This window comes from Petromyzon marinus, chromosome 22, assembly GCF_048934315.1.
Source record: "Petromyzon marinus isolate PM22_M1 ecotype Great Lakes invasive population chromosome 22, UKy_Petmar_22M1.pri1.0, whole genome shotgun sequence".
Classification (NCBI taxonomy): Eukaryota; Metazoa; Chordata; class Hyperoartia; order Petromyzontiformes; family Petromyzontidae; genus Petromyzon; species Petromyzon marinus.
This window is the reverse complement of record NC_133688.1, coordinates 15,854,608-15,922,768: the sequence shown is the minus strand read 5'-3', so window position 1 is coordinate 15,922,768 and position 68,161 is coordinate 15,854,608. Positions and strand designations below refer to the sequence as shown.

At 43.7% G+C, this 68,161-nt stretch overlaps 1 protein-coding gene across 2 annotated transcripts; it reads left to right on the top strand.

Moving 5' to 3' along the window:
* Positions 1-9,224: 9,224 nt before the first annotated feature.
* Positions 9,225-28,295, top strand: AFMID (arylformamidase). 2 transcript variants are annotated; one of them, XR_012942583.1, is made up of 12 exons: positions 9,225-9,382; positions 12,250-12,361; positions 20,251-20,355; positions 20,514-20,562; positions 21,022-21,107; positions 21,949-22,021; positions 22,599-22,702; positions 23,382-23,460; positions 25,999-26,134; positions 26,564-26,645; positions 27,315-27,419; positions 27,970-28,112. XR_012942583.1 is itself a non-coding variant. In XM_032958901.2 (11 exons), the coding sequence occupies exons 1-11, from the start codon at positions 9,332-9,334 to the stop codon at positions 28,006-28,008; spliced, it is 939 nt and encodes a 312-aa protein (XP_032814792.2). In that variant the 5' UTR covers positions 9,225-9,331; the 3' UTR covers positions 28,009-28,295. The 2 variants fall into 2 exon arrangements, 1 of the variants encoding a protein (XP_032814792.2); XM_032958901.2 differs by lacking the exon at positions 26,564-26,645 and having other exon boundaries at positions 27,970-28,295.
* The last annotated feature ends 39,866 nt before the right edge of the window (positions 28,296-68,161 follow it).

The following is a 68,161-nucleotide window of genomic DNA, read 5'->3' as shown; positions in this document are numbered from 1 at the left end:
TTTTGATACTTCCTCTAAGCACTCATTTGCGGAGATGTGGGACGGGTGGTGGGGCACTTTCGCCGATAAGACATCATCAGTGCGAGGGCCGTCACACATTTCCACACCGTTGGGGGTTTGGATTCCTGTAAATTAATAGGGCTTACCAACAACGTATTCTTGTACAGGCGAATTGAGTTATCAGGCCCATACGGCGTACAGCCGTTTAAATGCGAGCACAGAAAGTGCGTATTTGTTTTTGTTTGCGTTTCTCCCTTCGGAAGGAACGTTTGTAGGATGAACGTTGAGATATACAAGGGGCACGGGGTTTACCAATAATGTCTGAAATAGTACGTAATGAGGTGGGGCGCTGCATAAAGGGTTAACATGTATGGGTTTGACAGCAGCACGATGTGATCATTGGGGTTTTTCACACGTTGTGCATTGTCAGGGGCCGCACTAAAGGCCACGAGTGGCCCACGGGCCTTGCAATGACGACCACTGCTCTTGCCCGATTCGGGGATTTACCCGCAGATTTAAAGCTAGTCATGCAAAACTGGCGTTAGTTTCACGTCTAGCATTACACCACGGCGAATTCGTGTTAAAACCAGCTGTCAGGGCTACTGCCCCTCGACTCCCCCGTTCTCCTGTGCCCCCCCCCCACGCTCGCTACTGCTCCTCGTAGAAGCAGGATTTAAACAGCTGCACGAACCACCTCGCAAATACCCCGCGGTGCCCCTCTCGTACACGCCAACCACGCGCCGCGCAGTGGCGAGAGTGCCCACACGGGCAGAACACGCGGGGCACCACAACGCGCGGGCTCACCACACCATGCACCACCCCCCCCCCCCCCTTTCCTCCGTATTCACAGAGATAACACGACACGGTTTAATGTCTACTGGTGGTTTATTCTCCGTTTAGTTGGAGTTAATCCTCCCGTGTCAGTGTGGACCAGCAGGGCAGGTCTAACCTATCTCTCTGCGGTCTAATACCCAAGTAGCCTGTCCTCTCTCTACTCACTCTCGCTATTAGAATTTCCCCCCTTTGCCTTAACTCTCCTCTTCGTACTTGCGATCCGACCCCGTGGTGTTGGAGGTCGCGGAAAGACGAGGCTGCACGCGGCTTTTGCTGGGAACTGGATCTGGCTGCTCTGCGACCCGTCTCACGGACGTTCGCGTAGCAGGGAACGATCACCCCTCGGTCCCTCACTCCACAAGATCCCGGGCAAAAGAGCACTTGCTTCCCAATTTCATCCCTTTTTATGCTCCAACTTCAAAGCCCACGCGCCGCCGATCCGCTGGCCCCTCATCCAATTAGGAGCCTCCTCTCTGACGCACCGGTCCGCGTGTGCTTTGGATGTTTCTTCATTGCGGTTCTCAGTGAGTTTGCCGTGGCCATACAATTTTAAGTCAACCCACGGCGCCGCAGTGCCATTTGGCCTGGGGTGGGGCCTGCCAATTCCGTGGCCCTGAGAAACCGTGGAGCACCCCCACGAGGGGGGCCCTCGGGTGAAAACTCAGGGGCAGGTAACCCCCCCCCCCCCCCCCACGAGGCCCTACGTGAGTGCGTGTGTGTGTTCATGTAGAGGGTGGTGGGGGAAGTGCTGTGACGGCAGTCGGGTGGCTTCTCTGCCGCAGCACCCCCGTTGCAGGCACCGCTCCCACGGCTTCGCTGTCCTGGCACCACACGGCCAGGTCAGGGGGCCTTATGGCTATTGTCTTGATGGGCTTTACTTGCAGATTCATATTGACTCGTTCCAGATCAGCCATTGGTACACACATTTTAAGAACTATTATCAATCAGTTTTTTTTTACATTTACTTTACTCCTCAGAACGGATTTTGGATATTTGTTTAAGCTGAAGTGTAAATAATACAATTACTAATTCAATAAACAGACAGGAGTGTGTTTTACCAGGTAAAACATGTACCGTAATTATATTGGCAATCTGAGATCTATTGTTTAAGAGCGTCTTATACGTCTAAATAATTATAATTATTTGTGCCTTCTACACCAATTTTTTTCCATTGGCATTTAAGAAACCCCTCAACTGTTTTTTTATTTGTAGATCGAGAAGTGTTGTCCATCGGTTTTGCAGTTTTATTTTTCCAAATGTGCCAACTGTTTTTTTAGGGTACTTTGGCCCCTTAAAACTGGTTCCATAAACCAGCTGACTCCAGTACCACATGCATTTGATTTCAGCATTGTACATTGATGGCTCCAATGTATTACCATTGCCATTTTACAAAGGAGTGATTCAAACATTGATACGTTTTGGTCTCAGCACTGTAAAGCACTGTTTACAGACACTGGGCTGAAACTATTTAATCTCAATCAGCAAATATTGTACTCTTTCGTGAGGTAGAAGCATGTCTCGTGAAACTTAAGCTAACATTGGCTCGCAATCTTGGCTAGCAAATGGCTAGGTTTGTTCAATTTTGGAAGTGTCAGGAGCATACTTGTGTATACTGCTCTTAGGTAGTGTGATTTTATATCATATTTTCCTTGCAAATGAGGTCTTACTGGTCTATCAGCTTATAAATCCTGTAAACTGAAATTAACCAAAAAATGTTCTCAAAACCGCACGCAGAACCATGCTGGGAAATTCAGTCAGGAAATGCAAACACTTTCCTGGGTATTTTTTTTTTGCAATTACAGGATTCCTTTGAAATACCAATTAAAAGTATATAGGTGCATTAAAATGTTTTGAAAGTTTAAAACACATTTATTTTCAATACATCTGTAGTGTTGTAAATAAAGGCGGAAAACTTCTTGTCTTCTTCCCGGGCCACTTTATTACAGTCTGTTTTATAACACTTGGTTTTAGTTATACCGAGGGTCCGCCGTCCGTCGCTCGTTCGCTCCCTCACTCGCCGCGTCCCGATCCTATTCTATACTTTCCTTCCCGATCCTATTCTATACGCTCATTTTCTCACCCCTCTCGGCTGCCGTGTCTCGCTGTCTCAGCGGGTTGATACCACGGCAGCCCCGGGGGTCAAGCGTGCCGACGTACGGACTGCGCTTGCCCCTAGCGACCCTATCCTAGCCTACCCAGGTCCACACAGGACCACTTTCACCCAAGAATATTCTAGCTAGCTTGGCGGGTCCGGCCTCAGCTTCTCTCGTCTTCTGTCTTCATCATACTGCCCCTCGGGGATCTTCTGGAGAACATTCTCCAGAAGATCCCTCTATGATTGGCAGATACCGGTCTTTTGAATTCCGGTTCACCTCCACCCTTGTTTACACCAAAGGTCATCCTGACCCTGGCTGCTCTCGACGTCCCCACAATGATGCTCACCAACCGCCTTCTCCTGGCTGCCGAGCACGGACATGCAGCCCTAATCAAATATGCGCGCGTTGAACCACTGCACATCTGTCACAGCGGACAAACCGCAATGCTGATTTTGGCAGAAGGTGCATTTAAAAAAATGCGCGATATCAGTGCGTAAACACTGGATTAAATTACAGCCCTTCGTTGCACAAATAAGTAATCCAAACAAACCAATTGCTGACTTTTGCACATTCGGGATCCACGTGTCTCTTCATGACCCCCCCCCCCCACCCCTTCAAGCCCCCCTGTGAGGGCTGCTCAAATATGGGAGAGAGAGAGAGGAGTTCGGATCCATTTCCTCTCCCATGCAATTAAACTCAATAGTAGAGGGCACTTATGCGAATATTTAAGCGTGCATTAACGACGGCATCAAGATAGACACAATAACTCAATCCGGAAGAGGCCAATCTTGACCGAAATGTAGAATCTATTAACTTTGCCTCGAGACACTTTGTCCAAGGACGCGAATCAAACAGCGGTGCATAAAATTGCGTGCTTTGAAAAACTTTGCTTTTTTTTACAAATTTTTTTTTTAACCAGTAAAACTTTGGATTGCGAGCATAATTCGTTCCGGAAACGTGTTTGTAATCCAAAGCACTCGTATATCAAAGCACTCGTATATCAGTTGTGATCACGTGACGCTCGGCAGACAAAGCGTATACGTACTACTCGTATTGCAAGACCTCGCTCGTTTATCAAATTCATATTTATTTAAAAATTTTACTCGTCTTGCAAAACACTCGCAGACCAAGTTACTCGCAATCCAAGGTTTTAGTGCAGACTAAAAATATTAAAATTCTCACTGCCCCCCCCCCCCCAACTCCTCCCACCACCACTTGCGGTTCGTTAAAATACAAAACCGGACACAAAGTGACCACTCAATCCCATACCTGTCAACCCATATGGTTTACCCCGTATTCTTGTGTGGTGCTGTAAATAAAGGCGGACGACTTTGTGTCTTCTTCCCGGGCCACTTTATTACAGTCTGTTTATATAACAATTTGTTTTAGTTATGCAGAGGATCCGCCGTCCGTCGCTCGTTCGCTCCCTCACTCGCCGCGTCCCTATGGGGCGGTCCATATAAATTACGATTTTTGACCCCCACCCCCTTTGTCACACGACGTCACAAAAAGTCAGACCCCCCCCCTCAAATATGACGTCACAAAGCTCTGCCCCCCCCCGCAAAATAAAACATGCTTCAAATCGCTTTAAACTATTGTCATTGTGGTGCGTATTTAATGTGGCGCTGCACTCTGATATTGTAGGAGAAAACATTTATTTAAAAGTATATTTAATTAAGTAGAACATAATAATAGGGGTTTTCCCCTTTTTTCTGGCAACAAAACTGAAACCTTTTTACAAGGATTCATGTCTGCATTAACCACAATACCTGAGCCTCGACCCAATTGGTTCTCGACCAGATGACGCCAAAAGCCGTAACACAGCTCAAAGACAATGCACTAGAAAGCCGTCCCTTGGTGTGGACCAATCAGTTTCAAGGACAATGCATATATTATCATAGTATGTTTTTTGTTTGAATTTTGACTGCAGGTGTTGTGGTTAATGCTGACATGAATCCTTGTAAAAAGGTTTCAGTTTTGTTGCCAGAAAAAAGGGGAAAAACCCTATTATTACATTTTGGTACTGGCAAAGGAGGTCTAATGATGTAAATGCTCACCCCGAGCCCTCATTACTTTGATAGTGCATTGTCTTTGAGCTGTACGCTTTTTGGCGTCATCTGGTCGAGCACCAATTGGGTTGAGGCTCAAAAGAAAGCCGTCCCTTGGTGTGGACCAATCAGTTTCAGAGACAATGCATATATTCTAGATTTAAAGCTTTCGTGACTGCAAGGATCCATACTCTTTGGTTCTATTGGGTAAAGTTACGTAGGTAAAAAAGATAATAACAAAAATCACGACGTTTCGGCCACAACACAAGCGGCCTTCATCAGGTGAAGGGACGAGACTCTCTGGAGGACAGCGCCGGAGTGAAAAAAGCCACGCTCAGATCACGACCTTTAAGCTGTGTGAGAAGAAACAAAGTGCCTTGACAAAGGAATTAGCATATAATTTAGCATTGAAATGGCTGAGTGATTAGCTTGTGACTGGTCACAGAAATGGCTATGTTAAAGTTAAAGCATACACATCCGCAAAGGCACCCCTTGACAAAGGAATTAGCATAGAATTTAGCATTGAAATAGCTAAGTTAAAGTATACACATCCGCAGAGGCACCCCTTGACAAAGGAATTAGCATAGAATTTAGCATTGAAATAGCTGAGTGATTAGCTTGTAACTGGTCACAGAAATAGCTATGTTAAAGTCAGAGCATATACATTCACCGAGGCACCTAGTACAAATCAAACAGGAGAATTTAGGGAAACACAACCACGCTCAGACCGCGGACCTTTAAGCTGTGTGCGAGCAAACAAGGTGTCCTGACAAAGAAATTAGCATAAAAATTAGCATTTGATTTGCCGATTTTAGAAAAGAGGTGGTGTACGTGCCGGTGGACTTGCCGTTTGGCGCGGGAGGGGGGGGGGGGGAGTTTACCTATTGATGGTGTGAAAAAGGAATTTATAAGAGCTGCGAAAGTTTTGTGTACCACTACTTGAAAAATATACTGTACCATTGAAATGAGTTTAATGTTTAGTTCGATTTAGAACATCTTTCCAATGATTGCTTAATTTGAAACCATCTTCTCGGTTGAAATTGTGTCTGTGTTTGTAGATCTGAATTGCCTCGTGAACAAATCTCTGATAAAAACCCGTGGGTTTGCAAAGAACCTTGGTATCGGAGAAAATTATATCGTGATCACCCACAGCGTTGTAACAGTGCCTGATACCATTGAAATAATTGAAAATTTGGTCCAACATGGACTAGACCCCGACACACCTGCACTGGTTAGGCACTGCCTCAACAATACCTACTTTACTTGGAATGGCTCCTTCTACAAACAAAATGAGGGTACCCCCATGGGATCCCCCTTATCACCAGTGATAGCCAATATTTTCATGGAGAAATTTGAATCAGACGCCATCCAGACTTCCACCCTCAGACCTTCCCTGTGGAAGAGATATGTGGATGACACTTTCGTCATTTGGCCACTTGGCCTCCCAGCTCTGAACCTTTTCCTACACCACATCAATTCCAGACATCCCGCCATCAAATTCACCATGGAAGTGGAGAAAGATGGCAAGCTACCATTCTTAGATGTTCTGTTTGAGAGGAGACCTGATGGCTCATTGGGGCATTCTGTCTACAGGAAACCCACCCACACAAATTCCTACTTGAAACCTGATTCCCACCACCACCCAGCCCAAAAGAATTCTCTCATCAAAACTTTATACCATAGGGCTCATTGCATTTTGGACCAACACCACCTGACCAGTGAGTTAAAACATGTACACCTGGCCCTCAAAAGGAATGGTTACTCTGACCGTACCATCCGCCAAGCTGTTTCTCCCTCCATACAGAAACAACCACTTGATACTCCGGTCAAAACCATCACACTACCATATATAGCAGGCGTTACTAAAAAGATTTCCAAAATTCTAAACCAACACAAGATCCAGGTCTGGTTCAATACAGTACACAAAATTCGTGATCTGATCCCATCCGTGAAGGATGTCATTCCTGACTTACAGTACCTCGGGGTTTCCAAATTGAGTTGTACCTGCGGTGATTGCTATATCGGGGAGACAAAGCGACATGTGTCTGACCGAATTCGCGAGCACAAATCAGATTTGAAACACGGCAACACGAATTCTTCTGCCATGGCTGATCACTGTTACAACGCTGTGGGTGATCACGATATAATTTTCTCCAATACCAAGGTTCTTTGCAAACCCACGGGTTTTTATCAGAGATTTGTTCACGAGGCAATTCAGATCTACAAACACAAACACAATTTCAACCGAGAAGATGGTTTCAAATTAAGCAACCATTGGAAAGATGTTCTAAATCGAACTAAACATTAAACTCATTTCAATGGTACAGTATATTTTTCAAGTAGTGGTACACAAAACTTTCGCAGCTCTTATAAATTCCTATTTCACACCATCAATAGGTAAACTCCCCCCCCCCTCCCGCGCCAAACGGCAAGTCCACCGGCACGTACACCACCTCTTTTCTAAAATCGGCAAATCAAATGCTAATTTTTATGCTAATTTCTTTGTCAGGACACCTTGTTTGCTCGCACACAGCTTAAAGGTCCGCGGTCTGAGCGTGGTTGTGTTTCCCTAAATTCTCCTGTTTGATTTGTACTAGGTGCCTCGGTGAATGTATATGCTCTGACTTTAACATAGCTATTTCTGTGACCAGTTACAAGCTAATCACTCAGCTATTTCAATGCTAAATTCTATGCTAATTCCTTTGTCAAGGGGTGCCTCTGCGGATGTGTATACTTTAACTTAGCTATTTCAATGCTAAATTCTATGCTAATTCCTTTGTCAAGGGGTGCCTTTGCGGATGTGTATGCTTTAACTTTAACATAGCCATTTCTGTGACCAGTCACAAGCTAATCACTCAGCCATTTCAATGCTAAATTATATGCTAATTCCTTTGTCAAGGCGCTTTGTTTCTTCTCACACAGCTGAAAGGTCGTGATCTGAGCGTGGCTTTTTTCACTCCAGCGCTGTCCTCCAGACAGTCTCGTCCCTTCACCTGATGAAGGCTGCTTGTGTTGTGGCCAAAACGTCGTGATTTTTGTTATTTTATTTTTTACCTACGTGACTTTACCCAATAGAACCAAAGAGCATGCATATATTTTCATAGTATGTTTTTTTTCTAGATTTAAAGCTTTCGTGACTGCAAGGATCCATACTCTTTGGTTCTATTGGGTAAAGTCACGTAGGTAAGACCTACGTGACTTACCTACGTGACTTTACCCAATAGAACCAAAGAGTAAGTATGTTTTTTGTTTGCATTTTGACTGCAGGTGTTCTGGTTAATGCAGACATGAATCCTTGTAAAAAAAGGTTTCAGTTTTGTTGCCAGAAAAAAGGGGAAAAACCCTACTATTACATTTTGACACTGGCAAAGGAGGTCTAATTATGAGATAAGTAGAACGATTTGTCTATATTTATTTAAAGTTGCGCATTTTGATGGACGTCACATTTCTCAACCCCCCCCCCTCGTCACAAATGTCTGACCCCCCACCCAGATGCTTGACGTCTTTTATGGACGGCCCCTAAGGGCACATTTGTTTTTGTTTGTTTGTGTTTCTCCCTTGTGATGGGACTTTGTAGGATGAACGTTAAGATTTAGAAGGGGCACGGGGTGACCGATACGATCTGAATTGATCTGTAATAAGGTAAGGCACTTGATAAGGGATTCACATGTATGGTTTGAATAAGGGCACATTTGTTTGTGTTTCTCCCTTGTGATGGGACATTGTAGGATGAACGTTGAGATTTAGAAAGGGGCACGGGGTGACCGATACGATCTGAATTGATCTGCAATAAGGTAAGGCACTTGATAAGGGATTAACATTTATGGTTTGAATAAGGGCACATTTGTTTGTGTTTCTCCCTTGTGATGGGACATTGTAGGATGAACGTTGAGATTTAGAAAGGGGCACGGGGTGACCGATAAGATCTGAATTGATCTGTAATAAGGTAAGGCACTTGATAAGGGATTAACATGCATGGTTTGAATAAAGGCACATTTGTTTGTGTTTCTCCCTTGTGATGGGACATTGTAGGATGAACGTTGAGATTTAGAAAGGGGCACGGGGTGACCGATAAGGTCTGAATTGATCTGCAATATGGTAAGGGCACTTGATAAGGGGTTGACAGCGATGCAATCCACACGCAGGGGGAGATGTATCCAGTGATGGAAAAGCAAAACTTGACACATTGAAACGAAGTTCGCTGGGCGTGTCGTGCCAATCCGAGCTTGCCCACCCACCACCCCCATACACACACACCACCTCGTTGTGCTCTCTCACACTGAGTTTGCTGCTGCTGGCGGCATACGTGACATTATTTGTCTTCTCTCAAGAGGGAAACGTCGTGCCACTGTGATGGCTCAACTTAGCGGTGCAACGCAGGCCAGGGAGACAATGGACAAAGAGGCAAGTGAACAGCAGCAACAACAACACACCACACACACTTTCGTTGTGCCTGCCTTGATGTCCCCTGTATATTCTTTCGGATCTTCGATGCTTACCGTAATATATTCGTATTTACGAAGCCTAACGCGCCGAACATGTATTTTTTTTTCGTACGTTCCAATTGTAATACTGTACCGTGCACTGTCAGCAACATTTGCGTGCGGGCTCTCTTCACGCGGTGCATTGCATTGACCATACTTCACCACTCTGGCTCGTGCGGCAGTGGATTGACCCCAAGGGCTTAACGGCGTCGTTGTTACACACGTCCCCAAACGTCCAGTAAGGGTCCACGAACCACGTGCATAAGTAAAACACTCGGCTTCCAACAGGGAGTAGTAGTAGTAGTGCCATCGTTGTGTGTTCGTGCTTTGTTCGCTTTATTGCCTAAGAGGACTGCAGAGGACGCGGTCGTAATTAAACGCAGCGGTGCTGATTAAAAACACATGGACTTTAGATCAAGGCAGTAATTATAATATATATTGGGACACATCTCCCCCCCCCCCCAATATATTGCTATGTAAAATAGATTAATGTTTTTATGATTGTGGTTATGGCTGTACTTTGTTAATCCCTAATCTCTGCCATTGCATACAATGAAACAAGAAAAGGTAAAAAAAGACAAAAACAGCAATGTAATACAATACGTTGTTAGACATTACTGTAAAAAAAAGTCCATTCTATGTGTTAGTGAATTTTTTATGTTTTAGGCAGGAAATTCGTTTTCAAATTTAGATTTTTTTTGGGGGGGGACACCCCCAGATCTGGAAGATGTGCCCCCCCCCCCCAATATTGACTCCACGGCTACGGCCTTGCTTCAGGCGACTGGACGATATTGCAAGAGAAACTTGACAACGCGGGCAAGTTATGTAGAGTCGCGGTCACTGCCACCGATCGGGGTTCGCGTAATCCGCGTGTTATGTAGATCACGAAACGAATGCGGGTTTTTTTGTTTGTTAACGAAATATAGACACTAACATTTACAGCCTGGGTCATTCAGGTGCAATTAAACCGACGGATGTTATTGTTGGTTACACCGCAGGACTGCGGTAAGATGATAGCATGGGGGGGGGAAAGCGTGGTTAATCCAACAGTGGATTGATCATGGCTGATGATGTTCACTATACTTGTGTAGTGACATAGAATGGGTCACTACGGTGCGCAGAGCTGGTTTAGGGGCCATCCATTTAGTCCGTACGCAAAAATCTGTCAAAACTTGACCTCTCATCCCCCCCTCCCTGTACGCACGCGGACTTTTTACCCCCCCCCCCCCCGAATCCTATAGAACGACCGATATAAACAGTCCACCGCCGGCTGCATTAAACAATTAAGTTTGCGTACCTTGGCCACTTATTTTGCTGAGCTGCGTGATAGCTGCAGTCAGGGGCACGGTGACACACAAGTGACACCTCTCCCACAGTCCTACTTCTCCCGGTAGTACTTGTTGTCTGACAGGTGAAGAAACTGAACTGTGGCTCATTTGAAGGCCAACGTAGACCAATTTTTTGCGAGGTTTCACCACCCCCCCCCCCCCCCGTTTCCTATGCGTATGTACATTGTCAGTAGAACCCCATACGCAAGCATACGCATTTAGGATTAAACCCCCTCCATGCGTACGTACTGAATGGATGGCCCCTTACTGGTAGAGAGCGGGATCGTGGGTGTAATAGCCCGGTCTCCAAGCAGGGCAGGTGAAGTGTGGTACTGGAGGCCGTAGCGCCGGTTGCTGGCAGTGAAGGGCATTTAATCATACACAGGCCGGTCTGCCAGTAGGTCACGTGGTAGACACGGATGTAGGGTAAAGGTGACAGCAGAGGGAACACGTGGGGCAAAGCCAGAGCCTTCTGGTGGGTTCCAGAAGGGGGCGTGGCCGAGGGCGGAACCAGGCCACGCTGGGGAGGACAAAAGGGAGGCCCCGACGCTGGGTCGGGGCTGCTGCGGTTTGGAAATAGAACCTGTCGTCTTCACAAGTCTCCATCCCCGTCTTCAACTCATCGTCGGTGTTGGGTCAGGCAGTGTGCCGGCTGTCCTGACCCGTATATAGTTATCCCTTGTACTGTGAGAATTGTAGAATAAACGTGCATGCCTCCTACTATTAGTGTCTCTGAATTGACACACTCCACTTGTATGTATCTCTGCACGTGTATTTGTGTATTTGATACGTGCACTGCAGATGTTTTATAGACCGTGTACCATATGTAAACGTAACGCGGGTTGGGTATACAGTATGTGCACGCATACGTATTTCAGACCCTTGGTTAATCAGTTGCTTAATGGAAAACTCACCACGTCGTGTTTGGTCATTGTGGTTGTTTGACCATACTTCACCACACTGGTCACTGCGGATTGCTTAAGGAAAAGGCCCCAGAACCCGTTTAAATTTCACCACTGACGGCCGTGTCCAGGAATGAAACCCAAGTGGCCAGCTTCATAGGTTCGTGGTGGAGCGCCCTAACCACTGCGCCACCGCTCCCCGTGCACATTGACACATACTGTTGGAGATTTTTTTACACTGTATATACAGTGTATGATTAAAGTCTGCTTGAATGACATTTAGAGTCTGCAAATTGATAATATGAAAACTTGTTATTTTCTGTGAATATTTCCTCATTCGGCACTTCGTTATTTATGTTTTATGAGCCTGTGCAAGCCTAATGTGGTGTGGAATTTCACACTGATGATGACTACGATGCATTTGCTGCAGTCATATTGAGCCACTTTACAAAATAATATGAGGCTGGCTGGCTGTGCTCCAAATTTGTGGTTATGAATCGCAAGTAAAAGTGTGTGAAGAGTCGTATAACCTGTTCGTTTCTGCACCTGCCCCGAAGGAGTGCAACAGGCAATTCTCTCCAACCCTGTGGTCTAAGAGGATAATCCAGCCATTTGAAGGCAGCAATGAACATCCCGTGGTTGATGCACACATCAAAGCCCTGCAGGAAGGTATGCAGAAATCAGTCGCTATTTCCAAAGCATGTTGGTCACTTTGAAATAAATTTGAGTGCAATTATATTAAACATCACTTGCAATGGGCTCTGATAAAAAAAATACATTGGACAAATTTTGAGAACACTTTAATAAAATTCTGAGAAACACTGCATATCATACTCTTTGGTTCTATTCGGTAAAGTCACGTAGGTAAAAATAAAATAACAAAAAATCACGACGTTTTGGCCACAATACAAGTGGCCTTCATCAGGTGAAGGGACTGGACTGTCCGGAAGACAGCGTTGGAGTGAAGACAGCAAGCCCAGGTCGCGTCCTTTAAGCTGTGTGGGAGGAAACAAAAAAAAAACGCCTTGACAAAGGAATTAGCATAAAATGATGTACTGGACCGGCACGGTGGGGGGAGGGGGGTCCAGTACATCATTTTATGCTAATTCCTTTGTCAAGGCGTTTTTTTTGTTTTCTCCCACACAGCTTAAAGGACGAGACCTGGGCTTGCTGTCTTCACTCCAACGCTGTCCTTTGGACAGTCCAGTCCCTTCATCTAATGAAGGCCACTTGTGTTGTGGCCAAAACGTCGTGATTTTTTGTTATTTTATTTTTACCTACGTGACTTTACCGAATAGAACCAAAGAGTATGGATCCTTGCAGTCACGAAAGCTTCAAATCTAGAACTGCATATCATTTGAATGTGTTTTTTTACAATAATGCTTTTGTCAAATAATTTGCATGCAATTGGTAAATATATTTCAAGTAAATGGCCCATTGAGTATTCACACTTTTTTCAGGTTAGTTGTGCTTAGTATTTTTCACCTTTTCTGTTGTTGAGCAATTTTACATTTAGGAGTTAACCAGAGGATGTAGAGTAAAATGCTATAAACCATTTATATATGAATTTCGATTTAAAGCTTTCGTGACTGCAAGGATTCATCTTCTTTGGTTATTTCGGTAAAGTCACGTAGAATGAGAATAAAATAATAAATTGATAAAATAAAAGAACACAATAATATCCTTCATCAGGTGAAGGCCGCTTGTGTTGTGGCCGAAACGTCGTGAGAATATTATTGTGTTATTTTATTTTATCAATTTATTATTTTATTCTCATTCTACGTGACTTTACCGAAAGAACCAAAGAAGATTAATATTTTTCGATTTAATGCTTTCGTGACTGCAAGGATTCATCTTATTTGGTTCTTTCGGTAAAGTCACGTAGAATGAGAATAAAATAATAAATTGATAAAATAACACAATAATATTCTCACGACGTTTCGGCCACAACACAAGCGGCCTTCATCAGGTGAAGAGACGAGATTGTCCTCCAGACTGTCCTCCAGACTGTCTCGTCTCTTCACCTGATGAAGGCCGCTTGTGTTGTGGCCGAAACATCGTGAGAATATTATTGTGTTATTTTATCAATTTATTATTTTATTTCGATTTAAAGCTTTCGTGACTGCAGTAATTCATATTCTTAGTTCTTTCGGTAAAGTCAACAAAATAATAAACCTTCTTTGGTTCTTTCGGTAAAGTCACGTAGAATGAGAATAAAATAATAAATTGATAAAATAAAATAACACAATAATATTCTCACGACGTTTCGGCCACAACACAAGCGGCCTTCATCAGGTGAAGGGAGCGAGACTGTCATTGTAGGACAGCGCTGGAGTGAGAGAGCCACGTTCAGATCACGGCTTTTAAGCTGTGTGAGAGGAACAAAGAGCCTTGACGAAGGAATTAGCATAAAATTTAGCATTGAAAAGGCTGAATGATTAGCTTGTGACTGGTCACAGAAATAGCTATGTTAAAAGTTAAAGCATACACATCCGCAGAGGCACCCATTGTTAAAAGGAATTAGCATAGAATTTAGCATTGAAATAGCTAAATTAAGGCATTCGCTTGTAACTGCTACAGAAATAGTTACGTTGAAGTCAGAGCATACACATTCACCGAGGCACTTAGTACAAATCAAAACAAGAGAATTTAGCATTGAAATCACTAGGCGAATTTAGCATTGAAATAACTGGGTGATTTGCTGGTGACTGGTCACAGAATACTATATACTATATAGTGAACCAATAAAAACTAAAATATAAATTACCTTCATGTTATCAATAAACTCTATATTCTCCAATCAGCTAAGCTACCAACCATAAGTCGTTATATATCACAATGCTATATGGCGAAAAAATGGGTGGATTCTTACCCTCAAATTTCCGTACCACGGATAGCTACGGGCCCCGTTCAGACGGACGAGTTCGTCCATGGTCGGAACAGAGGAGGGGGAGAGAGACAGCTGCGAAGCCCTAGTATACTCCATGTTGTAAACCATACCATTAACCGTGGTGTGAGAGGTATTAAGAGGCAATGCTGGCGAAAGAGCTGCGGTCTGAAGGTCATCGTAAAATTACAATTAATTAAGAACAGAAATGATTTAACACATCTTTCCAGTGGTTACTAAGCCTGAATCCATCTTCTCGGTTGAAATTGTCTCTGTGCTTGTATATGTGAATGGCCTCATGAACGAATCTCTCATGGTAGCCAGTTGGTTTGCAAAGAACCTCCGTCTTGGAGAAGTCAATGTCATGTGAGCCCACTGAATTGTAACAGTGATCTGCCACGGCAGAGGAGTTCGTCTTACCGTGTTTCAAGTCTGCTTTATGTTCGCGGATGCGGTCCGAGATATGTCTTTTGGTTTCTCCAATGTAGCTACTACCACAGAGGCACTTTAGTTTGTAAACGCCCGGGTACTGTATGTCTGGAAGAGCATCTTTTACAGATGGAACTAAATCACGGATTTTGTGTACTGTGTTGAATCGGACCTGGATCTTGTGTTTATTCAGGATTTTGGAGATCTTTTTAGTGACCCCTGCAATGTAGGGTAAGGTGATGGTTTTGAGTGGCTCCACAAGAGGATCCTTCTTCATGACTGGAGTGATGGCTTTGCGGATTGTGTAGTCGGAGTAGCCATTAGCCCTGAGAGCCTGGTGTACGTGCTTGAGTTCACTGGTAATGTGTTCCTGGTCGGAAATGCATTGGGCTCTATGGTATAGAGTCTTGATGAGGCAGTTCTTCTGGGATGGATGGTGGTGGGAATCCGGTTTCAAGTAAGCATCTGTATGGGTAGCTTTCCTGTAGACAGAGTGGCTCATTGAACCATCATGTCTCCTTTTAATTAAGACATCCAGAAAGGGTAGTTTGCCATCTTTTTCGACCTCCATGGTAAATCTGATGGCTGGGTGTATGGAATTGATGTGGTCGCGGAATTGGTCTAGAGCAGGCTGGCCATGTGGCCAGATGACAAAGGTGTCATCAACGTACCTCTTCCATAAGGTCGGGCGTAGAGTGGCAGTCTGGATGGCGTCAGTTTCAAATTTTTCCATGAATACGTTGGCTACAACCGGAGATAGGGGGGAGCCCATTGGGGTGCCCTCAGTTTGTTTGTAGAAAGTTCCATTCCAGGTGAAGTATGTGTTGGTTAAGCAATGTCTCACCAGGGGGGGTACATCAGTATGCAGTCCTTGATGAACCAGGTCTTCAATGATAGCGATGGTGTCAGGTACCGGGACTTTGGTGAACAAGGACACCACATCAAAACTGACAAGCAGGTCGTTTGGGGACAGGGAAATGTCTTTGATTGTCGATACCAGGTGAGTAGAATTTAGTACCGCAGAGGTGGTTTTTCCAGTGAAAGGTCGCAGTATATCAGCCAGAAAACGTGCCAGTTTGTAGGTGGGGGAGCTGATAGTAGAGACGATGGGACGAAGGGGTGTATCTTCTTTGTGTATCTTTGGAAGGCCATATAATCTTGGTGGTCTGGCAGCAGAGGGTTTCAACAAGAACTGTTTGTTCTCATCAATTAATGCTGTTGAATCAGAGATAATTTTGTTCGTTTTGGTGACCAGGCTGTTGGTGGGATCTCTTTTTATTTTTGTATAGCTGCCATCATTGAGTAGTTCTTGAATTTTGTTGTTATATTCTATTTTGTCCATGATGACAGTGGCATTGCCTTTGTCGGCTGAGAGAACGACAATATCATCCCTCTTTTTTAATTGAGATAATTCAAAATGTTCGTCTTTGCTGATGTTGCTAGGTGGCAACTTAGCGTTTTTGAGGGTTGCAGCTATTTCAGATCTTGCTACGTCTGCAGAGATGTGACTCAAGCCCTTGAGTGCAACGTCGACATGGGCAATGATATCATTAACCGGTAAGTGTCTCGGTGTGACAGCAAAGTTTAGACCTTTAGCTAAAACGGATTTCAGACCATCAGAAATGGAACTGTTACTGCGATTAATTACGACTTTGTTGACGTCTATCTTTTCGGTGTGTGGATCCGATTTTTTGCTGGAGAGGTGATTGAATTTGGAAATCAAATTGTCCCTACATTTGTTCGACATAGTGGCAGCCGAAGAGGTAGTCATATTGTCTACATGTTCCCAATCCGATGTAGACATTGTTGCTGTCAATTTTAAGTGTGATTTGTAGAGTGTCTTGTCTAACTGATCGAGTTCGGTGCGTGTAAGTCTGATTTTTTCCGAGATAAGAGCGAAGCTAGTTCTAGCTAGAATTCGTTTTGCATTGAGAGAAGTTGCAACAGCAGAGGTTAGTGTAAATGCGGTTGGTATTACCTTAGAGTCGCGGCATCTCTTCAGAAAGGTGAGAGACTCGATTAGTTGAGCCTTCTTATCCCGAAGTCTGTTGAATGATCTTAAGGATGTGTGGAATCCCTCCCCGTAGAGGCGGTTAAATTTCGATTTAAAGCTTTCGTGACTGCAATGATTCATCTTCTTTGGTTCTTTCGGTAAAGTCACGTAGAATGAGAATAAAATAATAAATTGATAAAATAAAATAACACAATAATATTCTCACGACGTTTCGGCCACAACACAAGCGGCCTTCATCAGGTGAAGGGAGCGAGACTGTCTGGTAGGACAGCGCTGGAGTGAGAGAGCCACGTTCAGATCACGGCTTTTAAGCCGGCTGATATTGTCGTTCTCTCAGCCGACAAAGGCAATGCCACTGTCATCATGGACAAAATAGAATATAACAACAAAATTCAAGAACTACTCAATGATGGCAGCTATACAAAAATAAAAAGAGATCCCACCAACAGCCTGGTCACCAAAACGAACAAAATTATCTCTGATTCAACAGCATTAATTGATGAGAACAAACAGTTCTTGTTGAAACCCTCTGCTGCCAGACCACCAAGATTATATGGCCTTCCAAAGATACACAAAGAAGATACACCCCTTCGTCCCATCGTCTCTACTATCAGCTCCCCCACCTACAAACTGGCACGTTTTCTGGCTGATATACTGCGACCTTTCACTGGAAAAACCACCTCTGCGGTACTAAATTCTACTCACCTGGTATCGACAATCAAAGACATTTCCCTGTCCCCAAACGACCTGCTTGTCAGTTTTGATGTGGTGTCCTTGTTCACCAAAGTCCCGGTACCTGACACCATCGCTATCATTGAAGACCTGGTTCATCAAGGACTGCATACTGATGTACCCCCCCTGGTGAGACATTGCTTAACCAACACATACTTCACCTGGAATGGAACTTTCTACAAACAAACTGAGGGCACCCCAATGGGCTCCCCCTATCTCCGGTTGTAGCCAACGTATTCATGGAAAAATTTGAAACTGACGCCATCCAGACTGCCACTCTACGCCCGACCTTATGGAAGAGGTACGTTGATGACACCTTTGTCATCTGGCCACATGGCCAGCCTGCTCTAGACCAATTCCGCGACCACATCAATTCCATACACCCAGCCATCAGATTTACCATGGAGGTCGAAAAAGATGGCAAACTACCCTTTCTGGATGTCTTAATTAAAAGGAGACATGATGGTTCAATGAGCCACTCTGTCTACAGGAAAGCTACCCATACAGATGCTTACTTGAAACCGGATTCCCACCACCATCCATCCCAGAAGAACTGCCTCATCAAGACTCTATACCATAGAGCCCAATGCATTTCCGACCAGGAACACATTACCAGTGAACTCAAGCACGTACACCAGGCTCTCAGGGCTAATGGCTACTCCGACTACACAATCCGCAAAGCCATCACTCCAGTCATGAAGAAGGATCCTCTTGTGGAGCCACTCAAAACCATCACCTTACCCTACATTGCAGGGGTCACTAAAAAGATCTCCAAAATCCTGAATAAACACAAGATCCAGGTCCGATTCAACACAGTACACAAAATCCGTGATTTAGTTCCATCTGTAAAAGATGCTCTTCCAGACATACAGTACCCGGGCGTTTACAAACTAAAGTGCCTCTGTGGTAGTAGCTACATTGGAGAAACCAAAAGACATATCTCGGACCGCATCCGCGAACATAAAGCAGACTTGAAACACGGTAAGACGAACTCCTCTGCCGTGGCAGATCACTGTTACAATTCAGTGGGCTCACATGACATTGACTTCTCCAAGACGGAGGTTCTTTGCAAACCAACTGGCTACCATGAGAGATTCGTTCATGAGGCCATTCACATATACAAGCACAGAGACAATTTCAACCGAGAAGATGGATTCAGGCTTAGTAACCACTGGAAAGATGTGTTAAATCATTTCTGTTCTTAATTAATTGTAATTTTACGATGACCTTCAGACCGCAGCTCTTTCGCCAGCATTGCCTCTTAATACCTCTCACACCACGGTTAATGGTATGGTTTACAACATGGAGTATACTAGGGCTTCGCAGCTGTCTCTCTCCCCCTCCTCTGTTCCGACCATGGACGAACTCGTCCGTCTGAACGGGGCCCGTAGCTATCCGTGGTACGGAAATTTGAGGGTAAGAATCCACCCATTTTTTCGCCATATAGCATTGTGATATATAACGACTTATGGTTGGTAGCTTAGCTGATTGGAGAATATAGAGTTTATTGATAACATGAAGGTAATTTATATTTTAGTTTTTATTGGTTCACTATATAGTATATAGTATTCTGTGACCAGTCACCAGCAAATCACCCAGTTATTTCAATGCTAAATTCGCCTAGTTATTTCAATGCTAAATTCTCCTGTTTTGATTTGTACTAAGTGCCTCGGTGAATGTGTATGCTCTGACTTCAACGTAACTATTTCTGTAGCAGTTACAAGCGAATGCCTTAATTTAGCTATTTCAATGCTAAATTCTATGCTAATTCCTTTTAACAATGGGTGCCTCTGCGGATGTGTATGCTTTAACTTTTAACATAGCTATTTCTGTGACCAGTCACAAGCTAATCATTCAGCCTTTTCAATGCTAAATTTTATGCTAATTCCTTCGTCAAGGCTCTTTGTTCCTCTCACACAGCTTAAAAGCCGTGATCTGAACGTGGCTCTCTCACTCCAGCGCTGTCCTACAATGACAGTCTCGCTCCCTTCACCTGATGAAGGCCGCTTGTGTTGTGGCCGAAACGTCGTGAGAATATTATTGTGTTATTTTATTTTATCAATTTATTATTTTATTCTCATTCTACGTGACTTTACCGAAAGAACCAAAGAAGATGAATCATTGCAGTCACGAAAGCTTTAAATCGAAAAATAATAAACCGACACACCTGAAGACGACCGTTTGTGTTATGGTCGAAACGTCGTGAGAATTTTTATTGTTTTATATATATTTTATTTTTTTGTTGTTTCCCTTCAACGTGACTTTACCGAAATAACTAAGAATATTATTTTATTCTCATTCTACGTGAATACTGAAAGAACCAAAGAAGAAGATTTATATATATTTTAAAGTTATAAATTGGGTTAAGAGGAGAGACAGAAAGTGTATAAGATCCACCACTCCCTTGTCTCACCCTATACATTCCATACTCAAAGCCCTGTGGAGTTGGGTTGCCATGCGATTTACACCTGCCTCATTGACTCCACTGTACATCAGGGACTGCACGTGGGAAAGCTGTCGCAGAAACCATTCTGGACGTCTCCTACGGCCCCGGAGATGACGAAAAGATGGATATTTATATGCCTCTGAAACCAAACCCAGGTGCTTTTGCAAAGAGCCTGCACTCTCACTATGTATTTATGTAGACGCATGACAGAATATATATTTTTTAATCGGTGGATGTTTGTGCATCTTTTTTCTCTACTGCATTTCTCACGTCCACGCATTCCTGCTGGTGGCCCTCACATCACCTCGTCAAGCTCCCCCAGTCTTTGTTTACATTCACGGAGGCTACTGGCGCATCCTTGGGTATGAGCGCTGACCACACGACATGCATGCAACTATTTTTTTAAAAATATATATTTAAAAAATATATATTTTAGCCATGTTCATGAAATTATCAAATATTACTCCTTTGGGGGAGTGTTCACGCCCGCAAGCAATGTAGCACACTCTCCTCATACAGGTTATGGCCAGTGAAACAAATTGATCTTTATCACTTTTTCAAATCTAGCTCCCCAAACTTTATCATGTTTAATTATGTGTAAATAAAACGTTGACTACAGTACTCGCCTATCTTTGTGAAAGCACGTCCCTGAATGGCCGTCACTAGATTATTCTTATGAGGCACTGGTGAATCATTTATCTGCATTACAGTCTATGAAATGGATTCATCCTGATGCAGAATCAACGATGTCGAGAAAGTTTCCACAAAAATATTGCAGTGCCCCACTTTGATGACTGGTGTGTGTGCGTGCCTTTTTTTAGGAAGGAGTTTTCTGGATATATGGTACCTCCTCTGGTCGAATCTGGAGCTGTGGTGGTGGCTCTGAGCTACACTCTTAGTCCTAAAGGTTAGGAGATGTAGTGTTTGTGTACGTGTCTGTAACATAACCTTACAAACTGAGCTAAACTATTTTATTTTACCAGGCAAAGTCCACTCAGCTGTGAGATATATTTCAGAGGCAAGCTGGCCACACATGATAGCTCATGAAAGTGGCGTATCATATTTTGGAATGTATAGTAGCAGCCAAATAATATAGACACATGTTTCTGAATGTGGGGGGAAAAACTGGAGGACCCGGAGAAAAATCCACACTACCACCAAGGAGATAACATGCAAACTCTCAAATATATGTGTGTTGGGGTCGGGATCAAATCCATGATCTCCTGCATACCAGGCGAAGGAGATAACATCTTGCACCAAAGACTGTAAATACACAGACTGTTTACAGAACAGAGCTTTTGATGAAAACTTGTTCATTGGCTTTATATTATAGAGTAAGCACTGATTATAATTAGTATCTGTCAGAATGTACATTTACATCTGCAGACCTTTGCCAATCCACTGCTGGATGAAGACCTCCCATGCCATGCAGGTTGTGGGGTTTATTTTACCACATTTGACTACGTTGGTCAGTGCAGATTGGCGAAGGTGCAGAGCATATATTTGACAGTATAGAAGTGCATCGGATATTGTTTTACCACCCTCTGCTGCCTACATTTTAACCCCGTTGCCTGTAACACCTCTTATGCATGGTTGTTGGCCCATCCAAGCATTATATAGGCTGAACCCTTCTTACCTTCCAAGATATGATGAGATTTGGCACATTCAAAAAGTAGCATACATTGGTTATAATAAGTATACACAGTTAACACTGTTTAATGATGTAATAGAATTATGATATTTTGTAGGAAGCATGGACCTCATGGTTGACCAGATGCGGAGAGCTGTTGCCTTCATATCTCGACAATATTCACACTTCAGGTAATTTTTCTCATGGCAACATATCAAATGTGGAATGAAATATTCATAAGACGAAATGTAATCATACTGCGAGTGGTAACTGAAGTAATTGATGAGAGTTCTTGACCTTTGTCAATTTGTTTAAAGTAAGATTCAAGGAATGGTACAATTTTATACCACAATGCCCTTACCCAAATCACCTAGAATGTGCCCAATATCAGATCTCTGACACTAAGCTGTTTGAGTCTGTATAGTGCTTTGATCAGCAACTACCTTGCACTAAAACAGGTGTTGTAGGCTGCTACAGAGTGACATTTTAAATAGAGGGCAGAGCAACAAAATGTATTGTTGTACTGTACTATATACACGCTGCCTGCCTTCACCAACCCGCGCTGACTAACGTGGTAATGTATGGTAAAATAACCCCCACGACCTGCACGGCACGGGGAGGCCCTCGTCAATTATTGGATGAACAAAAGGGCCGTACACATCACAATGTGCTGCCCTCAAGGGGTTCTTCTGTACAGAGATGTCAACACGATAGTTATAGCTTTCACTGCTTTAATGATGGTGATGAATGTTGCCGTGTGGAATGCAGTGGAATTTATCTGTGTGGTCACTCTGCGGGTGCTCACCTGGCTGCCATGGTCCTCGCCACCGATTGGTCGCTTCCAGAGTATGGTGTGACCCCTGACATCAAAGGTGCATGTACCCGGGGTTTGGCTTACCAATGGGCACCTGCTAGTTTTGACGTTTGAGTGTTTTTCTTGAACAACGGTGGCGCATGCTTTTCTTTTCTGAGGCCCGAATATAACTTTTAAATACCGGGCCACACATTAGCTGACACTTCAAGTTTGTATTCTTGGTTCTTTCGGTAAAGTCACATAGAAAGGAAACATAATAAAAAAAATGAAACAATAAAATTCTCACGACGTTTCGACTGCAACACAAGCAATCATCAGGTGTGTGTTGCAGTTGAAACGTCGTGAGAATTTTATTGTTTTATATTTTTATTATTTTATTGTTTCCCTTCTTCGTGACTTTACCGAAAGAACCAAGAATATGAATCCCTGCAGTCACGAAAGCTTTAAATCAAAACTTAAAGTTTGATCAAGCTACGAATTCCGCATTGATTGTCTACTCAGCACTACTTGAAAAGCAAGAGGTGAATGACCATGCAACACTTTGAAACAGGTAGAAAATATTTCCCTCTAGTACCTGATTAAATGTGAAGTGGCTTGCAGTGAAAGATTAACATTGTTTGAGGCCTGTTTCAAAATGGCGTGTCGAATGTGGGCAATGAGCCATATGAAATAATCATGCAAGTTATCCGGCCACAGCAGAGAAGTGCCTCATATCCACACTTTGTTTCTGTTCCCAGGTGCCTTCCTACTGAGTGGGGTGTTTGACATGCGGCCCCTAGTGCAAACCTACGTGAATGAGCATCTCAAAATGACTTTGTGAGTATCATTGTATAACGTTTTTGAATAATGTTAATTCTTTATATGCAAAAAACAGTCCTAAAATATGAGTGGGTAAACTAACTGGACAATGCCATATCCTCTAAATAGAAACCCTAATCTTGATTTGAAGCTTTCGTGACTGCAGGAATCCATACTCTTTGGTTCTTTCAGTAAAGTCACGTAGTTAGAAATAAAATAAAATAAAAACAAATCACGACGTTTCGATTGCAACACAAGCAATCATCATCAGGTGGGAAAACCACAGCAAGATATTTTTTTTGCTGAAGTGGGAGAGAGATGCCGTGGTAAGAGATTATATAGGTAAAGAGAGGGGGGAGGGGCAAGGGGGGAGAGAGAGAGGGGGGGGGTATGGGGTAGGGGGAGGGGAGCGTTGCGTGGACGCTAGGAGAGGGACGTGAAGCTGGACAGGGGAAAGTGGGCGGGGCTGGAAGTGGGAGACCGAGAGAGCTGGGGATGTTGGGGGAAGTTAACTCTGAAACACAGGCGGTGCACAAGTGCCAAAGCAGCAACAATGCCAATGCAGCAACAACGCCAAAGCAGCAACAATGCCAATTCAGCAACAACGCCAAAGCAGCAACAATGCCTAGTCAGCAACAACACCAATGCAGCAGCAATGCCAATGAAGCAACAATGCCAATGCAGCAGCAATGCCAAATGCTGGGGATGCGGGGGGAAAATGAACTCGGAAAAATAGACTAGTACCCGGCAAATATGATGGAACAACCATAAACAGTTAAGGTTTTACCTGGTTAATAACATCTTTCCAATGATTGCTCAATTTGTATCCATCTTCTTGGTTGAAGTTATGACTATGTTTATATATCTGGATGCCTTCATGAACAAACCTTTGATAGTAGCCAGAAGGTTTGCAGAGGACCTTGGTCTAGGAAAAAACAATATCATGCGAGCCCAGAGCATTATAACAATGATCAGCCACGGCAGAGGTATTGGTTCTGCCGTGTTTTAGATCTGCCTTGTGTTCGCGAACACGGTCCAAGACATGTCGTTTTGTTTCCCCAATGTAACTACTACAGCAGGTACAACTCAGTATGTAGACTCCAGGATATTGCATGTCAGGAATGACATCCTTCACAGATGGGAATAGATCACGGAATTTGTGTACTGTTTTGAATCGGACCTGGATCTTGTGTTTGTTTAAGACTTTGGAAATCTTTTTGGTAACACCTGCTATGTATGGTAACGTGGTGGTTTTGATCGGCTCCTCAGGAGGTTGTTTCTCCGTGGTTGGAGAAACAGCTTTGCGAATAATGCGGTCCGAGTACCCATTCATCTTGAGGGCCTGGTGTATGTGTTCCAGTTCACTGTCTAGATGGTGTTGGTCGGAAATACAGTGGGCCCTATGGTGTATTGTTTTGATGAGGGAATTCTTCTATGCCGGATGGTGGTGGGCAAGGCCGTAATTATAATATATATTGGGGGGGACACAAAATGTCCCCCCCAATATATTGGTATAAAATAGATTTATGTTCATATGATTGTGGTTATGGGTGTACTTTATTAACCCCTAATCTCTGCCATTACATAAAATTAAACAAAAAAGGTAAAAAAGAAGAAACAGAGCAATGTAATAAATACCCTATTAGGCATTATTGGGGAAAGTAAATAAATAAATAAAATCCATCCTATGTGGAAGTGAATTTTGAAATATTTTAGGCAGGAAATTAGTTTTCAAATTTTGGATTTTTTTCTGGGGGGGACCCCCAGACCCCCTGGAAGATTTTGTCCCCCCCAATGTTGACTCCATGGCTATGGCCTTGATGTTGGAAATCCGGTTTCAGATAGGAATCTGTGTGGGTGGCTTTCCTGGAGACAGAGTGTCCCAACCCTGTTTATCCACATTTACCCGATATCACTTAGCTGTATTCAATTAAAAATGTCGTCATGCTTTGCACTTCAAGATAACGTCGCGTGTTTTTCCACTGCACAGTCTTATCATGGCCTTTGGCTCATGTGAGCGAAGATTGTAGCATTTTTTTTAATTCAGGCATCAAAAAGACAAATAAAGTTGTGTAATGCTTTAATTTTTATGAGGATTTGGCCATCATGGTCGACTGCTGTCTTTTGTGCCTGACGGACTTAATGTTGATCAGCCCAATAATGTGTGATGTTCACATTGCATTTTTAGGGCGAGTTTTTGTTGCTTTAAACCAACAACAAGTTTTATTTTCATTGCCAATGTATATCTGTACCTGTCATGAGCCTATCATGGGTCAACCAAGGCTAAAAATGAATGGTTGGATGTGCAATAGCAGCACTCGATAAAAAAGTAGCTACTGGACGTGTTGCTATTTCTACGAAGCCACTGTGCACTGCGCCAATGTTAATAACCTAACAGCCGCCTGCCCCTCGCTCTGACCAGGATAGAAACATATTACGGAGGGGCTGGTGGTTACGGTGATGTCTTCTTGCCTTTGATTAAAAAAAAAACTTGCACGCACATTTACGTGACCTTTTGAGCTGCCCGTGCTGCGCAACACGCACGTTTGCTGACAGGGAGGACATGGCACGTAACAGCCCGATGTTAAAAGTTGATGCGATGGCCCCGTTGGCTGGAAAATGTCACATCGTCCTGGCTGTGGCGGAGCACGACACGACCGAGTTTCACCGCCAGTCCCGAGAGCTTGAGCAGGTAGAGTTGATTGCTCTCATTCACACGTTGAATTATATTATCTGTGGCCGTGGGATCTGCAATAACAGGGCGATCCCATTATAAATATCCCACTCAACGTGGAAAAAGCATTCATTATGGGTTGTGTTTGAGGGTTGCAAAGCATGGCAGCGCAATCGCATCACTTCTTACAATTGTTGCTCTTACTCTTTGTTTTTTTCTGGTAAAGTCACGTAGGTAAAAATAAATAAATGAAAACAACTAAATTAAATCACTAAATAAATTTTTATTTTTTTACCTACGTGACTTTACCGGAAAAAAACAAAGTATGAATCCTTGCAGTCACGAAAGCTTCAAATCTAGAATTGTTGCTCTGTTTTTATTTACTTTTTTAATCGAACCTGTGCTGTGGAATTTGCGACACAATCTGTACATAATGTTTCTTTGCAGTGGCGTATACACAAATTGGACATATGTGTGAGCCCCAGACATGATACTCTTCATCCGTGCGACTATCTTCAGTTGTTCCTCTGTAAGATATGGAGCCGTTGCTTTCACGACATTCACTCACCTGTTGAGAATCAATTAAAAGGGTCATAAATCAGTGGGATATCTATAAATGGATCACCCTGTATATTAGGCTGCATTTAATATTTGACTTTATGTAACATAGTCATTCAAAATGATAGTATTAATGTTGGTATTTGGTCGGTACTATTGAATAATTACGAATAAATGTCTTGATTCTTGATTTTAAGCTTTCGTGACTGCAGGAGTCCATCATACTTTTTGGTTCTTTCGGTAACTTATTCACTTTTTTTTTGGAAAGGTGTCTTTGATGGTGTGATATGATGCATTCAGTGGGTGTGTGTTCATGCTCCGTGCACGCAGTGAACTAGACCTGCCCTCTTGAACATGTAGTCTCACCTGCTAGTAACATCTCTGGGAGTTACAACTCAAATTTTGAATGATAATCATTCAAAGGGAAAGAGTAACCAACTTTCAGTGCGTCTAAATTCACTTAAAGGAACATTCATGTGGTCCATCTAAATGGAATGTCAGCCTTTATGATCTTACACTGGTTACATCGGGTTGCTTCAATGCCCTTAACCAAACTCGCTGTGGTTCAAGAGAATGGGGACCATATCAGTTGTACCCCCAGTGCTGCTCTGATGGAACCTTTCTTGTTATATTTGTCAAGTCTTTAAAGAGCGCCGGCTTCAATGTCACCTTCCTGGATGTGCCTAACGTGGATCACTTTGACTTGGTTGAGAAGTTCTGCAGTGAGGAGTACCAACTCACTCAGGTTGGTGATGTTGATTACGATGACAACGAATGGTGTGGATGTTTGTCAATATGCAAAGCGGATAGTTTCATTGTGAAAACGAACAAACACTTACCAACTTTGTCATTAACATTGCCTGGGCAAAAGAAAGAAACATACTAAAATAGTTTTATTGACCATATAATACAGTAAAAATTTTGGGTTAGATCCTGGAAATATGAATGTGTCGTAAACCCACCTCCACCCAACACAGGTGGTGTTTGTGGTTTGTGTTTGTACACCAGTGTTAAGGCAGTATTTTATTTTAGTTTACTTAAATTTTGTATGTTGGCCTAAATGTTCTCGTACGCTCCTAATTTTGTATGGCAAATGCTGAGCAAAGTAATGGTATCGATCTTTGGACTGTATGTGTCTTGTTAATCATTTATCAATCTGCCCATTACTGTATATTCATCTGTCCACTTACTGATTGCTCTTTAAAGCTAATTTTAATAAGTGTGGCTTAAGTAAGGATTATATTGCACTCTGAATTGCATAAAAATGGCTTTTGGCTTGCTCTTGTTATGTTCAGGTCATCAAGGAAGTGATGTTTGGTGGAGTGAAACCATGAAGTGAATGATTGTAAGAAATATGGTGACTCTAAAAGAACAGCAGATTGAGGTCACGCAAACATAAATGTGTGTCTATCAAGTAAAAATATAAACAGTGGTATTTCCATGCTATACCGTAAGCCGTTAGAGAACTATTTTCGCCTTGCATTGCAATATAATTACTTACTGCTTATCTTCTGAAGGCAAAGTATATCGGACATGTACAACTCCAAGTTTTATGTAATTTTGTACGCATGTAGAGGTTTAGTTGAACAAATATAGTTCAATAAAATCTTCATTTTCACAAGTGTATGTCTTTATTTGGATGCAGCTTAAACTGCTGTCTAATTACAATTCGTCAAGAATGGAAGACACTTTTACCGACATCCTGTATATGTGGTGGGCTTATAGTTCATAGCAAAAGTATCAATGACTTATTAACGGGATTGTTTCTATTGAAAGCTGGAGTAACTTTTTGTTAATGTATGACCTGAATCTACTGCTGGATGAAGGCCCCTCCAAGATGTGTCGGTCATGGGTTTGTTCGACCACTAGCCCCCCACTGGTCAGTTGTCAGTGGGGGCTAGTGAAGGGGGGTGTCCCGGACCATTTAATATCTCATTCGCCAGCAATCAAGCTTAGGCATCCTGGTTCATAGTGCAGTGAGCTAAACATTACTAAACCTTTTTGGCATTGTTTACCCCCCCCCCCCCCCCCGATCAAGACCACTGATTCCCACTCCCATCCCCTCTCCCCCTTGCAAAGGTTACAAAGGCCAAAGTATACACACATCCACGCTTCTAGTAGACGCGGTGTTGGTGAGGCATTTGTTTAACTTGTATTTTGGTGTTTTGTTCTTCAACATGGCGTTGACCTTCCCCACTCACGCACATTCAACATTTCTCCAGCACATTCTCCATGCCACATGCCCCCCCACCCCGAGAGACTTTCGTGCCTCCCCAGGGGTGGGGGGGGGGGAGTTGCCCCACGGGTTGATACGTGCTTACTCCGCAGTTAACGCCACCCCTGAAGTAACTGAACAGTATCGATGTTTGCAAAAGGTCATCTCCCTGCAGATGGGAAACGGTGGCATAACTAACGGCTCTGGGGAATTCTGAGCGAAAATAGAACGCTTCGCCACTGTATCCTCGTGTTGTCGCTGACTGCGTGTTACTCACATGAGGACACACTTGCGGAGGGGCTACAGCACTTCATGGCACCAGACAGGTGCTCAGGGCCCAAGTACATTCTCTACACGTCCTGAGAGACAACACTGCAGCGACAGAGGGCAGCATTTAGCCACCCACTGCCTGTGAACAAAGTGAACTCTGGGCGACTTTCTGCCTTCAACTATTCACAAATTGCTTTTATCCACGAGAGTTCCGTTGGTACATAAGCAAATCGCTCCAAAAAATGTGCCAAAATCTCGGAAACCAAGCCGGATTGTCTCATTGAAAGTACTTGCCTGGGTGACCACCAAGGGGCCCGTCCATAAATGACGTCACGCGATTTTGGATGATTTTTACCCCCCCCCTCGTCACACGGCGTCACAAAAAGTCAGACCCCCCCTCAAATATGATGTCACTAAGCTCTGCCCCCCCCCAACCATATTTCCATTTTGAAAATAAAACATGCTTCAAATCGCTTTAAACTATTGTCATTGTAGTTTTTATTTAATGTGGCGCTGCACTTTGATGTTGCTGGAGAAAACATTTATTAAAAAGTCTAATTAAGTAGAACGTGTTGTCTATATTTATTTCAAGTTGCGCATTTTGACGTGACGTCACATTTCTCAAACCCCCCCCCCCTCGTCACACATCGTCACAAATGTCTGACCACCCCCCCCCCCCCAGGTGCATGACATCATTTATGGACAGCCCCCAAGTAGAGATGGCTGTTTCTAAGACTTTTGTAGTAGATTCTGGAATCGGTTTCCAATTTAAATATACAAGTAAAACCTTGGATTGCGAGCATAATTCGTTCCGGAAACGTGTTGTAATCCAAAGCACTCGTATATCAAATCACTCGTATATCAGTTGTGATCACGTGACGCTCGGCAGACAAAGCATATACGTACTACTCGTATTGCAAGACCTCGCTCGTTTATCAAATTAATATTTATTTTTAAATTTTGCTCGTCTTGCAAAATATTCGCAGACCAAGTTACTCGCAATCGTATGTTCCAACCCGTGCCCCACCCCCTCAGGAAACAAACTCTTTCTGCAACCCTCCATGTCATTTTACAATATATTACTGGATTAGTGCAGCGTGCATAATTAAAAAAGTAAGTGATACAAACAAGTTATGTACAGAAATAGAATAAACATTAACTGAACGGTTTGAATATTTTGTGGTACAATTATTGGGAAAGTTCACTTGGTCTACCAGGAAGCATTTACAGACTGTAATCTATGAATAATCTAATTTTGTTGGGCTTTAAATAAAATTACAAAAATAAACCAGTGTGAAAATCCACGAATAACCACCCTCCTCACCTCTCCCCAATTCAATTTAACACGTCATGTAATTTACAACATATTCACTCAAATTAACCCCAAAAACTTTTTTTGATTATCCTCGGGATATTTTGAGACAAGTGTTGAAAACTCTTGGGAGCCCGCTACTTTGAGAACACACGGGAGGGTAGAGAGGGTACCAGCGCTGTAGGTCGGGCAGTGCCTCACTCGTTTTGTGAATTACTGGGTCGCAACATACATAATGACTTTAAGAAAAGGATTTGATTATTTTATTGCTTCCCTTCTACGTGACTTTACCGAAAGAACCAAGAATATGAATCCCTGCAGTCACGAAAGCTTTAAATCAAAATTTAAGGATTTGATTGTGTTCATTTAAAATGCACAGCGGTATAGTGAGTGCACATAGACAACAGTACTATATTTGAATACACAGGGGGGGGTTTAGATTTAATCCGATGCTGTCACAGAGAAAGGCTTTCTTGTCTTTGTTAGAATGGCATAAGGATGACCCTGTAGTGATAAGCCATTCATTCTCTCGTTGAGCGTAATTGTGATAACACTTTGTAACGTATAGACGCAAATTCACCAAGTAAAAATAGCGTGTCATTAATGTCAAGTACTCCACGGCGGGCGAGAGGTGCTTGAAAGTTCATATTTCCCTTCGTGGTGTTGAGCACTTTCGCCAGTTGAAAGACTTGACCGACATCATTTTGTAGGCGGCGACTGGAGACGGAGCATTGTGGGGGATTCTTCTTGTGGCTCTGCATTCACGTTCACACACGCGGGAGCAATGCTTCCACCTCCAGCCCAGCCACAGTATGCGTCTCATTATTGCGGCCATCCCTCGTGTCCGAGCATAATGGACGCCAAAGCGAATGGGGAAATCGAAAACTCCATTGTGGGTTAAAAAAAAAACGCTTTCAGAGAGTGGAGCCGGGCAGGATTATCTGTGTACAATTAATGGAGCGGAATGTGCCAAATGTTGATGATTTGTACAACCCAGTGGGTTGCAGTGATTACGGATCATTTAGCATCTGCTTGGAGGCCTTAGTTCACATATTTCAGGCCAGATGGGGGGCCCAGAAACAGTGGAAATGTGTGAGCGTTGGTATAAGCGGTGAGTGCTGTTCATTTTTAGTCTTATTGCCACACGTGCCACAGGAGTGGTTTAATTACGTAACTTACAACTTAACATGAAGTCAAAAATAGGTGTTTTTTTACCCGTACTTATTTAAACCACCACCTGGTGTTGGTAATCAAAAGGAATGCGAGGTATACTGGACTGCTTCTTCAAAGTGGCCTTTGGAAATGGAACCGTCAAAGTGGTCAACCGACTCGGTGGCAAGTGAGCTGACAACTGGCGAGTTTGCAATACATTTCAGAAAACGCACTGGATTCTGGTACAATACTTTCCACGTGACAATGATCCACGTGAGCCCAGAATCAGTTATGCTGCGGTATTATGTGAAATAAAGTTAGCAATAGTAATATCGAATATTAGTTGTTGTATTCGTTCCAACACCATACGTTACAATAGTTCTCAGTGCAGGATGTTTTAAAAAGATGGACCCGATTTGAAATCGCTATATCTCTGCAACCACGAACCGCCCATGAATGAAACTCTTACCACTTGAAAGGGCGTGGCATAGAGAGGGCGGGGCATAGAGTTTCAAATGATTACCGCTAGATGCCTCTCCCAGCGCACTAACAGCCCGGAGCCTCGGTCATTGGCAAGACGGTGACCCCGCAACACAAGGGGCGTTTTGCGTTCTGCAGTTCAGCAAGACTAAAATCCCTAATTGCGGTGTGGCGTGCGTTTCAAAGGCGTTTTGGCATTGATCCGCCAATGTCAAAGAGCATTCGTCGTTGGTACCGACAATTTGAGGAAACAGGCTGCTGTTTATGTAAGGGGCAGAGCACAGGGCGACCACGCACCTCAGAGGAAAATGTGAGAAGAGAGGCATTTGGGACGAATTCAACTATCGTCTCGATGTTGTGGAGAGCACATAGAGCATTTATAAAATGGTTCGTAAAACTTGATAACTCATTAAACCGTTTGTAACTTTTTGTGGAATTGTAACATGTTTCCATCGTGAAATATACTGCTTTGAAATTGGGTAAATTTTTTTAAACACCCTGCATATTTAATAATCACGCTTGACTGGGAAACGTGTTTCTTTACACAATATGGCACTAGTTCAATATTCACACGTCGTCAAAACTAAACAGAAAACACATATAGAAATTACTTAACTACTTTCCTGCAATTAAAAGTTGTATAGTTCCTGTAAAGTCAAATGATGCTATAAAGTATTACCACCATTGCACTGAAAGTTGAGTGTGACTGACGGTGCTAATGTTGGCGTTTTGCAGCTGTTAAAACGCCTTTGAGGATACATTCATAAAATCGACAGTTTAAGGTGGTAAAGGGCCATTTTTGTACGGCTATTTTTGTAAAAGCGATGTCAGGATTATAATTTGTTGGTGTTCCCAGAAAACATGAATAAGTAATGCTATGTTGCCTTGAGGAAAGGGCTGCTTGAAACATACATCTGCACATCCAATCCGAGAGAACACTTCTACAGTAAAAAAAAAACACTTCACCAAATTGAATTACACGATAGGCACTCAAGTGCTCTCTTTTTTTGGAAAAAAATTGCATGCAGTTGGCCACAACACCACGTGTCACTTATTTGCGTTGCTTCCATTCCTTTAAATCCCCTCTCATTCGACGCTCTGCACGGCTCCTTCATTGAAAGCCATGCAGATTAACCGCGGCTTGCAAAAGCGGCTTTTGCCAGAAAATGCGATTTTGTTCCCTCTCGCTTCACGACTTGTGGTTAATTATCCTAAATCGAGGGGAAAATAAGAATAGGTTCATATTCTCTCTGGGTAGATACATTTGACCAGGAATCAAGTCTGCATTAACCACACGCACTTATGGAAACATGCAAACAAGCTCTAATACTATATGCATCGTCATCATTAGACCTCCTTTGCCAGTATCAAACTATAATAATAGGGGTTTTCCCCTTTTTTTCTGGCAACAAAACTGAAACCTTTCTACGAGGATTCATGTCTGCATTAACCACAATACCTGCAGTCAAAATGCAAACAAAAAACATACTATGCAAAAAAAACCCATTTCCTGAAGAAGTGCATTCTGGGTTTTTTGTCCTCGGGGGCCGTCCATAAATGACGTCACGCGATTTTGGCCGATTTTTGACCCCCCCCTGCCCCCCTCGTCACACGGCGTCACAAAAAGTCAGACCCCCCCTCAAATATGACGTCAAAAAGCTCTGCCCCCCCCCCAAAACCATATTCCATTTTGGAAATAAAACATGCTTCAAATCGCTTTAAACTATTGTCATTGTAGTGCGTATTTAATGTGGCGCTGCGCTCTGATGTTGTAGGAGAAAACATTTATTAAAAAGGAGTCGATGGACAGCTGATATTTATCATAAAATTCACTTGAAAATATTCAACGTCTAACTAAAACTACAGATGTTCAGAATATTATATTGCAATTCTCTTAGAATTAACGCTGTAAAAATACTTGAAACTTTGTAGTAGAACGAAGCAAAATGGATACTACAATTATAACAATTACATATTCATTCCACAGAATGAAATGCCCTGGTAGAATCATTAAAATAAAAATGTTTAATAACAATAATTCAAAAAAATAACAAAATGAATGCTTCTCCATTCTCCCATGGAATAAATAAAAGGTGACCTTAGTAAATTTAAATAATCAAATAGTTAATCATGAAAATTAATCAAAATTAGTGTTGTTATAACAATTCTATTCAGTAAATATTTATTTAAAGTTGCGTAGTTTGATGTGACGTCACATTTCTCAAACCCCCCCTCCCCCCCTCGTCACACATCGTCTGACCCCCCCCTCCCCCCCTAGGTGAGTGACGTCATTTATGGACGGCCCCTAGGCAAATGTGACTGACTGGCTGGTAGTGGTGATGCAGAGATGGAAAACTGTGGCCCGGCTTCATGCTTATTCAGCCTCGTCAGGACAGTATAGTAATCAATATCTGTCTCTGGGGCGTGCCTTCACCGCGTGTCGAACTGACACCAGGGTGGAGCCATTGACGAAGACCTTGAAGGCAGTATCTGTGTACAGTATAGAAACCCAAGATGAAAGCTGCATAGCTACCATGCAGAACAGCCTGCAGCTCGGACATATCAGCCCGGGACATCTGAGGCTGGAAATTTCCACTTCTGTTGTGCTTAGAGGCTTGTTAAACACATTAAGTTATGCTATATTTAGCATGAGGCATCCAATTACCCTCCCCCCCCTCTCCAGCGATGCAATGATTTGTCAGTTCAGGGGTATGATATGATTCAAGAATCGAATATATTTTTTGTCTCATTTTGTATTAAAGTCAAAGTGATTTATTACTCAAATGAAGCAATTGGCGGGACCCCGGGGTCCCATCACTGCCCCGGGGTGGGAAAAACCGCGTAGCCTTACCGACAACAAAACTAGTGGTCAATCGATTGGCCTCGTCGAGAGCTACTCGGGGCACTAAGTTTCGTAAAAAGTTGAAATTCTACATAAACACGTTAAATTCACTGCCTGGGGGGCGGCGGTGGGGCTCGCCTTGGCAAAGAAGCTGAGGATTGACGGCTGACCGGAGGGCGTCCTCGCCGCGCGCGACTGCGGCGGACGCCCCCCGGGGCTCGCGTTTGGCCGGTGGGGTGGCGCCCATCGTGTCGATCGCCGCCTGCTGGTGGCGCTTGTTGGCACGAGTCTGGGCGGGCGGCGCGTTGCTGTCGGGGTCACGAGTGGGCGGACTGAAAAATAATAATTATTGATCTGATTTTTGCGGGACCCCGGGGCCCCGCCAAATGATTCAAATGAGCATTCAGGTGGTACTCATATCCTGTGTTCAGCCCTGAGCCAGTGGTGAAAATTCCCCATACCTATGGCGAGGACGAGTCTATCCATAGGATGACCACTGTTGACCTCTCCACAAAGTGATACTAATTGTGTCAACCTTGGCGGGATTATGGACTGATTCAACCCCCGACCAAGATTAAACATTTGCATTGCAACAATTCTACTCAATACATATAAGCAAATGCTGGATTCACCAAAGTGGCTGAAACTAATCAAGAGTCGTGAGCTGGGTGACATTGGCATCGTGTCTTCTGCCACGTCCTGCTGTCAGGAGCCCAAGATGGTGAGGCATGGCATGCCCACTGGGGCGTGCTTGTGCCTAATGAGACATTTCAACATCTCACCACCGTCCAAATAATACGGTACTCTGTGCTTCCTAACGGCGCCTTTGTTCACGAGGTACAGGAATGATGATCATTTTCATTGCTACGATTATTCATAATGATGCTGCTGTTGTTAAGTCCTTCATGAAAATGTATTTTTGCTTTGCTTTGCTCCGTCTGCTTCTGCACTCTCTGCCTCAGTGTGCCTCTTCTTTGTCTCTTCCTGCATCCTCTGTGTGTTGTCGCTACTGTTTCCCAGTAGCCTAAATCTGCCACTCTGTGTCTGAATAGCAGGTCGTGTCCTCACTCTTTAAAGCCAAAGTTGATGCTTGAGCTCCTGGATCCAATGGCTATTATAGTGTGACCTCCACGGTGAGATATTATTAATTTCGAAGATGTGAATTGCGACTGAATAACGAGATATGACAATGTGCAGTGGACACCGACGGGCAACCAGCCCATGTTTCGTGATGATGAATGACGACTTGACTGTCGTGGAATTCTTTCACCACTTGAACGCTGTTTGTGGTGGAATGATGCTATTCAAATATTTTAAAACATCTGCCAGCCTTAACTCTTGGGAGATGTGAACTGGGCTTAGCAAAGACACCCTCTTGGCGCATCCAAGCAGATACAATGCTGCATATCCGACTGTTACACATACATCCTGACCAATCAGCTGCCGATAACGTGAGATCAGATTTTGTGCATGCAATCACTGATGTTTACACATCTGACCTTTTTACATATCTGCCTTTAGCGAGTCGGACATGTGACGTACTTTATGTTAATTGGGCTTCCTTCTGTCTGAATGATACAAACCCAATTCAAATCCTTATGCCTCTTCACGGCTTATTCTCAGAGTGCAGCCCTGTGCCAGCGTGAATTACACCCATGGATTTTCAGAGGACACTTTAATGCTCACTCTGCTCGATTAAAAAACTGCAGCATGTCTGCAAATGAGTGGCATCAAAATCGGATTCAGTTAAGTGTCTCAAATTTTATATCACAGTCGTCAGCTTGCTCAGCTGAGCTCCTTTCATTGCGTTCTCTACACATGACTGTTTCTACACTGCTGCGTGTGTATTACTCGAACACCGTTTTTATTTAAAGGAATATTTTACGGCTCTTTGTCAATCCAGGCCTCCCCACGTCACATCAATCGCGGGCATTTGACCATACATCGCCGTGCTGCTCAGTGTGGGTTGGCGAACGGTGGCCCAAGCACCAGATCAGATGTTACTAGTCACTGATGTTAGCCACGGCTAGGAATGGAACTCAGGTCATCAGGGTCAGAGTGCAGTGCAACAAGGAACTGTGGCACCGCTCAACACAGTTTCACCACGTTGAAATATGGGTTTAAGAAAAATAATGTTCCTTCACTTTAGTTTGCATAAAGAAGTGAGAGAAATAACAATTTATTGATGCCAAAATAGCCCTCTATTTATTAAAATAAATGGAATACCTGTTTTCCATGGCCTCTTCTGGTGTTTTGCGCTATGATTTATGCGTTGTTATTTCTGCAGCATCCCAACGATAGCCGTAAAAGGTAAAGATGCAGCCCTGCAATGTCTTGCTAATGCCACTGCGTAAGCAAGAACTTACAGTTGACCTACTCTTCCACACTGGCCAGATGTCTTGGAAAAGGAGGAAGTACCCGCACTTTACCGCATCGCATGCAAGCTGCCCATGAAGTAACTGGTGTACCCATTTACACTGCTGGGTGGACAGAGACGGATGGATTCAAGAAAATTGTCCTCACTGCCTCAAGTGGCGCATCGGGAGATCGAATAGAACTGGCGACCTCGATTGGAAGTCTGGTGTTCTGACCATTCCACTTCGGCAGCATATACAAATATGCCCTGTTTGCGAATATGCTCAGTCTTTTTGGAGGACATACTAACTTTCATTTATCCTATCGATATTCCACGTAACATTCGCAATATACAGCACTCTCTCTCTATATATATTTAGTTATATATATTAACCCAGTACATATCGCAGGCATGGCAGGGACAGTCACCTCTCAGGAACAGGCCATGTAGGACAATTTCAGGGACGTAATGTGATTTTAACCAGGGTCTTAAAAAAAACTTTGCATTTGGAAGAGGTGGTCGGTCAGGTCTGTTTGCTCGACACCCGCAGCATCCCACTCGCAGCAGGTGCCAGATTTGTGCTGCCGTCACCCGTTGTTTTTCCCTTGCGAACTCGTGCCCCGAGCCACAACCAAAGCAGATTCCACCTGAGCAGAGAAAAAAAAACGAGGACGGGGATTTATTTTAGTGTTGTGTGCAGGGAGCTATTTCTTTACGAGCACGGTTTTCATGAAACACCTTGTGTGTTGCACTTGCTGTTCCAGTGCATACAATCTGCCTATTCCCACGCGATTTATTTATGTTTACGCTTAATGTAATTGTGTTAATACGTTAGTCATTTTTATATATATGTTAAAAGACAAAGACCCCCCGTATAGTCTGAACAGACTGTTGGGGGAATGTGCTGTTAGCGAGCACCTCTAAATGTCGACACGGCACACGAGGGGTGGGTGGCCAACACCACGCCCGGCCGCCTTTGTCTCCCCACTGGCGATGTTTACACATCGCGCCAGGTACTCATTTGAGGCTGAGTCGACCTAGGGGAGGCCCGTGACCGGTTCAAATAATCATCACCGGTGTTGGCCGTGAGCCGAAATCGAACTCGGGTCGCCAGGTTCATAGCGCAGTGCGTTAACTGCTACACTGTCATACCTCCATATATATGGCACCTACGTAAGGGTATTCCTTATTGAACGCACCTTAGGAATTAAACAATTTTCGGTTTCAAATATGTAGTGACTGTGATTGTCACTGTGTGGTGCCGGGCTTACGAAGCCACGGCGGATAATGTGTTGGCATTATGTGTAGCCCGCTTACAGGGCGTAGTACCACCAGCCCTAGTGGGGCTTGTGTGAGCACTGGTTAGCGCGGAGGCACCGCGAGCAGTGTGCGGTGCAGGCTCCCGGTGAGGGAGCGAGAGGGAACGTTAGCCAGCCAGGGTTTCGTTGGGTCATGATACTCTGGCTGACCTGCCGACACGTGACCGGACGATATTGGAGGGGGGCCACCGGTGGACGGGGGCCGTTGGGCGGTCACGTGGTCTAAAAGAGCTCTCGGGAGCCTTCGAGAAAGAGCTCGAGAGATCTGGAAGGTGGGCGGGGCGAAGGGCGGAGCCAGCCCCAGCCCAGGGGGATATAACGGGGGCCCCGTGAGGAGCTCGGGGTTCTTCGTGTCGCTGGTGTGAAGAAGATCCACGTCGGGGAGAAGAAGCCTCTAGCCACGCGGTCCGGGACCCAGCTTGTGGTCCGGGCCGGGATAGCGAACCGTGTCTAGTTCTGCCGTAGTGTGGTTAGATGGGCATTCAATACCCGAGTCTGGATTGTGTGATGTTATGTTGAAGTTGCTTAATAAATAGTGTCACTCCCAAGACAATGTCTGCGACTCAGTTGGACTCACTACAAATGGTTCACGCCATTTGTAGTGAAGTGCCGTCTCCTATGACGAAACCATTTGAAAAGTCCGTTACTTTTAAGTTTACATGAAATATCTCGCTCAACCAGTGCGCTGACGTGGGGTCAACGAACCCCATTGATCCTGCACGGTGTGGGGAGGCCCTATTTCCACAGTGGATTGACAAAAGGGTCGTTTATGCCCATCCTTATAATCTGGACAGCGGCAGCTGCCAGAAAATGCTCCCTGGACAGAAGCTCACTCCTACACTCCGTTGTCCGCAATGGCGGAGCAAGGATTTTCAGGTAGGGGGGGCAACCCCTCCAGCAATGAAAAATGATAGTTGTTGTTAGTAAGTAAGGACTTGTCCCTTGCTTTTTATTCGACGCGTGTGCGGCGATGGCGTAGCCATTGATCGAGGGTGGAATTCGAAACGCGTTGTGTGATCGGCATCGCGCTCGCTGAAGGTGAATGCCTTCAAGGAAGTCGTGGACTGTTTCCGCAACTGCGCACAATTCTGTGAGTCACTTATAACTGCTTTGCCGTTACTTATTGCCAATTCCGGACTCAGACTATTGTCCTATCATCTCATAGAGTCCCTGGCACAAAATAGCTACACAGTGGCAGTGGGGGTCGCAAAATTCCGATTTATTACTAATAAACCCCAATGATCCGATCGAAATTACGGATTTCGATCGGATAATTGGGGGGGGGGGGGGGGGCACGTGCCACCCCACTTCCCCCACTGGCTCCGCCAGTGGCTGTCCGGATATGGAACTGCCTCCCTGAACACATTGTCGGCGAGATCACCGATTCCGGTCTCCAGGCCTTCAAACGCCGAGCGCATGGACATCGAAATTCACCGCACGCCTTGTAGGAGTGAGTCTTTGAGGAGTGAGTCTTTGAGCCACTGATTATGCTGATTAGATGTACTGATGTCTGATATGGCTCTTGTTCACAATTGACCCCAATAAAAAGGGTGTATGTATGTTGAACTCCTTTTGCACCGTACATAGCCAACCGTGGAAATCGGAGGTGCTTTCATCAGCCTTGTTGATTTATCATAGCCAACCTCCATGTAGGGTGCATGAGATGCCTCATCGCTAATTATTGTTGTTTGACAGGGTAAGCTATTTGCGTGGTATAATACATTCCCTGCATACCTACTGCATTAGCTATGTGAATCTCCAGCACGGATAACACCGAGCACCCCATGTTACACTAAGGCGCTATTTAAAATCACGATATTCATTTCCGCAGCATGCATTGTGCAACCACTGCACACAACGATCCCGCGTTATCACTTGCTGAGTTGTTGCTGTACAGAGCTTTCAGCCGAATACCTTTGCAGTGTCTGCATTGACCTCCCCTTGCTGTGAATAGAGGCCACTTACCTCTGACATTTCCATGCCAGACTTGGCTGCCACCAACATTCATTCATGCCAGTGGTGGAGCAAAGGAGGTGTTGCCTGATCATTATTGTGGGAAAGGCCAACGTGTTCGTTGTTTCGGAAGCACAATCTTTATTTACCCTGGAGAAATCCGATGAGCTATGAAGCTCTTTTTCACAGATGTCCAGGAAGGACATGTCAGAAGGTTACAAGAACAAACAATAGAAAAACACGATAGGAGTGCAAAGTATAGGAAAGGTAAGAAAATCACAAAAAAATATTATTTAAAATAGATAAAGCGTATACGTTAAAATTGCACAAGGACAGCAATTCCCAGGCTTGCGCAAGGCAGCAAAACAGCAGCAAGAAGAGTAACAGACCAAAACCAAGACAACATTCCCTTAATAAAATTGCACAATAAAATCGAACTATCAATACATGGATAAGGATGAAAGTTTGCAAATGCATGTTTACCTATGATGTCACGACGGACAGCTTTTTAAAAGACGTTCATGCGTGTTTCCCCGTGTGGTGCTGGCCAGTTTCGCTATCCTTGCTATACTCAAAGGGAAAACAATTTCCCTTTGTTTCGGTGTTCATGGATGTCTATATTACAAACCTGAAAGCTCTCATCCATAGGAATATTAGCACTATTTGTATGTATGTAGATCTTATTTTGCATTGTACATAGCCAACCGTCCTAATCGGAGGTGCGGGGGAAGGGCAACAACATTTACAGATCTGGTTTTCAATAATCATCAGGCGTAATACACCGTTGGATGAAAGCTTCCGCAAGCCACCGCCATCTCTCACCGTCCTGCAGCGCGACAATCCACCTAGCACCTGCAAACGAGTTCCTTTCACTGCTCCATATCCACGTCAAATGTCCGAAATAAACAGGCTTGCTTAAACCCCATCCACCCACCCCACCAGTGGAGAATAGAACATTCATTGCTACATAGAATCACCGATTAAACATCAACATTATTCAGTCATTTATAATGCATGGGTTGACTATATATATTCCGCATTGGAGGCAATCATTCATTTTTCAAGGGTGTTTACAATTGGATGTCAGCACACGAATTCACAAAGGTGCTTCATATCTGGCCAAGCGCTCCTGTCTTATTCTCCCTCACGGCACATGCCATGTCTTTTGGTTTTGCTGCAGCCAGCTATCGGGGTCCTACGAGACCAAAACTAAACTGTGCAGGATCTGAGCAGGTTTTGCAAATGTCTCCCTAGCATCCTCTGCCCATTACTAGCAAAGCAGAAAGGTGCACGAAGCCTTTTATGATGCAGACCTCTCGGCGGTTTAAAGTCTCTAGACGCGGAGTAAATTAAGGAGAGACATTCTCCTCCAAAACACCCGTGCTGTCAATATTTATGCAATTGAGTACAAACCATGGCTTATTTATGGGACCAAATGCAAAGTGTTGTTCCTTAAACTGTATTTTTATTTTCTTTTTTACACGTTAATATAGTTCAGTTTTAGGATTTTAAATTTAGGGACATCATACATACCGTGGGCATTTGACCACATCACCCGATATGCGCCTGATCTCACCAGATCTCGGATACAAAGCAGGCTTTAAGTCTGAATGGTGCTTGTATGGGGTAAGCACCATGGGTAAAGACACAAGTGTCCTAGGCTCTCTGGGCAGTGCAGCAAAACCCAGTGTTGTACTGCACTTCCCCCTACCTTCAGCCCTAACTGACCAGCGTGGTGAAGTATGGTCACATATCCCTCAAGGTTTGCAAGGATCACAAGGCGTGGGGAGGCCCTAATTTAGTAGTGGGTCGGCAAGGGCTGTACTGTATAGGAAAATAGCATAGGAACATTGTATGTAGACATTACATTTTAACAACTCTTGACTGTTCATTTATTTATAATGATTGTTTATATATACACACTTTTCAACATACAAGGAGGCGAGGGGGTGATAGTGAAAATACTCTGATGGATGGAACAAAACTAAAAACACGGATTGTTCAGTGGCTGAGCTCATGGGAAAATGTAAGCCCTCTGCCATCAGAAATTTACAAACATACTAAGCAGCTTTGGCTGCCTGACTCAGGATAGACACAGATCCTGAATATTATTATTTTAGGACTCCCGAGGAATCGCCTGCGGTGATGCTTTTCACACGTGCGCGAGGAATATCTAAGACGGACATTGCGATGGAAGGGTGGGCAGAGGAAAGACAGCGAAAATAATGAGTTTAATAACAATAACAAGTTCAATAATAATAGTCCTTTGTGATTGGCCAACCAAGAGGTGAACAAATTGAGCGAGAGAGGACCTCAATGATTTTCAGTCAACCTTCCCTCAATGGGAGGAAGCTTTTCTGCTGCTGTTCCGACTGTCCCCTTCCTCTGGCCGTCCACACTTCCGAAATCCTTCCTCTATTCAACGCCATGCTAAAGACCATTCCCTTCTCTTCTGCCTATGATTCTTTCTCTCCCTATTCAGTGTTTAAATTTAGCACGTCCACCATAAGGATACGGATTTGCATGTATAAGGCACTTAAATACTCCAGAATATCAAAGCACTTTACGTGCCATCTCACCTCAATCATTCCAATGCCCAACTCGAGTTTTTTTCCTCTCTCTTTTAGCCTAGGCCCCCCCCCTCCCGAATCCCTTTCTGGCCTGTAGCAATTAAATCCCCCATATTTATGAAAAAAAAGTATTCATCAAACACCTCCGTCTCCTTCAAACTCTCTAAACGTGCAAGGTTCCCCTTATTCTACAACATCTTGAGATGCACGTTGTATTTAATAATACATTCTAATTGACAGCCCCTTTATTCATCCACTTTTTTGGATGAAGATATTCGCACACCATTTCAATCATGGGAGTTGTTGGACCACGCCTCCGTATAGCACGGTTGGCTACGTGCGGCGCAAAATAAGTTCAATGTATCTTAAAAACACATCATTACGCTGGTCAAGTGTGCTTTGGTGAAGCAGGTGCCCAGGATCGGTTCAGATAGCACTTGCCAATGGAATGAGCAGTACCCGGGAATTGGTCGCCAGTAACGTAGTGCAATGCACGAACCACCACATCACCATTCCACCGTAGAGTTGTATTTATATGCTAGATCATGCATAATCAATGGTATTGTATCTTGGTTTATTGAAGGAGAAAGGCCGAGATATGAGACAGCACAGGCAGGCTTGGTGAGACTATTGACACCTTGACCCAGCATCGTGAGGAAAGGGTTTGATGATGGTTATGATGAGAGTTTTAATTAGATATATGTATGATAATTTATTTTTATGACTTGCGCTATATCTGAGTCTATGCCATGACTTTTTTTTATTCCATATTGCACGGGTTCTGTCTAATTAGAAATAGTGAACTAATTTGAAGTTTTTTTTCCTATTATATTTGATATTTCACTTTTATGTTAGCTCCAATTCACAGCTTCAAAAATCTATTTAATGAGATCGCGTGTCAGGAAATTAAACTCGGGGGAAAAAAGGCTTTAAAGTATAAATGATCGGCAGTCAATTTTCTGTCTACCGGTGCTTTTCATTCAAGGGGGGCAATGTCTCAGTGCCGGCGATGATCAATGTGCGTGTGGAAAAATGACACCAGACCTCTTCACATTTCCATAAAGCACCACAATTGTTGGTGCTGCCAAATAAATTACCAAAACTGCACTTTTGTTTGAGTCGTAATCGCGGCAGCTGCTGCTGCTGCTGCTACTGCTGCTACTGCTGCTACTGCTGCTGCTGCATCTTGCACAAAAGATGCAATGTGTACGGGGTGGCCCAATAATCAGGATGTAGGGTTATTTTAATTAAATAATTATATTTAAGGGCGTCACTTGGGCGAGATGTTAACTACCTTGCCTGGTATACAGGAGGTCGTGGGTTCGATACCAACCCTGACGCCTGTATATTTGGAGTTTGCATGTCTCGCTCTCCGTGATAGCGTGGATTTTTCTCTGGGTCCTCCGGTTTTTTCCTCCACATTTATAAACATGCGCTGAGCGTATTTAGCTGCTATACATTTCCGCACGATAAGCCACTTCGTTGAGCTATCATTTGTGATAGCCAGGTTGCTTCTGACAAAGAGCTACATTACTCAGTGGGCCTTACCTAGTAAAATAAAAAAGAATAGTAGGAGTAAATAAATAGTACAAATTTGAACATTGGCATTAAACCATTTCAATTGTTTACTATTATTCATTTTCACTTTTATAAGATGGAGCAGAACCAACAAAGGGCTTCGTTATGAACATATTTTCTTCTTCTTCCCGTGGGGTCACCTCAAATCCGTCGTTTACAAGACGCGTCTGAGAACCTCGAATGACTTGAGACTTTCAGCGGAACTATTGAATATTAAACTTGTACAATAACAATAATTTCAGTACATTTATTATATTTAAAATTGCATACTGTATTGTGCAATTATGTTCGCAATGTTTTTTTTTTAAGAGTAAGCCACTGGCAGGGTACACACAGACTTATAAAAAATAACAAGGGTTTCTTGGAGACATTGTCGGATGGGCCATGTGCACACTAGCTTTATTACATGGGTAAGTTTCTTCAATCCATGGGTAAGTTTCTTCAATCCATGGGTAAGTTTCTTCAATCCATGGGTAAGTTTCTTCAATCCATGGGTAAGTTTCTTCAATCCATGGGTAAGTTTCTTCAATCCATGGGTAAGTTTCTTCAATCCATGAGTAAGTTTATTCAATCCATGGGTAAGTTTCTTCAATACATGGGTAAGTTTCTTCAATCCATGGGTAAGTTTCTTCAATCCATGGGTAAGTTTCTTCAATCCATGGGTAAGTTTCTTCAATCCATGAGTAAGTTTCTTCAATACATGAGTAAGTTTCTTCAATCCATGGGTAAGTTTCTTCAATCCATGGGTAAGTTTCTTCAATCCATGGGTAAGTTTCTTCAATCCATGGGTAAGTTTCTTCAATCCATGAGTAAGTTTATTCAATCCATGGGTAAGTTTCTTCAATACATGGGTAAGTTTCTTCAATACATGGGTATGTTTCTTTAATCCATGGGTAAGTTTCTTCAATCCATGGGTAAGTTTCTTCAATACATAGGTAAATTTATTCAATCCATGAGTAAGTTTCTTCAACACATGGGTAAGTTTCTTCAATCCATGGGTAAGTTTATTTAATCCATGGGTAAATTTCTTCAATACATGGGTAAGTTTCTTCAATCCATGGGTAAGTTTCTTTAATCCATGGGTAAGTTTCTTCAATACATGGGTAAGTTTATTCAATCCATGGGTACGTTTTTTTAATCCATGGGTAAGTTTCTTCAATCCATGGGTAAGTTTCTTCAATACATAGGAAAGTTCCTTCAATCCTCCCCATAACTCTGCACACCCCACAGTATTAATGGATGCACTATACAGAAGTTGAGAACATCACGTCGCATCAGATGAAGTGAAGTTTAGATTATTTTGCTGCTATACATTTCCACGTGATAAGCCACTTCGCTGAGCTATGATTTGCGGGCAAGGTCGGTCCTGAAAAAGAAAATAGCTTTAGTGGGCTTTTCTCCTAAAACGCGGTAGTTGCGTTCATGAAGAACACATCATTGTGGAAAAATCGCGTTATAAGAAATGATATATAATGTAGGGTAAAGCAAAGTCGTGAGATGCGTAAGCAGGCTGAACAAAGACTGAGGCGCGTGGGTAGCATCTAGAAGCATCCTGTAGCATCCCACCCTGTGCGATGCCACGCCGAGGCAGTCGTACGACCAATTATTCCTACTCGCGCGATGCAGTTCTGTTCACTCAATCGCGTTATATCAAATTCGCATCCGTGTTATATATATAAAAAATCCCCTAATACAATAATTGCGTTATATCCAATTCACGTTATGAAAACACGCGTAAAAGGAGAACAAATGTAGTTTAGTTTTATTTATATATTAGTGCATACATACATTATATAGGTGTTTTGGGTAAAGATCGCGTAGAACTAAATGTATAAATGTGCCCAGAGTTGGCGGGGTGCTGCCCACCTCCCCGCAAACTCCGCCCATGCCTTTACCTTATTTCATTCGCTCCGAAATAAATACATGATACATCCATCACCACCACCATCTGAATGATGCTGTGAATTTGTTAGAACATGTGAATCGTAAGTAATACATTCTTTTAATGAACGATTCCATGCGTATATCGTAAGCGATTTAATATATACTACGTAGGAACTAGACTGATCCATATTCATCCGTGCAACAAATTGACACATTTGTCACGATTCATGCCTGAGATGGGAATGAATTCTGTTTGTCTCGCTCTTTAGTATACAGTATATCCATACCTCACTCTGTTGACACAAATGCTGCATAAATAGTAGATTCATGCAACTGAATAGTATATTAGCTACCGTTGAGCTAGTTTGGGTTTGTATCATTACCATATCTAGTCTGAAAAGTTCGCTATAATTTCTGCCACCCCCCCCCCCCGCCGCAGCCCTACATAGGTAGAGAGCACAACAGGTCGTCCGAGCATAATATGCTCCACTTTTTTTTCAGCTGCTCGGCGGAGCCGCCTCGTGTCAAGATGTTTGCAATTAAAATAATAGATGTTGTGTGACAAGTGCACGGCCCAGAGTGGCTGGCCTTTCAGGGAGCTGTGGCACTCCGTGGTCGGCAGGTTTGTCCCGAGCAGCTGTGTGAACGCGATTGTGTTTAATTTTCAGCCGTGTGCCGGTCCCCTGGTCACGAACAGACAGGCGAGGTCCCTTTGGTATAATGTGCAGAACACGTGGTTAAAAAGTGCCCTCAACTCACCCGTGCTGTTCCCAAAGGGTTTCACCAGAGGGTGCTGTGAACGTGACCTTGACGGCGCAGGTGTTCAGCAAAATACGAAAAGGATAAACACGTCAGCAACATTAATAATAGCCACGTTGCGCATGTCTTTGTTGTGGAGAAGTCCTCCTTATATTCGAATTGAGCTGCAAAGTACATTGAGCGAGTCGAGATATTACATTTCCTTGGTTTCGGAATGGTCCGACAATATGATGCCATAGGAAGTGACGTTAATTCCACTGTCAACTTGGAAATGTGAATTATGGTGACCACAGCGAGTGACACTTCCATGCTATTCCACCACAGGCGTTGTGACGTAGTGTTATTTTGACCGTACACACGATGCCCCTTTAAATAAAAGAAACATGAAGAAAGTTAACTTTAAAATTACTCTTCGAATAACCTGAATGGTGAATATATATTTTTAATAATTCAATATACTGCATTAAAAAAGAAGAAAATACTCAATTAAAGGTGAAAATCAAACAAAATCTGATATCTGAAAAACATATGCATGCACGTTGTTAAGTGCGATTGCCAGAATTCAAATGCACCCCATTACCGCGTTACATCGTGGCGACCAGATCTCAACTCACAGCATCTATGAATAAGTTACAATATTTTATATCATGAGTTAACCTTTGGGGATCTTAAAGCAGCTCGAGCTGACGTTTCTTGTGATTACATTCGGCTCGATAATTGGAAGACGCCACCGTGCCCATGCAATCCTGCGCCTACCCCACGGCTCTTCATGCCCCTCAGGAAATTGTGCCGATCACACAATGTGTGTTCATGCTCGCACTCGTACTGGGAGTTCAGTCAGCGCCAAAGAACAACAACAACATTAGCGCAAGTTACACGTTATTATAATACGGTAAAGATCAGGTAAAAAATAATAAACCTAAACACCGAAGTGCTTGTCCATGTTTCAGACAGGCGTGACGTTAACCTATAGCACACTGATCGTAATACTACATTGGTACGCGCACATATGCAGCCCTTTTTGTCTATCCAATGCTGGATGACGACTCCCCACACCGTCTGGGGTTTGCGAAGGTTATTTGAGCGTGCCATGCCACGCTGCTTAGTGCGTTCTCGGTGAAGGTTGGGGATCCATCGAGAATGTAGGAGTACAGCCATTGACTTTGATGCACTGCCCTCTGCTGAAAACGAAGCAATGCAGCAGCCTACAACACCTGCTTGTGCTTGGCGGTCGCCCATCTAAGCATGATTCAGCCTCAACCTTGCATAGCTGCCGGCACCTGATGGGATGCGGTGACATCTGTGTACATTTTGTTGTAGGCTTGCTACACCTAGGACCCGTCCAAAGGACTTAACTGGAGATGCCCTAGAGCAGCAGCTGGAGACGTGTTTAAGATAAGATACACTGAGAAACTGAGAACAGCGGAGCCTAGGAAGCATGGGGCCAGTTCCATAAATCATCTAACGAAACCTGATTACGCACAGTATCTGAGCCTATTGCAACATAATATTCTCGAGCTGACTTTCGAAAAAAAAACCTGCAATGCAGCAAATGCTGCCATTTATTTGCTGCGGTGGCCAATTTAGAGAATTCCCTTATTACACCGTAATTCTTCATCTTTGTGCGGATATTTCTTCGTTATATTAATTCGTAAACTAATTCAACCACGGTGTGTAAGCGGGTCACTTGATCCAACGCTGTATTACTTGTATCCTTCGATATGCAAGGATGTTCATGCATTGAAAGCCCCCTTAAATATTCTGGGTTGCTGACATTCATTGCTGATTCCCAATGACTCACTCTCACCAAATGATTGCGCCATGAACGGAATTCACGCTTTCAACAAATAATTTTCTTGCTAAGTGATTATCCAAAGGATCCCAATTATTATTTGCCATGGGCTCATTTCAAGGATTCGTTGATAGCTCGTTGACGTGCGGACTAAAAGATAATCATGTTGTTTTTGAATTTGCTAGTTTGGCACACCACCGCATATGTGCACAAATAAATAGATTGTGTTCTAAATGGTGCAACTTGACTAAGTACTCAATATTCGCACTCATCATGAGGCACCTTCAAACAAGGATTCGGGGACTGGTAGAATTTAGTAACAAAAAATAAATGTATTATTAGATCAGACCAATGTGCAAAATCTTTCAACAGTATCATAAAATTGCAGTACTCTATAGTATAGTAAAACAACTGCCTAAAGAGTACATTAATATCTGCAAATTAATAAAAACAAGAAAAAATACAATATTTTCATTCGTATGTTCCGAAGAAGAGTATTTTAAAAGCCACACCTAATGAGTTCATATTCAGGGGCGAAGCGGTATTTTTTTTGTTAAGCTTTTTATATTTTTCTGCTTTGCCCATCACTCAATAACGGCTACAAATCTGGCCAATTATTTTTCGTCAGAAGCGCCACTCCCTGTCTAAAGGATTTTAAACCTATTCTGAACGCAGAACCCAAAAGTCGGGCTTAGCACATAATTGTTACACGATGAACACAGACAGACAAGAGCAAATTCGCGAATGAAACAAGGGTGAAATAAATAAATAAGGTAACTGAAGGGAACACATTATCCAGCAGTGTCAGTGGCTCGTGACAAATTACATCTGGGAAGCTTGTAAGAGCTGGGCAGCGCATCTCTTATCCCCCAACCTGTGGTCTGTCATGGCCTTGCAATTCCGCTATAGGGTGGCACCTGCGCCTCGGATCGTTTGCATGCAACCGCAAGGTGACTCGAAGATGGCCGGGTCACCTAAACCCTTCCACTCTCAGGGTTGTTTTACCGATGAAAAATAATAGAAAGGCAACCAGAGAGGGCTCAGATGTTAAAGGGCTGAGCTAATACCACCGAGATTTCCGGGATTTTAATCAGGGCAGCTGCCCCATGATTGAACTGGGTGCTCAAGTGTAGTGAGTTGATGGTCTCAGCCTAGTCACCAATGATTGTACAGAAAAAAATATATAAAATAAACCCATCACGTTAAATTTGGCTTTGCACTTAATTTGGTTAATATCCTACTCTGAGAGTGAAAATGTAATATTGGTTTGTCATGCGATCCTTTTTTGTATCTGTAGCAGAGCGGGTGGAGACATTACAGTGTACAGTAATGGCTCCTTTCTGACGACCGTTCTTTAGGATGGGGTTGATGCACTGGATTTAACACTGGTGAAAGTGTTGATGAACGTTATACAACCAGGTCATGTTTATTACCAACAATACACCACTACCCACAATTCACCACTTATACGTTAGAAATATTAAATTATTTTGCACAACAGTTTTACATTTTATACAGGTGTTATTTGCTCCCCTGACGTTCATACATTTTAAATCCATGTTCAGAGGATTTTTCGTAAAACGTGAAACACAGCCACAGCTGGTCTCGACACGTCCCTTCCATTTCAATCAACAGAAGCGACAGAAAGCAGTTGTCAGGCAGCGCTTTCATTGTCAGAGCTGCCTTTCATATCTCACGCAATTTTTGTATGAATGTGTTAAGCAATTTCTAAGAATAGGCCTTTTGCACACAGAGTGCTGGATTTCACAGTTGTGCCGTGCGGCTCTCCGATGCGTTTCTGGGTTGTACCACGCCTGGGCAGAGCACGATGTCCGACGTTTCGCTCCACGACAAACACACGCCACATACGTGCGACTCTCAATCAGGCACAACCCCTCTGCTAATCTACTCACATCCCCTCCTATATTCGTCAGCGGCCACCCTTCGCACTGCGTGCCCAAGGCTAACGTGTTCGCGTTGGGTCTGGGAGCTTCCTGGGGAACTTCAAGAACCGAAGAAGCTCCCAGGTCGTGGAACGACACGTCGAACACACCGCGGTGCGACCCGTAAACACATCGGAGGGCTGCTGTGAACCACCACGGGCCACTGCAGCGGTGGCCAACTAGCATCTCCCGAACCGCACGCGGTTCTTTAATTCACCACACGGGGCTCTACCGAAGCGGCATAACGTAGAACGTGCTAGCACAGTAGCAAAGAATAACGAATGTCTCCCGTGCTGTGCCGAAAACTGTCAATATATACACACACACACTCATATATACACTTGGCTCTTTGCAGAACTCATGGCGTACGTTTTTTGGCTGGTGCCCTGTTAAATGTTGGCCACCCCTGGAGCTTGTGCAAGTTTGCATGCATTTATGGAAAAGAGAATAACAGCAAAGTGCACGGGGCCTTACAAAATGAAAGAGGCATTACAACGCACGTATACACAGACGCTGCTTACGACCAAACCTTTCGTCAGCTGTCAGCAAGTAAGCATGGTTCAGGATTAAGCCTCGGATAGTTCTAGAAAAGGCGTCCCACGAATGCAGAACGGGCGGTTATGGTCTGTGGTGCTATGTGATGGGCAGCAGAGGGCAGTGCAGCAATACACACCGTTGCAGTGTACCTCTATGTTCCCACGTTATACGCTCATCGCCTTCACCAATCCGCATTGGCCGGTGTGGCGAAGTACGGTTAAATGTGCTCCACTGGTGGGATTGACACACGGCTGTCAAATGTAAATGTCTGCTCAAATTAAAATTAATCAGACCCATGTACTGCTGTCGCATTATTGGCATGTCGATCCGTGCTCGGAAGTTTTTCATCACTTGGAGAACTAAATTCCGTGGAGATCTATATTCCACATCTTTGTATTTTGTTGGTATAATAAAGGAGAGTGCTGGCGACCATGATGATGCATTTAACTATCACACTAACTTCAATTTCAGACGTTAAATGTGTTTAAATTATTAGCAGTAGTGTGAGAAAGCACGTGCATCGGCCGGTCTTGGTCCTTGGAGGCAGTTAAAATGTATGCTTATCCCGCGCGGTCGAAACACAGATTGTTTATATTTGACACTTTGGGGTTAAGGCTATGATTGTATTGCATACAGGGTTAGCTCAGGTGCGGGGGCCCAAGGGGAACGGTCTTGATATCTTCATCAAGCTCCTTGCTGCCACTTGTTCTGTACGCATTTACACGGCGTGCTTGAAAAGAGGCTCAATCCTTATTGTCTCTGCCTCCATCTAAGCAAGCCTTGGCCCACGTCTCTGGTTACAAAAAAAACCCGATTTCAATCGTCGTCATATCTATCGATTGGGTCACTTCAAGACTTGGAAGTGCAACGCCTCCGCCGTTGCAATCTGCGATGGCTCGACCTTGTGCCACCTGGCCCCGCTAATCCGGGGGAGAAAAGAGGGAACTTTGATCTGGCAATTGGCCTCCAGAGAAACGGTGTTTATTTCCCTATGGTCTCAGCCAATGTGGGGGGAGGCGGGGGGGGGCATAAAACGAGAAAATAATTTCATAGTAAAAAATACAAATATAAAGGATGTTGTTTCGGTCGGCAAATTCAATTGCCGTCGGGTTACACGTTGTTTACGGTGGAGCACACACACTGTCACAATCCCACTCAGGTCGCACCTTTTGTCCGTTATCGCCCCAATAACAAAAACATTTCTCAGTGCTTGTCTCACATTTTACCTTTTCCCCCAACCTCTAACATGTAAATAACAAAAGTTAATCTTGACTGTAAAAAAAAAACCTGCGGTCATTATTAAACTTTTAACAGTTTATTGCTGGAGTGGTGAGAATAAATCTTTGTTATAAAAGCAATAAATGAGGTCAGCTGTTTTCAAAGTCACAAACTTCACTCACCATTGGTGAAACTTGATTGAGGAACTTCTCGTCTGGCCACAGCGACGTCTGAGCGAGTGCAGGGAGCCGAAGGTGGCAGCTATGCCCAAATCGAAGCCAAGCAACACAATGTATCTCCGGTACTTTCAGACGGAACAAATTGTCCCTTTTATTGTCGACTGTTCACTTCCAAACCAGCGCATTTTCATAATGACTTATGATTTTTGGCTTTGGTACCGGAAATTGCTCGATATCTAGACACAGGGGGTAAGCCTTGGGCCTGTGCTGGTGTTTTCCCAATGTCTATCCCCATAAAAAGGATCAAAGTGGACGCACAGCGACAGAATATAACTTTGCTATTGATGTTTCTAGTGATCTCGCAAGTACTTGTTGATGTGTAAGTTATTGATTGCACGATTATTAACATTCTATTCATTCAAGTTTCGTAATTTCCGCGTGTCCTTCCCTTGCTCAAACTCTGAAATGCATTTATTTCACCAGTAAATGAATGCATCTCTGTGAAGAAAATTGTGGTGAGTTCGCCCTTGTTATCTTTGATGCAGAGATTTTGAGTCTGCACCACCAACGCAGGCATTAATTTCAGTCCAAATCCACCCAGGGGCAAGCCAGTTTCTGCTAAACACTAAGCCTGTCCTTGCCGTAGGCACGCAGATCACAATTGTACACTCCGGCAATGAAAAAGGAAAAAAATGATACAAAACTAATGTATGTTAATAAGAGGCCACTTTGATGCGAATTTATTTATTTATTAACGGTGGTCAGTCAACATTCGTTATTCGCGATAAACGTGTATCCCCGGAAACTGTGCACTTAGACGCTTTTACCGGAAGGCGACGTTGCAGGGCCTGCCCTGAATTGCGTCAATCCCACGGCCCCAACAATCAGAAGGCCCATTGGAAACAATTCATGCAGCGATGTGGAAGGTAAAGCCCTTTGATTGAATCTGTTGTGGACATTACTGGCAAAAACGATTGACTGTGGAAATTGGAACTGGGTAAAAAAAAGGTCCCCCTTGTGCTGCAGAAGTTCAACATACATACATGGGTGAAATGTACATACGAGGAAATGCACCAATGCATTCCAATTGGCTTTGTTTTCATATTGTGCTAACCACCGTGCCACAGCTCCTCTCCTTCACATTACAGTAATTTAGAGTGCATAACATATGCAGATTGTAGCATAAATGAAAGTGGTGTAGCTTACGTACCCATTTTAAAGTGTCGTGCAATTGTCTGCTAGTAGGCAAAGCACAAAAAGAGAGACACGCATATGCCACTGCGACTGCAGCAAAACATAAGTATCCACACTGAGTTTAACACGTAGGCTTTCGTGACCAATATCATTCATACTAAAGGTTTTTGGGTTAGATGGCGTAAGTATAAATGTGTCGGAACCCTCCACCACCCGACATAGCCAATCGGTGAGGGATTTGTCACGAAAATAAAACGCCAATTAGTTACTACTTCAGCCCACCAGTGTGTTGAAGAGTAAATCCACAACATTTACAATTTGAGTACGACGTTTCGCTGGTAATTACATCCAGCATCATCGGGCGATTTTCCAGGAATAGTGAAGCAATCCACCTGCGTCCGGTCTTAAATAGAGCAGCAGGACGACGTCTGTTCAAGACGTTTAGTTGCATTTATCTTTTTTTCTTACCCAAAGAGGAAAAGAGCAACATTAATAGAGCTGGCCGCATTTGATGCGACGATTTTAGCTCATAAGTTAAGAGCCGTGCGCTCGGCTCTAGTAAATGATGCATACATTGACTCGTCTTTGTTTCCTGACTACCGCCCCCGTCAGCCCAATTACTGCGCACCCCATCAATCTGCACCCCGAGTAATAAAAACGTGCCACTGTCGCCCTCACTTCACGACATCAACGCTTCGGGTGTCTGGAATCTCAGAAGCACAAGCCGTGGCGATAGTTGCCGGGAGGCGAGCGAGGCATGGCAGCAGCGTGCGCCGCTCTCAATTGTGTGTTTTTTTTCTTCACGAAGTGTCGGAAGGGGTCAACCAAGATAGATTAATTGGTGACCTTCATTTATAACCGGGTAAGAGTGCATTGAGCCCTGGGGTCAAAGGGTATCTGGCCAGACGGCAATTGCCAATGTGTAAAAGAAAACTAAAAATCGACAACGGAGAAAAAAACATCTGAAACATTTTCGAATCAATAAATATGTGAAATAATATAATAAATGCAAATATGTAAATGTAACCACGCCCTGCCAGCCAGCTTAACTGCAAATATCACGATTTCGGTTGCAAAATTACTAATGGCGCAGTTTTTAGAGCGGTAGTTTTGTTGTCCTTCCCCACACCTCCGATTAGCACGGTTGGCTATGTACGCTGCGAAAGAAGTTCAAAACACATACGCACGCACACGCACACACATACACACACACAAACACACACATACACACAAACACATACACACACATGCACACACACACACACAAAACAAAGATCCCCCCTATAGCCTTAACAGACTGTAGGGGCAAGTGCTGTTAGCGAGCACCTATGAAGGCCGGAACGGTACACGAGGGGGTGGGTGGCCAGCACCAAGCCCGACCGTCTTTGTCTCCCCAGTGGCAATGTTTTTATCCACCGCACCAGGTACTCATTTGAGGCTGAGTCGACCTAGGGGAAGCCCAGGACCGGTTCAGATAATCGTCACTGGTGTTGGCCGTGAGCGGGAATCGAACTCGGGGTCGCCAGGTTCATAGCGCAGCGCGCTAACCGCTACACTACCGCTCCCCACACACATACATACACACAAACACACACAAACACATACACACACACAAACACACACAAACACATACATACACACACAAACACATACACACACATACATACACACAAACACACACACATACACACACACAAACACACACACACACACAAATACACACACACATACACACAAACACACACATACACACAAACACACACGCACAAACACACACACATACACACAAACACATGCACACGCACACAAACAAATCACAACGTGGGCTCGCACTCTCCCGGGGCGTCGATCGACGCGATTTGTGCCAGCGGTCGGAGCGCTCGCGCGGTTTCGCCGACGAACGTCGCATTTTCGAGCGGGCAAAGGGGGCGCGGACACAAATGGGTTATTAAAAACATTGAGACTGCCAGAGCGTCTCTGTCGGGACCTCCCCAAGGTCCCCGTGACGTCAGGCGATTGCAATGCTGAATTCCGTCAGTTGAATTTGCCTATTCAAGCAGCCAGGGGGCCTTGGGGCCACGAGACATCGGACATATGGAACGAGCAGATGCACGGCTCGATCATTAAATGTACATACATTAGCGAGCTCTACCGCCCCTTGACAGCAGATGAACATTCTGGACGAGGGCACGGCGCGGTCCTATCGTCTTGTTGGCGTTGTGCGAGAAGAGGGTGTTTTTTGTTTTTATTGAAATGTGATTTTGTTAAGTTTCGTTCTTCATCGTCATCAGTGCGTTTTAACATTGAGGATTACGTTGTCGAAAGTATTGTACGGGGGCCTCGAGTGGTGGGTGGTTCAGCGTTTTAGTGCGCTGGGCTATGAGCCGGGTGACCCGAGTTCAATTCCAGGCTCACGGCGAATGTCAGTTGCGCTCGACATTTGAATCGGTCAAAGGTCACCCCTACTGCACCAAACCGCACTGATTGGTGCGGTGGGCTATCTTGTGGGCAGCAAAGGGCAGTGCCGCCAAAATCAATTGTCCAGAGGCCCTCATCCAGCACTGCATTGACAAAGGGTCTACGCATGTGTGCATGTTGTATGAGAGTAAATTTTTTTTGTTTAAAACATATCGATGTAATGATAGTGAATGAAAATGTAACTTTTGCTTCGTTTTGGAGAAAAGCCTCCTTCAGTGCAAACGCACAGAAATTGTAATCCGAGTTCTGTCGATGGATGATGCTTTTTAGATCTACAAGCAATGCATGCAATTTGGAGAAGAGAGAATTGGCATTATCTCGATACATTCAGGGATGACTCAAAGTTTAGGGGTTGTCAAAACGTTTTGAGAATGAGAGAAATTAACATAAGATGCACTCATCTACTGCTGAGGTGGCTTCAAAGCATAATGGTGATGCAGTAATATAAAATCGCAAATCGGTGTTACCGTTTGTTTTGCTTACTTAATACTTTTATTGGATATTTTTATTTTATTTTCCATAATCAAGACACGTGACGCCGCTTTACATACTGTCTGCAGTATGCATATACAGATATATGTTGAGGTAGAAAGGCAGCCGGAATGGTTCTGGTCACATTACCCCTTTCATATATGCTGACGGTCTCAAGCGTTGCTCGCCAATAGCACTGGTGATAACTGTCTGTAGAGAACAATGGTCATAAATTACAGATACTTTTCAAACCACTGCTGGATGAAGGCCTTCATCGATCGGGGTTGTTTCCCCATGCTTCCTCACACTGGTCAGTGCGAATTTGTAGAGAAGCGAGGGGGCTTGGACTGGTTCAAAATATTCACTCGCCGGCGACGTTAACCGTCACGAGGAATCAAACTCACGTTTCTGGGTTCAAAAGCGTAGCGTGCTAACACATTGTACCACCGCCCTCCCCGGCTTTGTAAAATGTGACGAGTGAAATTGGTCCGTTGCCGAACGAAAAATACATCCCCAAGATTGTTCGCTCGTGAATGGGTGCAGGCCGTGTTGTGTGGCTGTAACGGATCACACGGCTCAGCTCAGGGTCCCGCGGCACGTTTCTCACGGTGTGTTTGGTGAAGTAAGTTTTGAAGTGCGATTTACATGCGGCGCTTTCTCTTGATTGTTGTTGGTCATTATAAGGGCCGCTTTGTTGTACCGCCTCAACATTCGTGATCCGTCCTTGTCGTGCCTATGGGGACAGCGCAGTGGCAATTTTTTTTAAAGCTTTCTATAAAAAGTATATATTTTTTAAAGAGGGCAAACTCGACAATATTTTTGTTGTTGTTCACACTTTCCGTGCTGACTCCACGCAAAGGTAATTTTTGCTGGCTTCGTGTCCCCCCCCCCTCCTCCCAGCGACAGCCGAGGATGTTGAACAAACTGCGGTTCTGCGTAGCTTAATAACAAACACAAAGATCCCCCCGTGTAGCCTTAACAGACTGTTTGGGGCAAGTGTCGTTAGCGAGCACCTATGAAGGCCGGCACGGCACACGAGTGGGTGGTGGGTGGCCAGCACCACGCCAGACCGCGTTTGTCTCCCCAGTGGCGATGTTTACTACACACCGCACCAGGTGCTAATTGGAGGCTGACGCGACCTAGGGGAGGCCCATAACCGGTTTAAATAATCGTCACCGGTGATGGCCGTGAGCGGCAATCGAACTCGGGTCGCTGGGTTCATAGCGCAGCGCCCTAACCACTACACTGCCGCTCCCCACAGGTTAATAACACCCGCTTAGAAACAGGAAAACATTACGTTTATCTCGGCTTCGTAGGTGTGCTTGCACAGTGGAGGGATAATAGTTTGCACGATGACAATGGTCGTGTTGTACATTTTGATTGGTTGCATGGATTTTTTTCTCCGGGTCCTCCGGTTTTCCCCTCCGCATTTATATTATTTAGATTATTTGGCTGCTAGACATTTCCACATGATGAGCCACTTTGTGGCCAGGTTGCCAGGTAGCTTCTTAAAATATAAGCTAATAGTTCAGTGGGCCTTACCTTGTAAAATAAAAATAGTTTAGTTTGATGAGTTTTGTTAGGCGATTCGCTTACTTTGGACTCATATCGCGTTCTTGTGTTGTTGTAACGTTCTGACCCGCCCCTAATGGGCATCTGTGAAAACGAGCTTTGTAGCTCGTCGGATTTCTCCGGTATAAAACATTCTGATTTTGATAATTTTTGTAATTCTGATTTCACATGGAATTCAAACGCATCGGGTGCTGATTTTTTCTTTCGATTCATACTGTGCCATTTTCTGGTTGGTTCGAAGTGCGTAACCGTTGATTTGCATTCATTAATTCGTTCGCCTATTTATTGATGCCAAAAAAATAAAGGTGTCACATGCTTCACAAAAATAAACGCAAACATTCATGGGGATGTGGCGAACACTGCATTTTTTGACACATGAACCTTATGGCGGGAGCCGTGGTCCCGAATAAACGAAAGTCAAAATCGTAACTAATTTATTTTTGGCGACTCCGTCCCACCGCGCTCATAAACGCCGCGACCCACCTGGCGTGGATCGTTCTGTTGTCGTGTCGTGTCCAAGCGCAGCAGCGAGGACGAAGAAGAAACAAAACTGTGACACTTTGATTAGCGCACCGTGTAGAGCTCGTCGAGAGGAACAGATCGCCGTATCGTTCGCCTTCAACAGACATAAAATGACGTCGCAACGCAGTTCATGCGAGAGCCGGGGGCTTATGGGACCCCGGGATCCCGCCATAAGGTTCAATTGCTTCAGCATCTCTCAATCTCACGGAAGGGGGCGTGGGGTGGGGAGAAAAAAAAGATGAAAGAACAAAAAAGAGTCTATGTGTCAGAAGTGACCTGTCCTCATCAATGCAGACATCTGCGACTACCTGGTGCTCACCCACGGGGGTAGGGACGATCCCTTGACCCTGTGCTGTTGTGAGGAGGTGGTGTTTGTGCTCTGCTCGCGTGGCTGACAGTGACGAAGGATGCTTAACCCAGAGGCCCCGGCCATACAAAGCTGGGTGGAATGGCACAAACCATCAACGACGGACAACAGCTTTCAAACATTGCCCAATTTTATTCCATGCCCATGCTTTCAATCTGCCAAAAGGAAGGTGGGATTTTTTTGACGTTGTAATTTAGTAGCAAGGCCAAGCGGTGTGCAATGGTGACGAGAAAACAAATGTTTAGACGGAGTTTGGACACTTTGTCACAGCTCTCCATCCGTCCTCAGGGTCACGTTGGACTCCATCTTGGCACCACGTGGCTCCGTTTCCTCAGTCAATCACTCGACAACAGCAGCGGTCTCAAATACACCTCCGTGCTATCGCGTTACCCAACGCCTGCTAAATTGTTTAGCGTGTGTGAGCCAAACGGCAGTGTCAGCGTACGCACGCGGGGTGAGTTGGTGCAAGGATATCTTCGCAAATTATCAAGTCCACGTGATAATAACCATCGCAGTCTGCGCCCCTTCGATGGAGGAAAGGCGAAACGACACGAACTCTCTCCTGAAATCATCGCATGGCTATCAGACCTCGACATTGTCCTTCGTCAATCTACTGCTGGATGACGGCCTCGCCAGGGCGCGTGGGTCATGAGGGTTGTTTACCATAATTTACCACGCAGGTCAGTGCCGTACAACAGTGAATGTTGCTCACTGTCCTCTGCTGCCCACCACATCAATCCTGTTATGCAGGTGGTCTCAACATCCAAGCAATATCCAGGGTCTTAATATAACCAAGGCCGTAATTATAATATATATTGGGGGGGACACATCCCCCTCAATATTCAAATATGCTCAAAATGTCCCGTTCCCCCCAATATATTGCAATAAAATAGATATCTGTTTATATGATTGTGGTTATGGTTGTACTTTATTAATTCCTAATCTCTGCCATTACTTAGAATGAAACAAGAAAAGGAAAAAAACAGAGCAATGTAATACAATTCACTATTAGACATTATTGTAAATAAATAAATACATATCCATCCCATGTGTTAGTGATTTTTTTAATATTTTAGGCAGGAAATTCGTTTTCAAATTTAGATTTTTTTCTGGGGGGGGGGGACCCCCAGACCCCCTGGAAGATTTGATACCCCCAATGTTGACTCCATGGCTACGGCCTTGAATATAACAGTACATATTTTATAACACAAAGGTATTGAAGCATTAATACAGAGGTATTGCCAGGTACCGAAGTAATATTGTGGTTTTCTGCATATCACTGTAAAGGCTACTTCCAGATATTTATGATGAAAAACTTACCCAAATAAATTATTTGTCGCTGTCTCTCTGTTTTATATTTTTTTCAAAAAATGAGTAACGCATTAGGCGTGTTTCTCATGAATAATATATTTGATAACATAATTCTTGCTGTGCATTATGATATTTAAAACGATGCGCATTTTAAAAAAATGCATCATTTTGTAATCTTTACCATGAAATGCAGTAGTCCTGTTTAAAAAAAATAGTAAATGAATGATCAAATGTTCATACATTTCAGTAAGATTTTAAATATTTTGAGTAAAGCTCAAAATTTTTCTATCGAATCAGTCTCTCCCTATCTACACTTTGCACGATGACCTGCCAAACCCCATGCAGCTCTTCACCGGTACATTTGAGAGGCCAGCACATTTCTCATTCTCTAAAGACCTACTGTTCCGTCGAAAATCCAGTAAAATGAGAAGTCAAGATGTTATTTTACCAAACCTGCTCTCCATCATATATATATCTCACATGAGCACATAATATATACGGTGTACATACTTTTGTAATGATGCATCATATAATTGATTACAGTAGATACTTACTGCTGTTTGTGTTTAGTTTGTTGTCCTTCCCCCGCACCTCCGATTAGCACGGTTGGCTACTTACGGTGCGAAAGAAGTTCAACATACATACATGATGCACGCATACATTCACGCTGTGTGAGGATCCATAATTCACGTCGAATGCCAATGACATGCAAATCATATGCCAGGACACAAATGGGATTGTACACATGAGACAAAAACATAATAATAACAACAACCATCATCTAATCGGATTGCCACCCCAAATTGTAGCAGTTCTTTACATGGCTGTGGAGAATGATTAGTTAAATGCATTAATGTAAAAGTTGAAGCTCTGGAATTGCCTGCTAACGCCACTGCTGTCAGAAGAGCCTCCATATAAAGAGAGCTTTAAAGAGCCCTCGCAGAGGGCATTTGGCCTTCTCTTCCATGCTGGCCAGATATGTTGAAAGATATGGAATAGCCACATTGTACTCCATCAGCCGCGATCTACCGATCAAAAGGATAGAGGCGGTGGGGGTTGGGGGGATTTAAGAAACTTGTAACATTGCTTCAACCGTCACGCTGGGAGATTTAATCCGACTGGCAACCTCTGAATTGCAAGGCCAGTGTGCAGACCGCTACGACCATGGCAGTATTTATTATATTATTAATGTTCTCATTCACAATTTTATTCAGATGCTTTTGAAACACATAATTCGGTGGAGTTAGGTGCTGCAGCTGGCCGGTTTACGGGAGAAGGCAGAGCATTTTCTGTCCATAGTTGTTCTAAAACATAAATTGAATGCAGAATGTGCCTCATCCGTTCATTTTGATTTATATACATAGAAAACTACCATGGTTTATTTTTACTTTCTCCGGGTCATTTTGGACACAAGCGTCCCGCATCTTCTGGGTTTTGTGCCCTTCGCAGTCATTGCAAATCCCCATGCGGTCACGCACTGTGACAAACGATAATGCCGAACCTGAAAATCGTCCATGCTTTGCACACGCAACTTAAATTAACTTCATATTTGTGTGACTCTCAGCCGAGTTTCGCTACATTTGAGCAGCTTTGGCATTTTTTTGCTACCAATTTTGCTGTTGCAAGAATAGTATTTAATTAGTTCATTGAGGCTTAACACATAACATCTATCTTGATTTGAAGCTTTCGTGAATGCAGGAATCCATACTCTTTGGTTCTTTCGGTAAAGTCATGTAGGTATAAAATAAAATAAATCACGACGTTTCGGGCCCAACACAAGCGTCCATCATCAGGTGGGAAAGCATGGTCTGCTGCTGAGACCGACTGTTTTTAAATGTTTTAAATGGGTGTAGCTTAAGGGTAAATAAATAAGTGACCGGGGCTAGTGATGTTAATGTGAGAAATTAGTATGTAACTGTAAGATAGGAGAGCGGCCTCCTAAACGAGGGCACGGAAGTGGCTATGTTAATGCGAGATATTAGCATGATGTTGATGTGAGGAATTAGAGGGCAGAGAAGTGGCTATGTTAATGTGAGAGCTTAGCATGATGTTAATGTAAGAAATTAGCATGTAACTGTAGAAGAGAAGGAGAAGAAGAGCGGCCTCCTCGACGAGGGAGTGCAACCCAACGGGTGTACAACTCAAAAGCAGCACACTATCAGAGTATTGACAGCTCGGGCTAAGCATTTACATTATGAGACCTCCTTTGCCAGTAGCAAGATATAGTAATAGGGTTTTACCCTTTTATCTGGCACCAAAATTGACACCTGTATACAAGGGATCATGTTTGCAATAAACACAACACAAGCAGTCAAAATGCAAACAAAAAGAGACAACTCTGATAATGATATGCATTGTCCTTGAAATTGATTGGTCCACACCCGAGACGGTTTTTCTTAGAGCCTAGTCTCCACTGGTGTTGGACCAGATGACCAGTGGAGACTGGTGTTGGACCAGATGACCAGTGGAGACTAGGCTCTAAGAAAAGCCGTCTCGGGTGTGGACCAATCAATTTCAAGGACAGTGCATATCATTATCAGAGTTGTCTCTTTTTGTTTGCATTTTGACTGCTTGTGTTGTGGTTATTGCAAACATTATCCCTTGTATAAAGGTGTCAGTTTTGGTGCCAGATAAAAGGGTAAAAACCTATGACTATATCTTGCTACTGGCAAAGGAGGTCTCATAATGTAACCAGATTTCATTCACCAATTAAAATGGTACCTTATTTTCAAAAAAAATATTCTTGCTTACGCGGGTCTCGGCGAGCAAATGCGCTATTAACGCTTTTCGTATAACTACGACATTTATTTAACCTTCAGGTGAAATCTATTTTGCAGAGAGAGCAAGACTGTAACATTGCTTACGTGCTTGATTCAATCACCTGCGCGTGTTTTACGTTGCAATGACATCATTGCCTCCTGGTGTGTGTTTGGCGTCAGAGATTTTTTGTAGGTCAGCAAAGTTTCCATGTGGGTTCGACACTTAACAACTTCTCTACTGAATGCAAACGTCCTACTTTAGCCTTCACCGTTACGCGTATTCATTTTCCTGTGTATGTCTGTGTGTGTTACAAAGAGCAAATGCTTTAAAAGTAGTGGAATCACTGCTCGGTGATTTATTATCAGACATTGAACATATGAGTTTTCAAATCTTACATCTGAAGTAAATGCAATTTGTTAAAACAGAATGCTTGACTATAAACATGGTTTGTCTTCACAGAAGAACATCCGCACAGTCTCAAGAAATAAGATTAACAAAACGATCTCTGCATTCTGACATATCACACATTGGTTTCAAAGTGTACCAGAATACATTTGACCACAATACAAGAACAATATGTGTATGGAGACGCCAAATGTAGTTGGAACCTAAAAAAATTTATTCAAGAATATTGGGTAATGTGTATATATCCTGCATATCCAGTATATGTATATACAAGTATACATAATTCAAACTTAACACGTAGGCTTTCGCGACTAATATCATCCATAATAGAGGTTTTTGGGTTAGATCGCGTAAATATATAAATGTGTCGTTAAAACCCGCCACCACCCGACACAGCCAACTAGTAAGGGTTGTCACGTAAACAGAACGTGGCCAATTCGTTACTCGTACAGCAACACCGGTGTGTGTTGGAGAGCCAAGCCACAACATTTACAATCTGAGCACGACGTTTCGCCAGTAATTACAACTAGCTTCATCAGGCGACAGACAGATTTGTGGAGAAGTCTTACTGTTTCGTTCCTTATATAGAGGTGTTGATGTGGTGACAACGCTTCTGATCAGCACGAGACTAAAATAACATCAGAGAAATATTTAATTCTCCCAAATACAACTGTCAGCAGTAGCAGAACACGCGTGCCAACAAGGACACTCAAATTATTTTCGATAATGTTGAAGTTTTGTGCAAAACTAGCTACTACTGGCCAAGACTAATTAGAGAATATCGAAATTGAAAGTAATCAAAATAAGTTTAACCGTTCGGATAGCTACTGCCTTAGTGCTGCGTGGAAGCGAATCATCAAATAAAACATAACATAAATGCATGCCTACAAAGGGCAGTGTACTTCAATAGAGATTACTGTTGGTAGGGCTATTTAAAAAAACACAATAGACAGGAAGGACAAGTTCAAAGGGCTCGCATAATGCACATGCATAATGTACGTTGACTCAGTAACACCCCCATCCCCACATTGTGCAAGAGTGCAGAAGCGTGGTCACCACATCTACGCCTCTATATAAGGAACGAATCAGGTGGACTTCTCCACAAATCTGGTTGTTGCCTGATGAAGCTAGTTGCAATTACTGGCGAAACGTCGTACTCAAATTGTAAATGTTGTGGCTTGGCTCTCCAACACACCGGTGTGCTGTACTAGTGACGAATTGGCCACGTTCTGTTTACGTGACAACCCTTACTAGTTGGCTGTGTCAGGTGGTGGCGGGTTTTAACGACACACGTATATATTTACGCGATCTAACTCAAAAACCTCGATTATGGATTATTCAAACTATCAATAAAATTAGGGTTTGGCAGGATATGTCAGAAGTCACACGTTTATTTCCTAGTGAAGCCAGTTGAGCGATACTACTCTTTTTCAAGGGCGACTTGGCAAGCAGACAACCGCGGCAGAAGAGCTTCTTCTTCTTCTTTAGTGAAGAGTGTCAATCGTAGGGATGGTGGGCGAGAGGAATAAATCGAGCTAGAATCAAAAGTTGGGTGCCTTTGACGTCACAGTGACATACTTCAGCAATTATTTCTTGCTGTGGTTATCCCACCTGATGACGGACGTAGAATGAGAATAAAATATTATTGTGGTTTTTTTTCAATTTATTATTTTATTCTCATTCTACGTGACTTTACCGAAAGAACCAAAGAAGATGAATCCTTGCAGTCACGAAAGCTTTAAATCGAAATTTGATGACGGACGCTTGTGTTGCGCCCGAAACGTCGTAATTTAATTTATTTTATACCTACGTGACTTTACCGAAAGAACCAACGAGTATGGATTTCTGCAGTCACGAAAACTTCAAATGTAGATGTCACAGTGACACTCAGAAACCTGTGATTCTTTAAGTCTGGTTAAATTGTTTAAATTAATTCATAGGGAAAGATTACCAATGCGGTATGTCAATAACAAAAACAACAACAAAAAGCGAAAGCTACATACGTCAATACGGCACGCTGCGATAAACAGGGGAAATGGCATTGACAGGTATCGGGCATTGTTTTTAGTAAAACTAAAACAACGATCCCTGGGGTCTTGCAAGTGCCACATCCATGAGCCGGGCCGGTTTGGATTCATCACGAGATTTAATCTCATTTCTGTGACAAATAAAACGCCGTATTACGTAAGTCCACACAATCGACTGAAGAGGAATAAGACACGAAATGAGGAAGCACCACCCACTTAAAATGTTAAGTGAGAGAAAATGGCTCGCTGAGTGGCCACCTGCGACGAATATGACCTAAAACGAGGGTCAAATTTAGCGAAGTATTTTATTATTCAATAATTTAAGAACTGGCATTCAGCAGGGGGGCCAATGACGAGTGTGCGGCTCTCCACCGGTCACTGTTTTTGTTGCGAAATGTTTTCTAGTTGCAACACGGTGTTTCAATGACCGCGGATGCACAGCCAACCTTTCTAGCACCTACGCGCCAACAGCAGTGCCACTTAAGTTATTAATGAGTGGAAAATGAGTCAGAGAGAGAGAGAGGGCATTAGCCTGAGCAATACTACTGAGCCGGCTCTTCCTTCGCATGAACTGGGGCAATGTAAAGTTCGCTCTCTGTCGGTAAAAGTGCTTCTCGGGGAAGGGGAAAAAAATGTATACGGGTCATCGTGTGATCGTCTCGCAGATTGATAAAACCAAAAACAATGTCAAGCGAGCAGGAGGTTTGATGCGCGTGTGACACGGAGCACTGTTACACAGGCCGCCGTGGATGTTCTGACCAATGTTACGATCTCTAATATTTATCACAAGTGAGCACCCGGAGCTGCGAAAAACCTCTTGAGGGCTTGCACATTCTCTATTATTTGCACGTGTGTTTTCCCCTTTTCCTATTTATTCATTTATCTTTTTTTAAACATTATATATAGAGAGAGCCTTCTTTGAACACAATGAAACGGCGGGCAATGTGCAATGTGCCTGTCAGCGCAGTCCGACGACACCAAAGGGTATCCGTTGCATTGTTGTCACGATGTTGACAGCGTTTTAAGAGCCTGGGGCCTGTATTACATGGCCTCATTTCGCACTGATTTCCAGGTCAACATTTCCAAGATCAAGGCGTGAGCGCAGCTATTATAAGTAACATCATTACCTTCGGGGCACCCTCGTAAGCTCTTGTTTAAAACACACCGTGGCGAGTAAATATTGGTGGTGCGCGGCCTTGGTTTGTATAAATCGAGATTGGTTATGCAGCAAAGCCTCAGGATTTGCATCGATCGCCACAGCGGGTCCCTCTACACTGCAGATTCGATATGTTTTGCATTGAGCTAGGTGGCTCTTAATTAGATGACGTGTGCTTGCCGCTAACGTAAACTGTAGATAGAAAAGGCCAAAACATGCGTTAGAAAATGTAGCCGATGGTTGTTTAATGTCAGCGATTACAAATATTTATAATTTGTTCAGTAAATCTGTGCCCAAATCCTAAATGACACGTGTGTGTATATATGTATGTATATACTGACAAAACAACCCCCACCGCCTTGGTGGTTACCAGTCGATAACGCTGTGAGCAATGCCATTGAGGGGAAGGGTGATACTAATCAGCTGCTACCCTCATGGCACTAGCAACCACCACAATGTCCAACGGGGGTTCTGGAAGGGTGCGAGGGGTTGGTTACCCTCTCAGCCTTCAATTAAATTAACACAAAACCACGTGTAAAAGATCAAACTAAGCTTGTGCCACATGCCCTGCCAAATCCCGTTTGGCTGAGCCAAAAGTCTGAACCCCGTTCCGTCGGGGTTCCCTCAAAATGAGCACCGCAACTCCAATTCGCATAGTCGGCTATGTACGGTGCAAAAGAAGTTCAACACACATACAAAAAATAGCAGAAAACCACTGCACGTGGCGATGTGGAATGTCTCAACGGCCACTGCAGAGGAGAGGAGAGCTTGCCACTCCTCTATCAGGAGCTGGACAGATACCACCTGGACCTCTGTGCAAAACAGGATGTTCGGTGGGCTGGTTGTGGCTACAGTCACTATAGGG

Coding starts and splice junctions, on each gene's coding strand:
- AFMID (XM_032958901.2), top strand. CDS start 9,332: ATGGCTCAACTTAGCGGTGCAACGCAGGCCAGGGAGACAATGGACAAA. Junction 22,022..22,598: donor CGACAATATTCACACTTCAG/GTAATTTTTCTC, acceptor TGTGGAATGCAG/TGGAATTTATCTGTGTGGTC. Junction 26,135..27,314: donor AGTCCCGAGAGCTTGAGCAG/GTAGAGTTGATT, acceptor ATATTTGTCAAG/TCTTTAAAGAGCGCCGGCTT.